Raw genomic sequence first — 72,089 nt, forward strand, 5'->3', positions numbered from 1 at the left:
ATTGATGTATCGTTAAATCGTAGTTCAAACCAAGATAGTTTATTACTACATAAATAATCGTGAATGGAGATAATGTTCTCTCTCCTCCCCCGGCTAAGTTAGGTTTGGTTACCAGACTGGTTGTGTTGGCTAGTGACCAAAGCTGAGCGGGATAACATGGCTAACGTCCATCTAACACTCTTATTAAAGGTATTAAACAAGCACAGTGGCCCACTAAACGTTGCGTTTCTACGTCTGCTATTGTGTTAGCTTAATTGTTGGCTTAGTTAGTTTAGCTGCAGAGTCTTTCAGCGAGTGGTTGTTAGCTGGTAAACTGCGAGCTACATTTGTTTATTTGGCTACTAGCTAGTTAGCCATGTTACCGTGGGTTGCGTTCGTCAATACGCTGTGCGAAATCTGATCAGCACTCGCGGAATGCCTTTTGTCCAATCAAATTACTTGGTCTCTTTATGACGTTGTACCCAGTGTGCGCTCCGGCGCTCTCAGAGCGAATTTTACGAACGCAGCCCCGTGTTAGCTAGTTACCGGTTGGAATTGGCCTGAGCTACCTAACTACCTAACCTTTACCTTGGTCTGGGCTACCTAACTACCTAACCTTTACCTTGGTCTGGGCTACCTAACTACCTAACCTTTACCTTGGTCTGGGCTACCTAACTACCTAACCTTTACCTTGGTCTGGGCTACCTAACTACCTAACCTTTACCTTGGTCTGGGCTACCTAACTACCTAACCTTTACCTTGGTCTGGGCTACCTAACTACCTAACCTTTACCTTGGTCTGGGCTACCTAACTACCTAACCTTTACCTTGGTCTGGGCTACCTAACTACCTAACCTTTACCTCGACCTGGGCTACCTAACTACCTAACCTTTACCTTGGTCTGGGCTACCTAACTACCTAACCTTTACCTCGGTCTGGGCTACCTAACTACCTAACCTTTACCTCGGCCTGGGCTACCTAACTACCTAACCTTTACCTCGGTCTGGGCTACCTAACTACCTAACCTTTACCTTGGTCTGGGCTACCTAACTACCTAACCTTTACCTTGGTCTGGGCTACCTGACTACCTAACCTTTACCTTGGTCTGGGCTACCTGACTACCTAACCTTTACCTTGGTCTGGGCTACCTAACTACCTAACCTTTACCTTGGTCTGGGCTACCTAACTACCTAACCTTTACCTTGGTCTGGGCTACCTGACTACCTAACCTTTACCTTGGTCTGGGCTACCTGACTACCTAACCTTTACCTTGGTCTGGGCTACCTGACTACCTAACCTTTACCTTGGTCTGGGATACCTAACTACCTAACCTTTACCTTGGTCTGGGCTAACTACCTAACCTTTACCTGGGTCTGGGCTACCTAACTACCTAACCTTTACCTTGGTCTGGGATACCTAACTACCTAACCTTTACCTTTACCTTGGTCTGGGATACCTAACTACCTAACCTTTACCTTTACCTTGGCCTGAGCTACCTAACTACCTAACCTTTACCTTGGTCTGAGCTACCTGACTACCTAACCTTTACCTTGGTCTGGGCTACCTAACTACCTAACCTTTACCTTGGTCTGAGCTACCTAACTACCTAACCTTTACCTTGGCCTGAGCTACCTAACTACCTAACCTTTACCTTGGTCTGGGCTACCTAACTACCTAACCTTTACCTTGGTCTGGGCTACCTAACTACCTAACCTTTACCTTGGCCTGAGCTACCTAACTACCTAACCTTTACCTTGGTCTGGGCTACCTAACTACCTAACCTTTACCTTGGTCTGGGCTACCTAACTACCTAACCTTTACCTTGGCCTGAGCTACCTAACTACCTAACCTTTACCTTGGTCTGGGCTACCTAACTACCTAACCTTTACCTTGGTCTGGGCTACCTAACTACCTAACCTTTAACTTGGCCTGGGCTACCTAACTACCTAACCTTTACCTAGTCATTGTAGTAGGTAGGATGATTCTGTTCGTACATTGGTTGCAAGCTAACTTGCTAGACCATTGATTTGATTTAGTGTATTATCTAAACTAATCAGTTCACTCCTTGGATAATTTAATGTCTCTAAATTGTTTATTTTATTTTTATTTGGTTATTTCAACTTAATTCAAGTCACCTGAACAGTTATCATATTAATGTAATTGAAATATCACGTTTCTTCAGTCTGTCTCTCAGTTGTCACTTGGTCTTGATCATCTTGTCTATCTCCAATCCTCATAATCCTAGGGCAGTTTGACTGACAGCATAGCTACATTTCACAAGAACACCTGATACTGTAACTACTTACTTGTTTACTTTATCTGTCTGCGGATGTCTATTTGATAATGCCATGTACCAGCTGGACAGCCTGCCTGTTGTCCAGTCAGTGCCAGCTCAAATGTTTATTTACAGCTTTACTTGAATAACGATCAAGTTATTATGATGTAGCCTATATGATATTTTCAACCAACTGCCTTTTAGACACACTAGTTCAGTGTTTTTATTTCATGACATCTTTTTAATTCATTGCTTTCTTGGACAGGCTAGTAGCGTTGCAACAATCCCTCAGCCTAATACCGCAAGTAGTCATTGTGACCACACTATGATCATGCTATTTTAAACGGCCAATCACCAGGCATCTCCGATACTTTGGCATTTTTGAGTCAGAGCACATAACTAACTGAAGTCATAATCAATGGATCTCAGGTTGTAAAATAGAGGGAAGTCAAGCCGCTGAGTGCAGATGAAGGGCCACTGGCTTTGAATCCTGGAAAGCGACTTGATGAAAATTCCATAGCACAATGATGAACTGTGTTGGATGTCTGTCTTTCTTGGAATTGCAGTTTGGCCCATCCGTCAGGGTTTTAAAATAATGCAGTGAGCCTGCCAAGGATTGTGTGTTCCCAATCTGACTCTTGCGTTGGTCATCTTTTGTTTACTGGAAAACTCGGGGCCGTCAGTTTTGGAGGAAAAAATAAATAAATCTTTCCCCTCATTAAAAGTGCCTTTTGATTTTCCAAGCTGAAGTTCAACTTTTCTTGTTAAGGGCATGCTAAAGCAAGCACCCCAGGCAGTAGTGTTACTGTCGTGCTGCATGTTTGCGGTGTTTTACCGGGTCGGGATCATAATAGGAATGCATTGCAAAAGCATGCAGCATTTTAGGCTTCTTTCCAGTGGTGAGGATTTGAATTTTGGCCAGGGAGTTGCAAGCTTGCATGTTCTGAATTAAGGATGCCGTTGCCAGATATTTCAGAACTGATCTCCTAAATGGCACCGTAGCACTCATTGAGGAGTGCTGCCTCTAGCTGTCAGTTACATAATAACTAGGCCAATCTGCTGCTAATAAACCTCAACCTCCCTCCCTCACTATCCCAAATATGTCTCCCCTGTCCATTTCTCTTTCGTTTTTCGGTTTTAGCTTTCCAGTTAAAGTCATGTTTTTCCTCTCTCTCTCTCTCTCTCTCCTCACAATGAAGTGACGATCTCCTGTTCTCTGTCCTTCTCCCCCCCCCTCCTCAGCCTAGACTCTGCATGGCCAAAGTGTGGCAGCAGGAGTGACGGTCCCTAGAGCAGCGGAGGCCGGCGGCGGCGGCAGAGCAGTGGTGTGGCCCCCCTTTCCAGGAGGAGCATCATGGCCTCTCGACAGAAGAACTCCGTGCGGATCCTGTCCAGCCGAGAGCGCGGCTCTCAGGCCTTCGGGTCCCAGCGCCACCTGCAGCAGCTGGTGGAGGAGAAGGTCCGCTGGATGAAGTGGCAGAGTCAGGTAACAGTTTTTTTTTTTTTACGAGTCACTTGTATTTTTAAATTTTATTGGACAGATACAGTGACAGAAGACAGACAGGGAAGTTAAGGACAAGAAGGGAGAGAAGGCATGTCAGCAGGGCATGTGCCGACATGTGTGCACTGTGGACCACGGTTCTAGACCATTGGACCACCCCAGGCCACAGAGTCAGGTAACACGACCCCAGGAGGACCACACTGTTCTGTCCAGGCCTCCAGCTCACAGCATGGGTTCAGTACTAATGGAATATCTGCTCCACTTTGCCCACTCTGTCTCTCTCCGGAGTGGGAGTTCTGATCTGGGGCAAAAAAAACGATGCCTTTAACGCATCACCATGGAAACATATGCATATCTTTAGCTGTCATCTTTTTTAGTCTATTTCGGGAGTCGTAGATAATCTCTAATACGCAGCGAGGTGCGGAACAATTTGAAAGCGGACCAGGAACGAAGTCAGAACTTAAAAAGGAACCGCCGGTTCCTTAATAATTAGCTTTCTAATACCGCTATATGTTTTTTTAATACTTTTAATCCGTCTACCGCCATGTAAGGTTGGCTTAAGCCGTTGTCTCTTCGTGCCCCCACAGAAAGTGGAGCTGCCGGACAGCCCTAGATCAACGTTCCTGTTGGCCTTCAGCCCAGATCGGTAAGGAACTCGACTGACCCGGCGAGCCGCATGAATGGATTCATTAGAGCATACGAGACGTGTTCACAACAGCTGTACATTCATTCCCAACTTTTTTCTCTCCCCCCCCCCGACCCTAGGACCCTAATGGCTTCCACTCACGTCAATCACAACATTTACATAACAGAGGTGAAGACTGGAAAGTGCCTGCATTCACTGGTGGGCCATCGACGCACCCCCTGGTGCGTGACCTTTCACCCCACCATCCCCGGCCTGGTGGCCTCCGGGTGCCTTGACGGAGAGGTCCGCATCTGGGACCTGCATGTGAGTGCTGCCTTCATGTTAATGCTGCCTTCACGTTAATGCTGCCTTCACGTCAATGCTGCCTTCACGTCAATGCTGCCTTCACGTCAATGCTGCCTTCACGTTAATGCTGCCTTCACGTTAATGCTGCCTTCACGTCAATGCTGCCTTCACGTCAATGCTGCCTTCACGTCAATGCTGCCTTCATGTTAATGCTGCCTTCACGTCAATGCTGCCTTCACGTCAATGCTGTTCTCTCTATTGATGGGGGGGGATTTTTCAGCCAAGTGCGAGGTTGGAAAGTTGCATTTCTGACCAGGCTCCTTTCCTTCGTAATCTTGTAGGCTACAATTTCATACTCGTATTAAGTGATTAGTCATTTTGCTGTCTTCCATCTCTCTGATCATCTAATATGCTTAATACTGTAAGTAATTGGACAGTGAAGTATTTTTTTTTTTCTTCTTTTGGCTCTTTAACTCTAAACGTTTATTCAAGTAACTAAAACAATTAGTATGAGGTTGAAGTAGAAATTCTTAGCTGATATTTGATGGTATTTGTGTACATATTGTTTTCACCATTTAGAAACGACAACCCTATACATACATAGTCCCCCCTATTTCAGGCCACCATAAGTAATTGGACCGATTCTGATGTCCAAATTAGGCAAATCGTTGCACGCAATAACTGCCTGAACTCTGACACACGAACCCGACCAGACGCTGCGTCTCTTCTCTGGTGATGCTCTGCCAGGCCTGTACTGTACAGCCATCTTCAGTTGTTGTCTGTTTTGAGGTCTTTTTGCCTAAAACCTAAAATTGGATGAAGATTGACTTACTTGGTTGATGTGGCAGTATGTTTTAGGTCTTTGTCTTACTACACATCTTACTTACATCTAGGGATGGACGGTTACCAATTTCTGAAACCGAGAAATCGTGAACTAACACGTTTTTCCGGTTAACCGGGATTCAAAATGATATTGTTGAGCTGCCAATTTCAAATAATGGAGCCCTATAGTATAGTACTATAATCAGGGTTTCCACGGGTCCTTGAAATCCTTGAATGTTTGTGAATTTGAGGGGAAAAAATCATGGCCTTAAAAGTTAAAAAAAAATGTTTTACTTAGCTCGTCAACTAGTAAATAAGTCTCTGTATTGCTTAACTTTACACATATTTCACAATATATTGTTTTTCTGTGCTGTGGTAGAGAAGGCAAGAGACCATCTAGTGTTCACACATTCAAGCCCCTCTTTTTAATTGTTGTCTGTGAGCGGATAGTTCCTATTATATAAACTCTCATCTAGTTCTGTCTCAAACTATGCTGTGTTGGGTCCTTGAATTTGAGGGAATTGAGTCTTGAAAGTCCTTGAAAGGTGCTTGAATTTGATGTTTCAGAAGATGTGGGAACCCTGTACAATACATTCATGTCGAAAACACCGGAAGCACAGTCGCAACACAATTAGGCTACTTCATAGTTTCACAAATATAAGTGGTCGCTGGAATGCAATTTAAGACCGAAAAGGAAATTCAACCAGCAAACATCATCATAACAACATCATATTCACATCATATCATATAAATATATAAACGTCATATTCACATCAGCAGCGCAGCGGCAGCCTCAAAGAGACAAAGCGGAGATTCCTTATTTGACAGCATGGAGACAACAAAGCACAGGGAGTCTGTCCAACCAGGATAATGCCAGCAGAAAATATGCATTCCATCCATTAATACACAGCTTAATGCACACACACCGGTTTTGGCAAAAAAACATTGTTATTTTTAGAAACCTCGGTTTAACCGTAAAACCTTCCAACCCTAGCGCCTATCCAATGAATTTGGAGGCATTTTCTCGTACTCGTACATGCACATTGCAAAAACTAAATAAAAACGTACTGCTTTTCGCTGATTGTTTCTCTATCAAACCCCCCCTCTCTGCTCTCACAGGGTGGCAGTGAAAGCTGGTTCACAGAGAGTAACGTGGCCATCGCCTCGCTGGCCTTCCACCCCACCGCCCAGCTCCTCCTCATCGCCACCAACAACGAGCTCCACTTCTGGGACTGGAGCAGGCCCGAGCCCTTCGCCGTGGTCAAGACCGGCAGCGAGACTGAGAGAGTCAGGTCTGACCCGTCCCTCTGAACCCAGACACTCTGAACCTCTGAACCCAGGCACTCTGAGCTAACAAGCCCTGGAGAGAGAAATTCAAGCAATTTTCGTTTGATTGATGCATTTCCTTCAATGTAATATTTGTGTGATGATATTCCAATGGTTAGAGTGTTTTTGGAGTGTCATTGGAAGCTCTCCTGTTTCTGTTTCAGGTTGGTGAGGTTTGACCCGTTGGGACACAATCTCCTGACAGCTATTGTGAACCCCTCCAACCAGCAGGTGGGCTCCTCTCTTTGCATATCTGTATTACTGTTATGTATATGTACAATTATTACATGTATATATTATGTGTTGTCTATTTGTACTATCCGCCTAAAGATTATACTAGGAGTCGGGAGGGAATTAGGTGTTTTAAACTTATGAAATTATTTTATTCATGAATCGAGTAAAAACAGTAATCCAATACAAGGGGATGACATGTGAAAGTGTGAACACTTATTTCCAACATGGTCCTTTGATATTAACATACGAGACAACAATAACATCAAACAGTTTTCTAACCCTAACCCTTTTAAACACGACAACGCTTTCATGTCCTTGTCCGTGTAGAACGATGACGACTCGGAGGTGCCCATGGACAGCGTGGAGATGCCCCACTTCCGCCAGCGCTCCTTCCTGCCCTCCCAGCCGGTCCGCCGCACGCCCATCCTCCACAACTTCCTCCACATCCTGTCCTCGCGCTCCACCGGCGGGGCCCAGGCCGGCGACCAGCAGCCCCCGCCCCGCCCCAGCGGCGGGGGGGACGGCAGCGGCGACGCCCCCGGCATGCCTCTGGGCCAGTACCCCACCACGCACGACCGCGGCCCCCCCTACCCCGGGTGCACCCAGCACCTGGGCATGGTGTGCCTCTGCAGCCGCTGCACCGCCAACCGCAGCCCCTCGGTGGGCGAGGGTGGGGTGGGCCCCTCCCCCGCCCCCGCCCCCTCCCGGTCCCCCCTGGAGGGGCCGCCCCCCCACGCCTCCACCTTCTCCTCGGCCCGCACCGAGCCTCGGCAGCCTTCGGAGCCCAGCGGGGCCCAGCAGAGGCCCTCCGCCTTCACCACCGTCTACTACAGCGCCGGCAGCTCCCTGCACCGGGCCGTGCCTCCCCCCGCCCACCTGGCGGGGCCGCCTCTGAGCCGCGCCGTGCCTCCCCCCGCCCACCTAGCGGGGCAGCCTCTGGGCCAGCAGCAGCAGCTGCCAGCCAGCCACGAGCCCCCCCCCCACGGGAGGCTACCGGGGCCCGACTGGACACGCAGCCTGCTGAACATGCGCACGGACACCGGGGGGGCGGGCGGGAGCGGAGGAGGGGGCGTAGGAGGAGGAGGGGGGATGGGAGGTGGTAGCGTCGTGGGGGGGGGCGGGGGGATGCTGCCCCCCAGGACCAGCGCCTCCTCCGTCAGCCTGCTCTCGGTGCTCCGCCAGCAGGACGGCTCCTCCCAGCCGCCCGTCTACACCTCGGCCACCGAGGGGCGGGGCTTCCCTCCGCAGGGCTCCGAGCCGGGCTCCGGCGGCGGGGCGGCCAATCAGAGAGGAGGAGGAGGGGGAGGAGGAGCAGGAGGAGGCGCAGGAGCGTCAGCAGGAGGAGGAGGAGGAGGAGGAGGCGGGGCGGGAGGGATGGGCACCAGTAGCGGACACCACCCGTTCTGGGACGGCACGCGCAGCAACCCCGCCTCCTTCCGCAACGTGCTGCAGTGCAACCTGAGCCGCTACTTCATGGAGTTCGACCGCATGCAGGACCTGGAGTCGCCCCTGGGGGGCGCCGGCGGCGGAGGAGGAGAGGGCAGCCAGGAGCAGCAGACTCAGGAGCTGCTCAACAACAACATGGATCCGGAGAGACCCGAGCCGTCCTCTTCCCAGTACCAGCCTCCTCCTCCTCCTCCTCCACCCCCTCCTCCTCCTCCTCCCCCCCCCCACAGCACAGAGAACAACCCCCCCCCTCCCCCGCCCGGGGCCCACACCTCCCGCGGTCACCTCAACCGCTGCCGGGCCTGCCACAACCTGCTCACCTTCAACCACGACTCCCAGCGCTGGGAGAGGACCAGCCAGGCCACCTCCACCTCCGCCACCCCCCAGGAGGGCTCCCCTTCCTCCTCCTCCAACTCCTCCTCCTGGCAGCAGCAGCAGCCCGGCCCGGCCTACGAGGAGGTGGGGGGCCAGGGGCCGCCGCCGCCGCGGAGGGAACCCCCCCAAGCCCCCCCAGAGAGGCTGGCCCCGGAGCCCAGCGAACAGTCCCCAGGCGGGGCGGTGCCCTTCCCCATCGCGGCCTCCAGCGCCCAGCCCGGGGAGCAGACGGTGGGGCTGGTGTACAATCAGGAGACGGGCCAGTGGGAGCGGGTCTACCGGCAGGCCGCCTCCAGCCGCTCCGGAGACACACCGCCAGAGGCCTTAAGCCAGGAAATGCCTGTGGACAACCCGGACGAAGACTCTCTGAGGAGGTAAGGGCACGAGAGAGAGTTCTGTGTTGGGAGTTGTGTGTTGGGAGTTCTGTGTTGGGAGTTCTGTGGTGGGAGTTCTGTGTTGGAGTTCTGTGGTGGGAGTTCTGTGTTGGAGTTCTGTGGTGGGAGTTCTGTGTTGGAGTTCTGTGGTGGGAGTTCTGTGGTGGAGTTCTGTGGTGGGAGTTCTGTGGTGGAGTTCTGTGGTGGGAGTTCTGTGGTGGGAGTTCTGTGGTGGGAGTTCTGTGGTGGGAGTTCTGTGGTGGGAGTTCTGTGTTGGGAGTTCTGTGTTGGAGTTCTGTGGTGGAGTTCTGTGTTGGAGTTCTGTGTTGGAGTTCTGTGGTGGGAGTTCTGTGTTGGAGTTCTGTGGTGGAGTTCTGTGGTGGAGTTCTGTGTTGGAGTTCTGTGTTGGAGTTCTGTGGTGGGAGTTCTGTGGTGGGAATTCTGTGTTGGGAGTTCTGTGTTGGAGTTCTGTGTTGGAGTTCTGTGGTGGAGTTCTGTGGTGGAGTTCTGTGGTGGGAGTTCTGTGGTGGGAGTTCTGTGGTGGGAGTTCTGTGGTGGAGTTCTGTGGTGGAGTTCTGTGTTGGAGTTCTGTGTTGGGAGTTCTGTGTTGGAGTTCTGTGGTGGAGTTCTGTGGTGGAGTTCTGTGGTGGGAGTTCTGTGGTGGGAGTTCTGTGTTGGGAGTTCTGTGGTGGAGTTCTGTGGTGGGAGTTCTGTGGTGGAGTTCTGTGTTGGGAGTTCTGTGTTGGAATTCTGTGGTGGAGTTCTGTGTTGGGAGTTGTGTGTTGGAGTTCTGTGGTGGGAGTTCTGTGGTGGGAGTTCTGTGGTGGAGTTCTGTGGTGGAGTTGTGTGTTGGAGTTCTGTGGTGGGAGTTCTGTGGTGGGAGTTCTGTGTTGGGAGTTCTGTGGTGGAGTTCTGTGTTGGGAGTTCTGTGTTGGGAGTTCTGTGTTGGGAGTTCTGTGTTGGGAGTTCTGTGTTGGAGTTCTGTGGTGGGAGTTCTGTGTTGGGAGTTCTGTGTTGGAGTTCTGTGTTGGAGTTCTGTGTTGGAATTCTGTGTTGGAGTTCTGTGGTGGGAGTTCTGTGGTGGAGTTCTGTGTTGGAGTTCTGTGTTGGAGTTCTGTGTTGGAATTCTGTGTTGGAATTCTGTGTTGGGAGTTCTGTGTTGGAGTTCTGTGTTGGGAGTTCTGTGTTGGAGTTCTGTGTTGGAATTCTGTGTTGGAGTTCTGTGGTGGAGTTCTGTGTTGGAATTCTGTGTTGAGAGTTCTGTGTTGAGAGTTCTGTGTTGAGAGTTCTGTGGTGGGAGTTCTGTGTTGAGAGTTCTGTGTTGGAGTTCTGTGTTGGGAGTTCTGTGTTGGGAGTTCTGTGTTGGGAGTTCTGTGTTGGGAGTTCTGTGTTGGAGTTCTGTGTTGGAGTTCTGTGTTGGAGTTCTGTGGTGGGAGTTCTGTGTTGGGAGTTCTGTGGTGGAGTTCTGTGTTGGAGTTCTGTGGTGGGAGTTCTGTGGTGGAGTTCTGTGTTGGAGTTCTGTGTTGGAGTTCTGTGTTGGAATTCTGTGTTGGAGTTCTGTGGTGGAGTTCTGTGTTGGAATTCTGTGGTGGAGTTCTGTGGTGGAGTTCTGTGGTGGAGTTCTGTGTTGGAATTCTGTGTTGGAGTTCTGTGGTGGAGATCTGTGTTGGAATTCTGTGTTGGAGTTCTGTGGTGTGAGTTCTGTGGTGGAGTTCTGTGTTGGAGTTCTGTGTTGGAATTCTGTGTTGGAGTTCTGTGGTGGGAGTTCTGTGTTGGAGTTCTGTGGTGTGAGTTCTGTGGTGGAGTTCTGTGTTGGAGTTCTGTGTTGGAATTCTGTGTTGGAGTTCTGTGGTGGAGTTCTGTGTTGGAGTTCTGTGTTGGGAGTTCTGTGTTGAGAGTTCTGTGTTGGAATTCTGTGTTGGGAGTTCTGTGGTGGGAGTTCTGTGTTGGAGTTCTGTGTTTGACTGGTGTTTTTGCTCAACCTCATCTTGTGTTCTAGCCTTGTAGCTAGTAGCTAGATATTAATTTATTAATATTTTTTTTATAATTAATGAATTAATACATTTATTATAATAGCTGTTTTCACAAAAATGTGCTTATTGGAGTTGACTGACATTGTAAAATAAGTTATTTGCACATAAATAGCCTCTGCTTTCTGCAACAACAACAAAAATAATGTTTGGTTTTCTTGTTTGTAGGAGGCTGTTGGAGTCCTCCCTCCTCTCTCTCTCCCGCTATGACATGGCAGGATCCCGGGACCACCCCATCTACCCAGACCCTGCCAGGTACTGTACTAGGGCTGACCCATAAATCCTATTTTCATCGCCATGGCGATATGAACATGCGCAATAAACACATCACAAAAGACTGTCTGAAACGAGATGAACAAGACAAATCATTTTGGGTGCGTTCCTAAGTTCAGACTGAGAATCTGCTCTGATTCCTGAGATTTCTGGTTTCAACGTCATAGAGTGCTCTGAAATCTGTACGGTTTAACGGTCAGTTAAAAGTTTTTACAAACTAACTGTAAACAATGGTGGACACCAACATTAACATTACCATCATTTCGCTGGCGGCCACCAATTTTGCAGCAGTTGTTTTATTTTATTTTATTTGATCAGGATCCTCATTAGCTTATGCAAAGCATCAGCTACTCTTCTTGGGGTCTGCACAAAACATAAACAAGAAATCATCACAAAAACATAACAAAGAAGAATAACATCACAAAACATATAACAAAGAAGAAAAAAGCATCAACATACATTCAGATTCAGATAACGTTTATTGCCATTATGCTTGACACATATAGGAATTTGCTTTGGCCTTACAGAAGGTGCATTTATGCTTTTTTCACATATATATGAACAAAACAAGTACAATACAAATGCAAAAACAGGCAAAAACAGGACAACACAGGACAGACAGTGCATCGATAGTGCTGTAAATAAAGTGCATTGCAGAGTTATACAAGGTCTAGTGCATGTTCAGTCCTGGGCAGACTTGGAGGCGGGGGGGGGGGGGAAGCCAGAGTCATTTAGCAGCCTGGCGGCTGAGGGGAAGAAACTGAGCCTGTGGCGGGCCTTCAGTGCCCTGATGCATGTTTCTGTGGTCTGTCCTGCAGGTTGTCCCCAGCAGCCTACTACGCCCAGCGGATGATCCAGTACCTGTCTCGGAGGGACAGCATCCGCCAGCGCTCCCTGCGCTACCAACAGAACCGCCTGAGGACGCTCTCCTCCTCGTCAGACAATCCCGCCAGCAACCCCTCTGCCTCCATGGAGAACAGCGACGTTGACTTTGAGGAGCTAGAGTGAGTCTGAACCCCCCCTACCCCCTTATCCCCTTACTGTCAGCTGCTCGATTTTGTAATCACGAACTCTTTTCAAACGACCTCTGGTAATTTGTTTAATTTTAGTTGGTTCCAGCTGATTTTCTTCAGTTTCTCTTATCTTTTTATCGACCGGTGGTAAAAATTGGCTTCTTAGCTCTCATCTCACACCTGTACTTGGAGATGATTCGGTGAAGATAACCTTGTCGTTGACTCTTTGTCTGTTGATGGTCTGTTTTTAACAGTGACAACGGCGACAGAACGAGGCACCGAACAACACGCAACGCCAGGATGTCTGCCCCTTCACTCGGACGCTTCGTCCCACGGTCAGTTTCTATTACGGGGTATGGCTTAGCGATAGGGCAACTGGACTTTAAGTCATGACCTGAGTTATATACAGTACCAGTCAAAAGTTTGGACACTTTGAATACTACAAAGCGAGCTTTGTTGGTTAATTAATGTGTATTGTCTGGATTCCTCCAAACCCATTCTCAGATACAGTGCCAGTCTAAAAATATCCAACTTTTTTACTGGTACTGTATCTGAAAATGGGTTTGGAGGCATCCAGACAATACACATGAATTAACCAATGTTTATTACACAGTGGACAGGGCTGAGGTTCCACGAGGACCAAAGTGGTGGCATGAATTAGAATGTAGTTGTGAGAATAGTTGGATTTGAACGGTGTCGTTTTTCCCCCCCTCTCCCTCCCAAAGCCGATTCCTTTTGCCTGAGTACCTGCCCTACGCCGGGATCTTCCATGAGAGGGGACAGCCCGGCCTGGCCACCCACTCCTCTGTCAACAGGGTCCTAGCAGGTACAAGCTCTCACATTTCACTGTCTTACAGTCCGTCTCAGGGCTCCTTTGCCCCATCCCTGTAACAGTGGAAGTAATCACCACACTGTAGGTTTGACTCTCTTTAACCTACCTCTAACCTCTGACCTTTGCTCCTGCGCGTCTCCTCAGGTGCCTCCATCGGGGACGGCCAGTCGGCTGTGGCCAGCAACATAGCCAACACTACCTACCGGCTGCAGTGGTGGGACTTCACCAAGTTTGACCTCCCAGAGATCAGCAACGGTACTAACGGGGCTGCGTTGTTCACAGGGTTCCCACGGGTCCTTGAAATCCCTGAAAGTTTATGAATTTGAGAAAAAGAAATCAAGGTTTTAAAGGTTTTGGAAAATAGACATGGGTTATTGAAAGTGCTTGAATTCCCCTCTCTTTCTCTCTAAAATGTTTTACTTTGCTCGTCAACTAGTTCCGTCTCAAACTATGCCGTGTTGGGTCCTTGAATTTGAGGGAATTGAGTCTTGAAAGTCCTTGAAAGGTGCTTGAAAGTCCTTGAAAGGTGCTTGAATTTGATGTTTCAGAAGGTGTGGGAACCCTGTCTCCGGGTGACCCTGCTCTCCTGGTGTTTCTACGGCCTTGAGGGATGTTTACCGGTCCCAGATTTGGTTTGTGCATCGTTTTGACATCCTCTCATTGTCCGTCGTCCCTCAGCCTCTGTCAACGTGCTGGTGCCAAACTGTAAGATCTACAACGACGCCAGCTGTGACATCTCCGCTGACGGTCAGCTCCTAGCCGTGTTCATACCCAGCAGCCAGCGGGGCTTCCCCGACGAGGGCATCCTGGCCGTGTACTCGCTCGCCCCGCACAACCTGGGAGAGATGCTCTACACCAAGCGATTCGGTGAGGCTCATAGCGGAAGTAGAGGAATTCTCGCTAGCTTAGCAGCCAACAAAGAACGTCGCAATGTCGCAACATCTAACTGTGTGTTAAGCGAATCACAACGTGCTGATAGAACATGAACATACTAAAAACTACACATAACTAGATGATCACAATCACATGTTTGTTTACAAGACGTGTCACTAACACTCAAGAGTACAATGCAGAACGAACACAGACATCACAGTGAATCCAAAACAGGCTGAGTTTGCTGACAGATCAGAAGTATTCAGTGATCCTAAAACTGTTGGAGGCATTTTCATTTCAGCAATTTCACGATTCCCGACTTGTTACTCCCTCTTTCACCAGGCCCTGTCACATATTAGAAGACCTGTTGGTTAACCTTGTCTTCAATTTCGACTTCCCCCCCCCCCCTCTACCTCCAGGTCCCAATGCCATCTCAGTCAGCCTGTCACCCATGGGCTGCTACGTGATGGTGGGCCTGGCCTCCCGCAGGATCCTGCTCCACCCCTCCACTGACCACATGGTGGCGCAGGTGTTCAGGCTGCAGCAGCCCCACGGGGGAGAGACCTCCATCAGGGTGAGTCACAGCCTCGGAGCCAGGGAACCTCCCGGACAGCTGATTATTCTCTCTCTCTCTCTCTGTCTCTGTCTCTCTGTCTCTCTGTCTCTCTCTGTTTCTCTGTCTCTCTGTCTCTCTGTCTCTGTCTCTCTGTCTCTGTCTGTCTGTGTCTCTCTCTACCTCTCAACAGTGAGGGAGAAGAGTATGGGGATATTCCAAGCGATGGAGGGAGAATTGTAGCTGCAACATTTTTGTCCAAGCGTGTGTGCTTACAGTTGTACATTGATTGACATATTTTTCACATTAATTTAACAGTGCGTTAACTCGTATTAGGCTGGCTTACCATCACCAAGTTCTCTCGCCAACTAAAGCACTGGATTACCGTTGATATAAACATACTATACTAGTCCAAAAGCATGGTATGGGAGAACTTGGTGATGGTAAGCATAATACGAGTGAACTCAATTAGACATATTGCTAGTAACAATGAACAGACGGAACAGCGCAGCGCACACTGTATTGCCGGCCTGAGTAAGCACAGTTGAAGAGAGGGGGTGACTGGAAATGCCACTGATGCGCACTGCGTAAACATCACAAATGTGCATTTGATAAGTAATCTAGCTAAGTAAGCAAGCTAGCTAACTATGATTGGAAATGAAGTAGTATCCTGTTGTGGAATTATATTTAGTAGTAGAGATATTCCGGGTCTGGGGCAGTTCTTATGTGCTCTGCGCTGCGGGCTCTCTCCCGGCTGATTGCGTGATGCAGGACAGCTGTGGGAGATGGAAAATATGAGAGATTTCCTTACATCTCACTCCTCTTCTCAACGGCTACTGTTTGCTTTTTTTCACTGGCTAATGTGTTCTTGATTGACAATGTTGTTTGTGTGTTTGTGTGTGTGTGCGTGTGCGTGTGTGTGTGTGGGTTCTCTTGGATCACTAGATGGTATTTAACGTGGTCTACCCCATGGCACCGGACCAGCGGAGACACGTCAGCATCAACTCAGCCAGATGGCTCCCAGACCCGGGGATGGGGCTGGCCTATGGAACCAACAAAGGAGACCTGGTCATCTGCAGGCCCGTGTGAGTGCCCCTCTCCATATCCACTCGCAAATCTGCCAAGCTCAATCTTACGCATGGTTCACCACGTACACATGCACACTTAATGTTGAGAATGTCGAGGGGCTCAGGCTACTACAAGTAGTGTAATACGTTCCCTGGAATTCAGTGCCTTTACTAAGCTACCACCTTCAACACTGGCGGCCTGATTTGCGTCCGGATTTGATTATTATGATAATAGCCCTCGCAGACAGGAAGTCTCTGGATTGGAGACGGTCAATTACGGGGTCGATAACGAGGTGGTTGTCTGTATGATTACACGAAGGAATCCCTCCTCTGTGGGGAGATCTGATTATTACAACATCTTCAGTGCAAATGAACAACGTCTGTGGTTCTCAGGTTCTACCGTAGCGATGGTGAGAGCCCGGCCGAGCCCAGCGCAGACCCCATATTCACGGTCAACAACAGTGGCGGGACCAGCCGCACCCGTGGTACTGAGAGGCCAGGGTGAGACTCCTACCTACTCCTCCTGACTCTACCTTCACCTCTGTGTTTTATACTCCTGACTCTACCTTCACCTCTGAGTTTTATACTTCTCCTGACTTCATGTAGCCCTCTTGCTGTGCACGGAACTCAGCAGCTGATGGAAAACGGGGACGGGAAGTCGGCAACCAATCAAAATGTTTGGACTTTTATTCGGCAAGAATTTAAATAAATTCAACGTTGTTGAATATCAATGACACTCTCGTTAGTCAAGCCAAAAATGTTGCAATGCAATGAGTAATCCTCACTACTACCTACTTAACTCTAACGCTACTTTACGTTGTTAGCTCACAAAACAAGCCGCGTCAGTTGACTAGCGAGTGTGTCATTGATTTTCAACCACGTTCAAATTCATTTACATTTTTCGGAAATAAAAGTCAGAACATTTGGTCGGTTTGCCGACTTGTTCCCGCTTTCCCCAGCTGCTGTATATGTATCCACCGTGTCACGCTTATCTTCTTTCTGCTTTTGTTTTGTATTACTAGGCCGAGTCGGTCCAGCTGGAGACTCGACAGAGACATGGGGCTGATGAACGCCATTGGCCTTCAGCCTCGACACCCCGCCCCGTCTGTGACCTCACAGGGAACCCAGACGCCAATCGTGCAGTTGCAGAACGCTGAGACGCAGACTGAGAGGGACCTTCCAGGGCCCAGCACCTCTCATGCTGCTTTAGGTAGGACCGCTCTCATTGGCTGGCCTCTGAAAAGGCTTTTAGGTAGGACCGCTCTCATTGGCTGCCTCTGAAAAGGTTCGAGGTAGGACAGCTCTGATTGGCTGGCCTCTGAAAAGGCTTTAGGTAGGACAACTCTCATTGGCTGGCCTCTGAAAAGGCTTTAGGTAGGACGGCTCTCATTGGCTGGCCTCTGAAAAGGCTTTTGGTAGGACAGCTCTGATTGGCTGGCCCCTGAAAAGGTTTTAGGTAGGATCGCTCTCATTGGCTGGCCTCTGAAAAGGCTTTAGGACAGTCACAGGTGCTCTATCTGACCAAGATACACTGACCCTCGTTTATCAAACGAGTGTACGCTCAAATCTTAATAGTAAGGTGAGCTTAGGTTAATTTTCAAGACAGGTTGGGGATTTATCCATTTGAACATGGTCACATGGTGTGCTAAAGCAACTCCCTGATGACTTCGTTGCTCATTTTGCACTCATGCGACACGTGCTGCAAACAAATGAATGATATATTACATCTTAACACTAGAACAGCTGTGCCTTTTTTACCTACTGTAAGAGCCGCCTCGGGGGTCAAATGACCATAGTCTTTACAATGGTAAGCTGCTATTTACACGTAACGACCACTAGTTGGCCTTGTAAATTAGCCTGCCTCCTACACAGAAAAACTGCAAAATAGCTTTATATGAACTTATCCTGATGTGACAGAAAAACTACAAAATAGCTTCATACTAGCTTATCCTGACTTTGACAAGTCATGAAAGGAGGGTTCTGAAATTTGATCGAGTGCAAAGATATAACATTCTTTTTACTCACAGGGTCAAATGACCCCACCCATGGCTGTTCTAGTGTTGATAAAGACTCACTGGTGTTGTGTTGATGTTTCTCTCAGCCGAGGCTCGCCAGGAGATCCCATCCACCAGCGGCGAGTCTTCAGGGAGCCCACAGCAGCCGCAACCCAGCCGGCCCGAGGAGGGTCCCCTGGGGGACTCCACTGAGGCCAGCACCTCCACAGCCAACACTGGTAAACCTGCACCACCCACCTGCGACAGTGTAGAATCTACATGGTTTCATACACCATCAACTTGATGGCGCATGGTGGCGTGACGCACTAAGCATCGACCATGTAAACGCTCGATCGATTCCGGCCGCGGACATATCCTGCATGTCGTCCCTCCTCTCTCTCACCCATCTCACCCATGCTTCCAGTCTCTATCGCAATAAAAATATATATATATATATATGAGTGGGACTGCCCCTACTCAGAAAAAAATACTAAAACACAATGGCACATGGCAACATTGTCAGGAAGGGAATGTTTCAGCTGTCTTCCCCCTGAGACCAGTAAAAAGAAATCCTCTGCGTGATTCCCTCGAATTGGTAGACTGCTGATCTGTTTCTTGTTGGACTGAAAGGACCAGACATTTATTGGTCTGATAGTACTCGCCACAGCACGCCTAATTGAGTTCCCCCTTTCTCTCTGTCCTGTCGTTTCCTGTGGCTGGGAGATCTCCACTGTGTTGTCACTGTCTGTAGGTGGAGTTTCCATGCTGCGTTGTTGGAGACATTATTAACATTAACATCCTCCCCCCCCCCCCCCCCCCAAGAACATTTAAGCTCTATGTTATTACTTGTGTGACCAAACCACATAAAGAAAACCAAAACACAATCATAACACCATCAACAACCCACGCAGGGAAAATCGGACGCTACCGGACTCCAGTGTTTCCCCTACCATTGCCTTGGGGGGGCGGGCCGCCCCCCCAACGGAACCACCTGCCCCCCCAAGAAAGAGGAATTATTACGGACATAAACACCAAACATCTGACGAGCTAAAATATCCGTGTTTTTTAAACGCACCCAAACCGAATCATTAACATAACCCAAACATTAGTCCGCCAGTAGTCTCGCATAGCCAGACCTATCTCTCCACTTCACATAGCCAGACCTATCTCTCCACTTTACATAGCCAGACCTATCTCTCTACACTTCGGTTCGCGCTGTGCTGCGCTGGAGAATAATACAACATTGTGCGTGCGAGTTTTTGCCGGGCGAGATGTTTTCAGATAGAAAGTAAGCAAGTTGAAACGTTAGCAAATATAATTGCTGAGTGTTCTGACAGAGAAAGTTAGTTAAAATTGGTCGTTATTATTGTGACTAGAAAGTGTCTGACTGACACTTGACAATGACTATAATTCCATTGTGTAAATAGTGTCAAAGAACTAGCAAGCTAGCTAGCTAGCTCAGAGGTGATTAGATGAGCTAGTCTGCTTGCACACTTGCCAGCTAAAGAGCTAACTGCACTTTATTATTGTACTTAAATTAGATATACAATCTTTCTTATTCTGCTAGAATTGGGCTTCATGGTAATACCATAATGGCATATTTACAGTACATGGACAGTGGATTGAAGCATTTGAAATGTCTGTTTTTTATAGTTGGGTCATTATATAAGGGTCATTACCATTCTGCTCAGATTAGGCTCGAGCATTTAATGTAACTCCCATCAGAAGTCCCATATTGTATGGTAAGTAGCCTTGAGAACCGATGGTTCTCGATCCTAACGGCCCATAGGAGCAGGAGCCCATCTCCTGTTTCCATAGTGTATAAGTACACCCCCCCTTGGACATGACGCTGGTATGTCATAGGGTCTTACCCCCCAATCCAACCCTTATAAAGCTGAGTGCCAAACAGGGAGGCATCGGGTATCATTTTTATAGTCTTTGGTATGCCGGGGATCAACCTCCCGATCAACCTCCCGATCTCAGGGCGGGGGAGAAGAAAAGAATGTCGGAAAATAATGATGTCAGACGTGTTTCCTTCATGCCCTCACCCCTCTCTCCCTCCGCTCCCCCAGGGGAGGCTCCGGAGTACACCCCGGGAGAGGACGCCCTGGCGCGGATCCGCCGGCTCATCGCCGAGGGCGGCATGACAGCCGTGGTCCAGCGGGAGCAGAGCACCACCATGGCCTCCATGGGCGGCTTCGGCAACAACATCATCGTCAGCCACCGCATCCACCGCGGCTCCCAGACCGGCGTGGCGGCGGGCCGGCCCGGCAGCAACCCCAACCCCCCGCCCGCACCCCCCGGCCCCTCTACAGCCCCCCCCCTCTCCTCCTCCTCCTGCCCCCTCCTCACCCTCACCATCACCCAGCCCCAGCCCACCACCCAGGCCCTGCGGCTGACTCTGGAGCCCCCCGCCCTGTCGCAGCCGCCCCCCCACCAAGCCCCCATGTGGGGTTCCCCCTCCCTCTCCCGACCGCAGCCCCCCGCCCTCCACGCGGACGGGGCCCGGGCCGGCCTGTCGCTGGCCATGGACATGGACGACGTGTTCGAAGGAGGCCGGATGGACGATTCCGAACCGGGCCCCTCCTCCTCCCTGCTCTTCTCCTCCTCCTCTTCCTCCTCCTCCTCCACCTCCTCCGCCTCTCACATCACCTTCCCTCCCGGAGGCTTCCCTCCCGGCGGCAGCAGCAGCAGAAACAGCAACAATAACAACAACAACAGCCGCAGTAGCAGAGATAGTTACCCAGGCGACCCTTACAGCAGGTAGTCGTGGCGACTACTCAGCCCTTACCGCCCAGGAGGAGGAAACGAACACACCGCAGTAGACTCGGGTGATTGACGGAAGTGACGGACGGACGGATGCTGTCTGAGAGAACACGAGGCCGAGACGTTCTGTTGTATTAGAAAACCCAAAGGAACTTTTGGTTTTGTGCCCTGTCTCGCTGGTCCGCTTCTCCTGAAAGCCTTATCTCTCTTATCTCACAAGTAATGGGTGCTTAGACTCTGGGGGGGTCTCCTGATCTGAGAAGAAAGGACATATGTCCCTACGCCCCCCTCCCAACCCCCCCAACCCCTGCACCCACCAGTTTCAGTGGCATTGGTCCCCTGCATTGGTGTGCGCTTACATTGCACTTAAAATGGAACTAGTTGTATGATCATTCCATGTCAGAAAGGGCTTCTACTTGAATTGTGTGAGTTTCTCTGCCCTTCTTTGTCTTCATAGGTGTGTGACTGAAGACTGAGGTTACTCCATTCAAAGTGCCATGTAAGGGGGTATGGCAACACCACCACCACCACCACAACAAAACACATACAGAAGTTTCTCCAGTGTGCAGCATTTTAGTGCCATGCGATTGAATTGGGCACAAAATATTGTGTGTGTTTTGAGGTGAAGCGGGAATCAGCACTGCTATATTTTGAAGCCTCGATTTTGTACCATGTTGTATGACGTGTAGTAACACGATTACGTTATGCGTAACGCAGAAAATAATCCTATTGTATGAATCATGGGGTGGTTGAAGCCACTGCCATCTGGTTGAAGTCACCCCCCCCCTCTCTAAAGAGAACCTGCAGCTAGCTGCCTGTCGTTACTGTAGACTTGAAATGTCTTAGACCCCCCCCACCCCCACCCCAAAGGATCATGGTCCTTACCCATGAGTCCGAGTGTACAAAGCATCTGGTTCGAAGTGAAAGACTGAGCCCCCTATTGCTTCAAGATACAGTGGACAGACACAACGTGGATGTAATGTTACATGTATAATCAATCATTTCTGACTATCATTGATAAAAAACTGTACTTTTTGTTCCACCGCATGTTTTCAATAATGCTGCATCGTTCCCGAAGAGAAAAGGGAACGTCGTCATTCGAAAAAGTCTGTCAAAACTACCGAAAATGGAAAAAAGACAAAAAAAATATCCGCTAATACCCACTCTGAGATCGTTTGGCCAGCCTTTTTTGCGTGGCTCGTTTCATGCTGGAAGCACCGTCATTCCTCTTCCCGCCACGCTGTAAAGTGACTGTGTTGGGTGCCGAGAGGAGTGCAGCGGAGCGGAGAGGGAACCGCATCAGAACCTGTTTTTTTACCATCGGAAAAATCATCGCACCACCGCACCACCACCACCACCACCCCCCACTCCGGGCCTTAAAGTGTGAAGGGAGAAACCCTGAGCGCAGCAGAGCCCCCTGTCTGTCTGTCTGCACCCTCCACTGGAGTTCCAGTGACAACCTGACCCGAGTCCTTACCACTAGGATTTAGTGAAACCTGACTGTAGACTTGAATTACCACCCGATCACCTTCCCTCCCACATCCCTATCCACAAGACTCTGAGGACTAGAGAAGGCGGGAGGGGGGGGGTCTTCACTCTCTGTCAGAGGGCGGGGGGGGGGGGTCTTCACTTGTCAGTCAGACCCCAGCACCAACACACCCAGTGCTTGAAAAGCACTGAAGAGGAGGTTTTTCTGTGTGTATGCCTGTCTGTGTGTGTGGGTGTGTGGATGTGTGTGTGTTTGTGTGTGTGTGTGTGTGTGTGTGGGGGGGGGGGGGGGTGGGGGGTGTGGTGGTATATGTAGCACCTCTCTTAAGTCAGAGTTACTTTGGCCTAATTGTGTGGTCGGGCATGGGGGGGGGGGCGGGGGGCAAAAGAGCTTGGCTTGTAATCTCAACCAGCCCACCCACCTCCCCTGCTGAACCAGGAAATGAGCAACAAAACTTGAATTCTTGATCACCATTCATTCATTTTTTTTAGATGGAGTTTTGTACTGTAATGTCTTCAGAGGCGAGTCTGGCCTGTGGTGACAGTGTCCTTAGCATATCATTTCACTAAAGCCCTAACCACGTTGGGAGGTCACAGACGGAAGAAACCAAACGGCCTGCCGCCGTTAAACCATTTTTTTTCGTTTTAACCCATATGCTTAGCTATTTACATTTTTAATCGCTTTGTAGGGTTATTATATTGACATAGTTTAAGTTGGGGAAGCGGGTGGGTTGTGTGTTTTTGCAAGGGCGGGGGTAAAGAGACATTATCGGACAATGCCACATTGCGAGTACTGGACCTATGAGAGTGACTAGAGCGTGGAGAGAAGTACCCCGATTGGCTGTTTCTGAAGATGTGCAGTGTGTCCCATGTTTGGCTGGAAGCGAGCTGTTTACTGCATGTATGACCTGCTAGAACTGTCTTAGTGATTAGAAAGAAAGTGAAAATGCCTGGCAGGTGAAAAAGAAACGTTGAATTATCTGAATGCTCCTCCTGGCATTACTTGATTTAATGAAGTTGAATTTTAAACAAACATTTTTTTGGCTGTTCATGTGTCTGTTTTGTGTAAAACTGCAGTACTTGTCCCATATGTCGTCCCCGTCCCCCTCCCCCCTGAATGATAACCATACTGTAGGGCCACTACTACACTATAACATTGCCACTTGCATACAAAGGTCAACTTTCTCACCGAATATTACTGCTATATCAAACTACACAACAGTACACATTTCAACTGCTTTTCTTGGCTTTGACTTGTATGTGATGTAATTAAAAAGAGAGCTTTGTTGACATAAAGATCAAGAATTTAATAACTGGGATCTGTGATGACATGGTCTTCTCATTAAATGAAGAATAGTCACAACTTAGTTAGTTACTTACTTATGGCATTCAATACCTTAACTTAAGTAACCAAATACCACCTATACAGAGACAGATGTAATTAATGTATCCTCGAAGTGAACAAATTGTACCACTGATATACAGTAGTCTACTTTTCTTTTTTTTTTCTTTTTTTTTTTGCCCCTGACAGTGGTTTGCTGCTGTGGAATTGATGCAGTGAAAACACATCTAGCAATAACATTAACACAAATAGAAACTCACTTGAAACATAACATTGCGTTTAGCTGCTAACGTGGAAACAAACAAATGACGTTTTCCCTATTCTTGGCAGCCCGACCACTAAGGTGTTTGGAAATGTTGAATTTGAGTGGGAGGACCCCCTGAGATACTGCTGATGGAAGCTGAATGAGTGCAATGCTCTCTGTACTTACTTGATTTGATGTTAACATCATCACGTTCTACACTACCTTGTTCTTTACGTCAAGGTACTTTTGGAGTCCTCGGTGACGTGCATGAAACGATCCAGATGAAACCCCTGTTTTACCCACAGATATGATATATATTTGATTCATAGTGATTACAACCAATAAGGCCCAATCTATGCCGACAGCCATCGTTGTACCGATCATGTTCTGTATGTTGGACCTTTGGTTCTGATCATGGAATATGTCTACAACAGATGAACCGGTTGTTCTGGGATGGGTCTAGACTGTCTGTCTAAGCCTTACTTTGATGTTATTTTGCAGAACTAATCTTATTTGCTTAGTGTCCATGTGACTTAGAATTCTTAATGCTTACAGCTTCTTCTCAATCTCGGTCTAAATATAAAAAAAAGAAATTGGTGCTGTATGGTAGCCAAACTGTGACTAGCTGATATACTAAGTACACAAATTACCTTTCCTAATAAAGGCGGTAGAGTAGTCTTTGGTTATGTGATCTGTCTTGCCTACAACTATCTATTTGTTTCCTCATGTTTGGAGGTTTGATTTGATATTGATTGTGGTGGATTTGTGCTTAAAACATTTGTTTTAAAAAAAAGACTTCAGTTTCAAACTACTCATTGTGCTTCTTCAAGCAGATTCTTGTACAACTTCTTTCATAAAGACGTTATGCTGCATTCTAAAACTAGGTTGAAAACCCGTGACTTCAGCAGGTGGACTACTGTATGTCATCCTCCAGCAAGGCTAATTTCGAGGATGGAAGGATACAGATTTGCTGTGTTCCAAAACTACACAACTTGAATCCCTCGTCGTCTTCCCTTCAGGACCCTAGTAGGAGATCTATGGAAGGACTAGTTAGGTTTCCACTGTATTACTCATACCTATCCAGTCCTATCAGCAGAGGTTCCCAGGTATGGTACGTACGTGGTCGCTATTGGGACGTACAGTCTTTTAAAGACAGCTTTTGTCTCCCTCCCTAAGCTGTTCTCAGTGGTCTCAAAGTATTGTAGAGTGATGATGTGGTGAAGATCTGTTATTTGAACATACATTGAGATTCTAGATTCCAAGTCCAACAAGTGCTGTGGGAACACCAAAGATCCTGTGTAATGTTGACAATGAAAGAAAAGAAAAAAAACGAATAAAAATGGGATACTGTTAAAAAGGTGTCGATTATTCAGGAATAATTGTGGTACTTGTTTTGTTAGATTTGTTTGAAAGTCATACATGCATTATATCTCATGCGTTAAGATGTCTACTTGGTGATTGAAGTGGCTTTCACGGTCATAACCCACACAGGGAGATCTAGTTCTTGAAACAGTGGTGGTCGAGTTATCCACAGGAGGTGCTGCTGGCATTTCTACCCCTGGCTTGCTCTTGGCTGACAACAGGCGCCTTCCAGTCCGTGTTCAGGAGAGTAGCATGACGCATGATGTCACTGGAGTGCTGCCACGGTGCTTTACTGCGAGGGTAGGAGGAGGAGGAGGCAGAACTAGAAGAACTAATGGAGATCATCGGAGAAGGCATCTGGTAGACAAGAGCTCTCCAAATGGCATCGCTGCTGGGTGTCAAAGACTGAGTGATAGCTGGGCTTCCGCTAAGAAGTGTGTACTTGGCACCAGTCATAGAGAGGATTGACAGAAAACAGGCAGTCCAATTTTCCACATAAACTTTTTGGGGGGTATTTATATATATATATATTTGCCTGGACTGAACATTTGCTTGGATCATCCTCCAGGGAGTCATGCGATATGGATGGTACTGAATACACTGAAGATTCTAAGAGACTTTCTTTCAACTTCAGTGGTAAGTTTTCAATGAATTCCCGTCAATGTGAAAGTGATGAAGCTATGGAATAGAAGATCAAATATATTCAATGGGTAACGTCAATACCTCCTTAAATTGCTGATCTGATCTGACAGGGGAAATTACATGGAAACTACCATTTGCTGCAATGCATATGAATAGCTTTGGATTATAGACAAACCTCCCCATACACAGTAGCTTTTGGTAAATATACTGTAGGCTGTACTGTGGTAGATGATGTACTACTATAATAACATAGACTTAAAAATAGCCAGACCAGGGCCCAGTTGTTCAAAACCTTTAAACTGGATCAGAATGATCCTTGTTTTTTGCTAACCAGGATCAGATCTATCTGACTGATGTTGAGTAATAATATTGGGGAAATCAGCCAGCTCGATCTGATCCTGGATAGCAAGAAAGCATCAGGATCATTCTGAACAACTGGGCAAAAAATAAATAAATATATATTAAATAAATACATTAAATAAAATGTTTATTAAATATGTTGTTGCAATGACTAACTTTGTGTGAGATGTCATTTAGGTGTCTGACCCTTCATTTTGAAATGAATATTTCTTCCAACAGAGACATTTTGAATGCATTTGACAAACAAAACGTGTTTGTGTGACACTTTCTTCACCAGGCGACTCAGGCGACTCATCTGGTACTGAACCAAACGTCAGTCTGGTCCGTCCCTGTGGCACCAACTCCTCTGAGCAGTACAGGCGACCGGGATGCCCGTACAGCACGACCGAACTGGTCCTCATCGTCATGGTGACCGGCTCTCTCAGCCTCACCACCGTCCTGGGCAACGCTCTGGTGATGCTGTCCATCAAAGTCAACCGTCGCCTCCAGACTGTCAACAACTACTTCCTGTTCAGCCTGGCCTGTGCTGACCTCATCATCGGCCTGCTCTCCATGAACCTCTATACCCTCTACATCCTCATTGGCTACTGGCCCCTCGGTGCTGTGGCCTGTGACCTGTGGTTGGCCATGGACTACATGGTCGGCAACGCCTCGGTCATGCACCTGCTGATCATCAGCTTCGACCGCTACTTCTGCGTGACCCGACCGTTGACCTACCCGGCCAGGCGCACCGCCAGGCTGGCCTGCCTGATGATCGCAGTGGCCTGGGTCCTCTCCTTCGCCCTCTGGGCGCCAGCCATCCTCTTCTGGCAGTCCTTCATGGGGAAGCGCATCGTCCCGGAGGGGGAGTGCTACATCCAGCTCCTCTCCAACCCCGCGGCCACGCTAGGGACCACCCTCCCCTCCTTCTACCTGCCCGCCGTCGTCATGATCGTCCTCTACGCGCGCATTTCTCTGGCCAGCCACAGTCGGCGGACCGAGTCTGAAAGGAAGAGAGCGGCGCCCTCTAGTGGCCGACTGAGACACCGCAGGAGCTGCGTGTCGTCCCAGCCAGACGTAATCACAGAAACCGTGAATAGTGATTCGGATAAACGGAACGATATTGTCGAGGCTGAGTCCACCGTCTGCCCTAAGCAGCAGAGGGCGAAGGAGAGGAGCACAGCGAATAAGATGACCCCGCTAAGCGTCATCCATCACGGCTCTTCTACCTCTGATAATCAGCCCAGAACATTAATGTACACCAGCAGCTTCAGGACATCATGCCAAGCCAACAGGAGGAGACGGTTTGAGACGAGGGAGAGGAAGGTGACCAAGATCATCTTCGCCATCCTCCTGGTGTTCATCCTCACCTGGACGCCGTACAGCGTAATGGCCGTCGTGGGCACCTTCTGTCACTCGTGTGTGTCAGACACCGTGTGGACCGCGGGCTACTGGCTGTGTTACGTCAACAGCACCATCAACCCCGGGTGCTACGCGCTGTGTAACGTCACCTTCAGGAAGACGTTCCGGAAGCTTCTGAGGTGTCAGTATAACAACATAGGAAGGTAGGAGGCAGTGGCGGACTCAGGCTGTTTGAAGGGCAGGGGCGAAAAGAAAAAAAGGGCACCTACTGCACAACATGGGACCCCATCAGTGCACATGGTCACGTTTAGACCATTGGAAGGGCAGCCAATAGGGCACATCCTCTAATTTTGCCACTCAAAAGGGCACTTAAGTGCGACGTTTTTCAACTGTGGGGGCAATGGTCAAGTTTAGACCATTGGAGGGGCACCAATAGGGCACAGCCTCTCATTTTCGCCACTCAAAAGGGCATTTTTGCCACTCAAAAGGGCACTTAAGCGAGATGTTTTTCAACCGTTGGGGCACCAGGAGGGGCGGTCGCCCCCCCCTGCCCCTCTCTGAGTCCGCCAGTGGTAGGAGGTAAAGGACGGAACTCACAACACACTTTTGTGTTCAAATAAAATAAAATTCTCTGAGGAAGAGGCCTTTTATCGTTTGATTATTGGGAGTTCCAATGGGTGTTGTAAATATGTAAAATATGTTTGAATTGGGAAGACTATAAAGGAAATGTTCAACTTGTATTTCATTTCTTGTGATCTTTAATAAGGCATAGACTTGTATTTTATAAGTTATGCTGATGGATTTACCTTTAATGTTTTTTATTGTTCTGGTTAAAACTTGACATTAAGTTATCTTATACCTGTGTATTAACCTCTTAACGCTGTAATTACCTTTATATTACAGCCTCCTAATTCCACTTTTGTAATAACACAAACTGCTAAACTTTATTATGCACTTACAAAACAATTACTAAATGCACGGTGTAACAGCATATAAAAAAAATAGTTCTTACCATAATAATTCTGTGGTTACACCACCATTATAGGGGCAACTTAATGTGTCGGAACCTTTTCTTCTAACAGTTATTTTGAATAAGATGCATAGAATTCACACACACAAAACTATTTTGTTATACAAACAACAGTACAGTATTTAATTGTTGTGCTTTTATACAAACCTTATGTTGCAATGGCAGTGATTTCTACAGTTCAAAAAATACATTTTACAGAGGACTTTATTTTATTCTACATTTTGTTTTCTTGGATTTCCACGCATATTTACTTACAAAACCTATTACGCTAACATCTTCTAAGATATAACTCGTTGAATATATTCAATAATACCCTTGATCACTGAAGAAACAATTGTGTTTGTTGCTTTGATGTTAATTTTGTTTATATCTATAACTTTATCACTATCTATAGAAATTGAGTTCTTGGAAATGTTCAGTTAAAACATGGGATAGACTATGAACTATGATGGCTGAATTCATAGTTAGCTAGTGGAAATAAATGTTCACCTTTTACACCTTTAATCGAAATAAACATATAACTTCAAGAAAAGACACCAAGTTGAGTTTTTTGCCTTGAGGAGGACAGTTCACTCAGCTGCAGAGATGCTGGCTGGGTGTTTGGCAAGGGAGAGAAGAAGATTGTGCTGCTGAAGTAAGCCAGAGGTCAAAGGTCAAACCTGTGTCCCAATCCTCCAACTCTCTTTAGTTCTCACCCACTTTTGCCTTCTTTCCTGAAAAAAAAGAAAGACAGGGTGTGAATGAGTTGTGTAGTAACTCTTGTCAATGCAGTCATAGGCAAATGACACCTCTATTATGTTAACTTTAACATTTATTTTGATTATAGCATATGAAGCGCTTTTCTCCTGTCATTTTGTTATGAATATTTGTTGATGTATCGTCAAATCAGAAACACAGAAAGCAAGCCAGTGCTACTTCCCATTTTCAACTTGCTCTTGAAAAAAAACGGAAATGTTGAGCACTGGCTCGCTTTGTGTTTTTCTTATTTCATGATCAAAATATATAATATAGGTACATCCTATTCTGCAGTGTGTTGCATTGTCTTTCACGAAGTTATTGCTCTAAATTGAGGACAAGCATCCTTGTAAGTAACATTTAGAGAAGTCTAAGGTTGCATTGAAACCAGGCAGTTATTCCCTGCGTGGGCACTGCACAGGGTATCAGCCATTTTAAGGGAACAACAGCTGTACATGATACAGGAAATTGAAAAGTCTCCTGACAGCCATTGGTAGAGCTGAGTGAGGATTGCAGGAAAATGTTAATATAAAATTAAATTGTCGTATTTTCAGTGTGCATTGTTTGTACAATATACAGTCGCTATTTTGTCAAGCCTGTGTATGTATAGTATTTTCTGAAAGTAATATTCTGATATTAAAGATGACATAAATAAGGCCCTACCTGGCTGAAAGTGATGTAACTAAGGGTTGTTACTTGTTATCAGGGTGTGGAAATATCACAAAAAACACATGAGGCAAAAGTGGATGAATCGAATAGTGGTTTAAGTCATAGAGATCCAACGTACCTTTGGCCTTCTTGGGCTTCGCGGCGCACGGTTTGGTCACCTTGATGGTGTCCAGACACTCGGCATTGAACATGGCTTTCTTCAGGGTCCCTGACCGGGTCTTGGTGCCAGTAGCCGAGTCACACTCCCCCCAGTGGCCAAGCTTGTACTTGCAGTCAGCTAGAAAGAAAAGTCACCACATTAATCTATGTGAATGTTAATAATTACCACAGAATGTACGTACATACAGTGCTGTATTCAGATTTATCGGGGTGACCACAGTCAATGTCAAACATTCGCGCTCTTACGGAAGTCCTTCTTCCAGTTGCAGGGGATACTGCAGTCGTGTTTCTGGGTCTGCCCGTTGCACGTGGCTTCACGGACGCCAGCTCCACAGTCCCCAGAGTTGGGCACACATTTCCCATAGTGCATGTCGGTACATTCTGAGCCTGCTTTGCCCTCCTTGCCTTCTTTTTTATGACCTGGGCCTTTTTTATGCTTGTTCGCTTCTGTGGTCACCATCAAGGCCACGAGCAGCCACAGCGTCACTGAAAACACACCGTGCATTCTGCGGTGAGGAAAAAACAAAACAGAAAGATGTCTCGAGAAACAGGCAGAAGTTACGACAGCGGTCTATCATGCACCTGCACTGTTATCACAGATACAACTAATGTTATATTGTGAAATAGATTTAACACACTAAAGTAGAGCATTCGCCCCTTTTTACATGGAGAGTTATTGGATCACAAGTGGCACTTCACATTAGGCTAGCCACATCCTCTGTGCTGGTTAGACCTGTCGTGCTTAGAGACGATCAGTGACAAGAAGAAACCCCAGACTAATGACAGGTTAGTCATTAGTCTGGGGTTTATTCTTGTCACTGATTGTCTCTAAGCACGACAGGTCCAACCAGCTCTTCCAGGAACACATTGTTCTGGAAAGTCATGTTACATAAATGTGAAGGAACTAAGACACAATACACGTTTCCTTAAGAGTTTGCCTCATCATACAACAAACGGTGTGTCAGCAAAGCCCGGAGGATCATCAAAGATCCCAGCCACCCCAACCACAGTCTGTTTGAACCGATGCCGTCCAAAAGGCGAAGCCTATTCCGGAGTGCACTGCAGTTAATTAACTGTCCTTAGAAAATGACAGTTTACTTTGATGTTTTATATATAGCCTGCATGGTCCTAGATCTGTATGTGCTTTAACAACCAGACAGATATCTTCTAGTTTGTATTATAAAAATAAGTGAATGTATTCTGATATCATTCCTATTCGGTCAAAATATGGTTAACCTTTCTCCAATGATCTCATTGAAAAAAAAAAAAGCCCTCTTCCATTATTTGACGAAGGCTCAATCAACAAGCACAGCAGTATCTTCCCCTAATATGTGGGCCATGGGCACACCCTTGAATACATTAAATGTGTCAATAACCCATAAATCTCCCCCTTCTCTCCATTATTGGGCTGAAAAATACAGACTCCTCTTTCACAGAGAAAGAGCCTTGATTAAACGAGCCCCCTTCTTTCACACGTAACAGCCGGCGGAGCAAATCCCGTTCCTCTCCCGGTCCCTAAATGTGGAGGGCTTCTCCGGGTATAGGGCTTTTGTGTGAACAGAACAGGCTCCCAGCAGGCCCCCTCTCTGTGCTCCAGCCATGCAGAGGGGGAGGCCAAGCGCTGCCTGAAAGACCCCTTTAGAGTCCCCCTCAAAGGAATACTGATTCATTGGCCCAAAACAAAGCCCCTTCTTGCCTGTTTTCATTTCTCTCAAAAGCCCTAACACAGATCCCATGCCACGTCTTAGGAGCAGGCCTCTCCCCGGACCGGCTGAATATAAACTTATTTGCATAAGAAGACAATCAAGTCTTCAGATGAAGAAAAGAAGCGTGATGCTCCCTTTGGTAAATGCGAGGGCAGTACATTTTGAGAACTTCCTCATGAACTGTAGAGTTCACTCTCCCTCGAGAGGCAAACTTCATGAAAATCATTTAGGGATGATGTTGAGTGCAGATTTGTATGGATTTCTAGAACTAAATTATCATATCAACCAAACACTTGTGTAAACACATTCAAATTTGAATGAGTGTTTTTTTTTTAACTCAGACATGACTTGATTATAGCCATTGACATCAATGTTGATGCTAAATACCGGTAGAAAAAGGCTCTACCATCATGTTTTGTTGACAACATGAACCAAGACTCTTTCAACATTGATGTACATGACTACAGCAAAGAGACATGTTTGATCTGACTACTAAAAGGCTTCAATGAGAGACCACAATAGTGGACGTGAAGGGAAAAAAAATATTCAAGTCTTCAACCATCACTTGCCTATGTTCATCTGTGAAATGTAGGATTACCAAAAACATGCATTGTACCTTACACTTTCCCTCATCTTGATGCAATTTAGTTGAAGGAGTTAAATATCTAGAACAGTCTGTGACTATTTCTCAGTCCTTAGTGCATTTACTCTTTTGTTAGTGTTAAAGCAATACAAGTGCAAGAGTGTTGCTTTAATTGGAGTGAAATACACCCCTGAGCCTGCTTTGCGCAAACAATGAACTAGGCTTGGTGACTTCCTATAGGGCCAGATGAATCAGAACATTTTCATGGCTTTGACAATAGAAAATTGTCTTCATTGTCTGTTTTCAAATACCTGATGTTGAGAGTCTCAAGTTTCTTTATATGATTCGTGGAATTGCAATTCAAAAAGTGGGACTATGATGGAGAGACCCTGTCAAACACCTGGTTAAGGTGGGCTACAAGGAAATGATCCGGTAGGAATGCGACATGAAATATCGACATAAAATGACCTGAGGGAGATTGAGAGGATAGGCTATTTATCAACACACTGAAGGAAAAAGTACTTGGGCTCCGACTCCCTAACCTATACTTAGTATACAGTACAGTAATAGTAATAGTGTAAAAGCGCATGGGAGCTTTGGTCTGTGCGTAATAAGTCAAAGCATCCCTCGCTCTGAACATTCACAAAAACACAGTGAACAAAATGTTTATTATTTAATAATGAGAAATCATATGAGTAGTACATGAACCAAACGTTTAGCAATCATGAATAATCATAAACTAAACCGATAACAATTACAATTTACAATTAACTAGTAAAGTCGTAGTCTATAATAAAAGCTTCTAAATAAAAAATACATAATCAAACTTACTTTATTCTCACAAGTTGGCAACTTCACAGTCACTATACCGGCAGAGTTGTCGCTTGCTGTCCTGCTCCCCGACTACAGTTTGAGTCTACGGAGGCCAGTCGCTCTTTGGGGGGGAAACTGGTTTGGGATGATGACCGCGTATGAACAATGTTTAAATCAGCCACACCATGACATCACTCACCCACGTGGCATTCTCTTAATCCACATAATGAGAGGCAAAACAAGACCGACTGATTAGCACAACAGGGGTTTAAAGCCTACTGTAACAATTATTCCCATTATTTTTATTTATTTTTAGAAAGGCAGTATTTGATTCACATTACGTGAGCTTAGAATTATAAGGTTCTATCTCCGTTTAAGGTAGTTTAGAGATATTGAGCGTCAAAGTGTTTACATTCCATTATGTTCTATGAGATGGAACCTTTGTATTTGATTAATTACTAACTAAAACATGTCAACATTTAAAAAAATAACACCACACAGGCATTAATAAACACCTAATGGATCAGATTATGTAAAAAACAGAATTTTGACAAAAATGGAGATAGAACTTTATAATTCTAACGTCACGGTTATTGCTTTTCTTTTTTTTGTAAGGAAACGTTTCATGTCACAATCCAAGAATGACAGAGTGATATGGGGAAATTCTGGGGCAAGGAATGACAAGTGACCACGTCTATAGAGGTAGGCCTAGATGTGAAATCACCTGTTTGGGTTCTACATCCCAGCACTGAGGTGGGCTTCTTCAGTTATGACTGTTATTACACAACAGACCCAGCCAAGACCATAAACATCCTACATCTTTACCAAAGGAAGTTCACTAAAACCTCTCACCTCCCGAGGGAAGAACACCTATTTGATTAGGGAATGTGACAGTTCAACATTTTGTTCTAGGTAATAATTAGTCCAATAGATCATGTGGTGCTTTGTGCAGATCTGAATGCAGCACCTGTAGCCTACATGCCTAGCCCTGTTTGTTCCTTGTTGTTAACATTGAGTTGAATTATTGCAATATTGTGAATTATTTTGTGCTGTTTGAATTTAATTTGGAGTTTATAGTTATTTTAGCATGTTACATGATGTTTAGATTATGATTGTTAGAAGTCTGTCTATCCACTCTGTTCAAAATGATCACCAACATACAGTAGTTGATCCTATTCATGATTCAACTCCACGGAAACTCGGCTTGGAAATACATAATCAATAACAATAGTCTGGAGACAGCAGCACTATCACACTGCAACACACTTCTATATCTATAATCTTTATCTTACTGCTTTTAAAAGCACAATATTATATTTTCCCTAGAGGGCCTTTGTTGGTTGTTACTTCTTAGGGCAGTTTAATGGCACCACCACCCAAGGTTGTCCTCTCCCTCCCGGTCCTGAAATGGATCAGTCATGCGTTGCAGGCATTGTCAGCCTGTTGCTATTGGAGCCTGCAACTGAGAAAAAGTCACATGGAGGCCAAATTGTGGAAGAAGGAAGTCTTCCCCTGCGGAGTCCTACAAAGTCTTCACCCTTCACAATGGAAGACGAGACCAGCCACCACACTGGAGATCTCTACTCTTCCAAAACAAGGAATGAAACGATCAGCAAATGTATAAACACCAGAAAAAGAGGAGTCGTTCAAAAATAGAACACAAACAAACAAAAGTTATCCACAAATGGGTGTGTAAAAAACACACGAAAAGAAACAAGAACAATGTCGGTAATGTTTATATGTTTATTTTTCTTGAAATAGACAGTAATAAACAGGCTTGAAGAGCACATATACAGTACAACGAGTAAAACACTTTTTTTGGGTCTTTTTTTACATTTCATACAGGTCTGTCCATTATTTTGGTCGCTGTTTATAAATACAAAAATTCAAACATGAAATCTCTGTAATTACAATGACTGCATATTGGACAGTACATTAGTACAGTCAGTCACACATATTTCAAATGCTCATTGCTCATTTTCTAAACCTGAATTGCACAGCAACTCAAAAACTAAGCAATGATAGTAAGACACAACTAATGTTTTTGTTTTTTGTAGCCCCTTACAAAGCTAAGGCAGTTATAGAAAGGACTTTGATAAAGCAATCTACATTTCACAATAATCAAGCCATAATACTTGTACAGAGAAACTAAACTGATCTTGTAAGATACTTGACTGAGCAGTCAGGTTCCACACCATCTTAACAATAGTGTCTTCATAGGTTCTCATACTTCAATACTATGTAATCATGTAAACTGGCTAATATACGAAAGTTACTTATAGTACTGAAATTATTGACTGAAGTTGTAACTATGTGGCGTTAAAATATCAATTTTGTTGTTTTTCTTGATGAGAGATAGACGGTAATCATTTCACTTGTGTTGCACTGTGTTTTAGCATATACTATATTACTTGAATACTGTAGTAGTACACAATGATTTGAAACAAATTAGAAGTTGTAGTATCGCAATGTCAAGTGCAATAATATGATAATTCTTCTCCCAACCTTTGGGGAAAATACTGATCTTGTGATTTTATTCATTTTATGTCACATTGTCAAACTCTATATCGCCAATGTCTCTCATTCAAAATGTATAGTACGAGATTTAGCAGAAACAGTAAAAGACAAGGAATGTAACAACAAATGGTTTGCAGAATCAAACATGTATCATGGTTCGTAGTATATTAGCATTGGTCTACTACCTTTGGCGGACACAGGGTTGACTTTCTGATGTTTACCAAGCCCACTGTCTGGTCATCTGGTCACTCAAAATGCTAACAAGATTGATGCATTTTTACATCAAGGCCAAAGAACCCCTCCAAGAAGTAAATACAGATTTAGCTTATTTACAGAAACTATACATTGCCAAGTACACATTTGGAAAAATACATAAGATTTACATTTATGTAACAAATGAGACAAGAGTACAGAAAAATATTTCAAAGCTGTATTATATACACTAAATATCTAACTGTCAGATGTAATGCACCATGAGGACATCTACGCCACGAAGATAAAACACTAAGCGTTGGAGAGTGGCAGTGCAAAAACAGCTTTATGATGAGTTACTAGGATGCTTTTTTTTAATTTATTTTTTTATTTTAAATATTTGATCATAAGCAAATATGCAAACCGTTATCTCTATAAATAGCATAGTATATCATAAATAAGTCAACGTATCAGTGATAGACATGAATCTTAAAGTTAAATATCCAATGGTTGAACAAACATATTTGGAGTATAACAAACATAATTCGTAAACAAATACATCCATAAGTCACTAAAATTAAAAAGGAAATTATGAGTCGTCGACACGATATGGCGAAGCTACCACCTATCCTATTTCAAGCCCACGCGTAGACCAATCGTATTCTGTGATTAAAAGCAACCTCCTTTCTCTACATTCCTACATATACCATGTCATTGCATATGGGGGTATAAAATAATGAGGTTTATAAAGCCCTATTCAGATAGTTATTCTAGCCCTGAAAATCCCAATAGCGTTTTGTCATTTTGCACTTTTGATTTACATTCGGTTGCTGTGAAAGCTGTGGGCTTGGACCCATTTTTCGACAGAAGAAAAGCAGTTTCATGCACCCAAAACGTAGCACTGGACATTAAACAACTGAAGCATCGCGAGAAAGAAACAGACCATTCTCAACCCGGCCACACTGCCACAGCCCTACAAATAACGTCATTTATAATCCATGTCTAGGCCCCCCCCCCCCCCCCCCCACCCCATGAGACGCAAGGCTGGCAGTGAACGTACCAGCCTGGCTTATGATGACCTCACTCCCTTTAACCTTGTCGAGAGTTCCCTTTTATTAGAGAGACAGTTTGGCAAACGCACAGAGAGAGAGAGAGAGAGAGAGAGTGTTAGAGAGAGAGAGAGAGAGAGAGAGAGAAAGTTTTAGAAAGAGAGAGACAGAGAGAGAGACACAGAGAGAGAGACAGAGACAGAGAGACAGAGAGAGACAGAGAGAGAGACAGAGAGAGAGACACAGAGAGAGAGACAGAGACAGAGAGACAGAGAGAGACAGAGAGAGAGACAGAGACACAGAGAGAGAGACAGGGACAGAGAGACAGAGAGAGAGAGAGACAGAGAGAGAGACAGAGACAGAGAGAGAGAGACAGAGAGAGAGAGACAGAGAGAGAGAGCATAGAGGAATCACACAGCGGTCTCCTGGTCCTCTCTCTGGATCATCTGGTAGTGCTGGCGGTTCTCCAGGTACTCCGCCAACTCTGTGTCGTTGGCCTTCTCTGCACGGTGCTTCGGTGTCTCACCCTGAGAGAGACGGGGGGAGGAGGGAGGGAGGGAGGGAGGGAAAGAAGAGGGTGATGACACAGAAATGGAGGGTGGGGGGGGTGTTGAGACAGGGAGGAAGGGGATGAGAACAAGAGAGAAGGGAAAGAGGGGAGCAAGAGAAAGGGGAGGCAGAGGGAAAGAGAGAGAGAGCGGCCTCTAAACATGTGACACGAATCCTCTTTATTTGGGATGAAAACTCAAATCATATTATGGGCTGTTTCCTGTTGCCAGTGAGATCACCATGGCGACAGTGTACCAAGACCATTGTGGCTAGATGAGACCAGCCAGGCGTCATGCAGAGCTACATTTCTCCACGGCAGAGAACATTAATCACCATTACAGAGTAAAGACAGACATTTAATTTCCCCCTGAAACAGGCTGTTGTTACAGGGCTGGAGGTAATAGGAGGTAATAGGAGGTAATAAGAGGTAGTGAGAGGTAAGGTCTCACCTGGAGGTCAGTCTTCATGAGGGACGCCCCGGCCTCCACCAGGTAGTGGCAGACTGTCCTCTGACATGTGGCGGCGGCTCTGTGGAGGGCTGTCTCCCCTCTGTGACACACAGACAGACACACACCAACTCTTTAATCAATTCATTTATTCAATGAGCACGAGACTCTGTGCACACACACACACACACACACACACACACACACACACACACACACACACACACACACACACACACACACACACACACACACACACACACACAGTATATAATGGTTTGCAATAATGACTTACTTCTCTTTTTCTGTTACATCCAGGAGACTTGTAGGTGCTGTATGTTGAGGAATCAAACACACTTTCAATGTACGTATATATGAGGTTTACATGGCAGTTGTTGGTATAGTGCATTTTCAGATTGATTCATTTTCATGAATGATGTAGTATAATTCCTAAATTTCAGTTCTCCCACTAACATTTATCACTTTAGAAAATCTAATGTTTTATTTTTTATCCAAATATTTCAGCATTCTTGTAAATTAAGAAAGGTCAGAGTTGAACGGTGCAGTTCATGTCTCACCATTATCTATGAGGTACTTGACCATCTCCTTGCTGCCCACGTCCACTGCATAGTGGAGTAACGTACAGCCCAGAGAATCCTGCAGCAAAATGTCTGCCCCCTCTTTGTGGAGCTCTGTGAGCTAGAGGAAACAGAGGGGGGACGATTATTTATAGGTCAACATTACATGCACTCATATTTGTCTGCTGTCTTAGTTTTCGCGACTTTCTTCTTTAAAACAATATCTGTAAAATTATGCAGTGTAAAAGATTGCTGTGTGACTGTGTGACTTACCCTTTCAAGGTCTTCTGTCTTCACACACTCAATTAACTCAGAAGCTGCAAAACATTGTTCGATATCTTTAATCCTCACTATATACTTATACTATCTTATAGTAATCCAATAGCGGACATTAAACAATGTTACATGAAATTAAAATGCACGTAAAAATGGGTTCTTTACCTTTTTCAGTGTCACATGAAGCAGCGCTACCAGAACTGGGAGAAAAGAGTCAAGAGACAGATTTACACTACAGACATTCAAACGGCAACAATTCGTGACGTTAGAATTATAAGGTTCTATCTCTATTTTTGTCAGAATTTAGTTTTTTACATTAATTATTAATTCCTGTGAGGTGTTATTTTTAAAATGTTGACATTTTTGAGTTAGTAATTCATAAAATACAAAGGTTTCATCTCACAAAACATAATGGAATGTAAAAACTTTGATGCTCAATATCTCTGAACTGCCCTAAACGGAGATAGAACCTTATCATTCTAAGCTCACGAATAGGTAAAGGTCAACTGGTCACTGAGTTGGTCATGTAATGGTCATGTGATGGTACAGAACGGTAGGACACATACAGACAGGCATACCTAACTACGGGTCTGAAATCAGCTAGAGTTGTGCTGGACCGATGAACACGCACAATCTTAGCCCCCCTCCTTCAAGATGAAGATGGGATTAGACAGGACTTAAACAGAGCTTACATGTTAAACACAAGCACAAATGGGTGAGGGAGGCTCAAATTAGCTTTAAGGAACCTTGTTGAGGCAGGTTCCTTATAAAGGGCAATTGTGTATAAGGTTTTCAAGTGGAATTATTTTTCGGCCCGCTCATTGGGAGCAATTTGGGGTTCAGTGTCTTGCCCAAGGACACTTCGACATGTGGCCAGTTGGGGCTCGAACCGCCGATCTGCCAACCTTGCGATCATTAGTCGCCGACTTTACCTCCTGCACCACAGCCGCCCCGCCCATGTAGTAGGAACGTACTAGGAACGTACTAGGATATACCATTAGTGGAGAGAGACTATGTGCATTCAACTGTGGTTGGTTTGGTGTACTCTCTCTTGTAGATCTGTAAACGGACGAAATAAAGACGTAGCTCTTTGTTTCTGATTAAATTGACCACTGGATGTCATTATTGAAGCAGAAAGAAGTTGCATTCTACACTACAATAACACTTGTACTGTAGTATGACCAGTGTAAAGTGGGACCCAACATCTTGCTTTAACTAAAAAGACTGCAGAAGACTGCTTTTAAAAAGAAAATAGCAGCACAATGTACAAGCAAATGCTTCCAAATTCATTGGATGGCGCTTCATCATATAATAATAATAATAATAATAATAATAATAATAATTCATTGTTTTTATATAGCACTTTTCCCGAGGCTCAAAGACGCTGACAATATGGGAAAAACTGAAAACACAGAGACTACAAGCAACAGATAACATGAGCACATAGAACACAGAGTTAACAAACGGGGAACAATTAACGCAGCAATATAGCAGGACAATCAACCAAAACATACTGGCATAGCAACTAGGGAGCCAAAAAAGTTGTTGACTAGCCAAGTCAATTATAAAATCTATCTATGCATTCCATATGCTGAAGAGGAGACGTGAGGCAAAACATCCTCAACAGACAGGCCTGTCAGAGCATCACCAGAGAAGATACCCAGGGTTTGACTCTTACCTTTTCCCCAGGTAGCACTGTGCTACCATGTCAAAAAATTTAGTAGCACACCAAGAATTTCAGTAGCACAATGAAAATTGCGCAATTTTCGTATGACGACAACAAATTATCATAATCATAACATATTAAAAGAAAAGTGTTGGTATGGCTTTAAAAGCAGCATGGTCTAGCCTCCATTTACTGTTTGATTTACTTTACCTCTGAATAGGAAAGTCTTTTACGCACAGCGGAGAAAGTGAAACATTTTTACGCAACGCCAAAACGGGAGGGAACTCGGATACAACTTTAATATACAACTGAGACGAAACACTTAAAATTAATATATTTTCTTGATTCGTGTTTTTTCTTCTTCTGTAAATTACATAGTCGTCGACATTTTTGTGGGTTTTGGGCTGCGACGCATTCAAGTGCTCAACGATGTTCGGTCGAGTGTCTCTCCTGTTTGTGCATCTGGTGCTGCTGAACGAGGTGACCTCGGTGGCCAGGGTGTCGAGGAAGTCGCCCCGGGGCCGCTCGTGCCTGGACCTACTGGAGGATATATATGTTTTCTTCGTCACTCTCGTCTCCAGCTGTAATGTTGACTCCACTACCCCCCTCTACCTCCTCTCTGTCTGGAACGGTGCTAACATTAGCCTTGCTAAAGTATGCCGTAATCGGATTCATTTTAACAGCTTTAACAGTCTTTTTCTGACAGGATTTTCAAATGTAAATGCGCGCTTGTTGTGCTTGCGGGTCACGTGTCAGTTTTTTTTCTCTTCTGTTTTCAAAGGATTGCATTGGTTTAGATGCGCTGTGATCTTATTAACGAACATAAGATTGACTGCGCATGACAGTAGTTCAGCTTTTTATTTTTTTTTGTCGCACTGGTGCGATTGAATGTATTTCCAAGTCGCACAGAAATATATTCACTCGCAAATGCGACCAAAACAGTCGCACTGTCGAACCCTGTGGGGTCAATGGATCACTGCTTTAGGCAGTCATTGCACGCAAAAGATTGTCAACCAAATACTAAAACATGAGTGCTTAATTTGGACTTGTGATAAATCTGTCTGATCACTTTTGGTGGCCTGAAACAGGGGGACTATGTCTAAAAAGTGTGGTCATTTCTGAACGGTGTGTTCTGAACTTGTGTCTTTAGTGTAGAAACAAGAGAAGAAAAAATGCTGCACTGTCCCTTGACTTACAGGCCACGGTCCATTATATACACAGACCAAAGACAGGTAACGACCGTAGAACACTATACGATATATTGTAGCTTTTCAGACTCTAGAGCCCAATGCACACGGCCCCGATTTTGTTGCACCGCCGAATTTCGATTCCATTGTTTTGAATGAGACAATGCACGCGGCGTGCAATTTTATCGCACGACAACATTCGATTCTCCATTCACACCAATTGAAATAATTCAAAGAATTGAGAATCGAATGTTCGGCGGTGCGACAAAATCGGGGCCGTGTGCATTGGGCTTAGGGGTCTCTAGGGGTCTGACCTGCACAGGCCAGACTTGGAGGAGCCCTGGGAGTTGCTCTGGACCAGCGCCTCAGTGGCTGAGCTGTCGCTGGACACTCTCTTCCTCTGGGAATCCCTCACCCTGCCGGAGGAAAGGAACCATCTTAGATAAACAGGTTCTACCCGGAACCAAAAAAGGGTTCTTCAGCTTGTCCCGGTAGGAGAACCCTATGAAGAACCCCTTACGGTGCCATGTAGAAACCTCTATCTGGGAAGAGCTCTACATGGAACTAAGCAGGGTTTCCCAGGGGGTTCTCTTAGGGGACAAGCCCAATAGCCCTTTTTTGAAAATACAATGAAATGAATGGAATGAAAATACATGTAGACCAAGTGGGAGCATACCGTATATAGTGGGGTGCAAAAAATGTGGGCACCCCTAGTCAAAATGCCTTTTACAATTAATATCTAAGTGAGAAGAAGCAAACCTAACCTCTAAATGGTACAAAGTTAAAAATGACACATTTCATCACATTTTAAAGCAAGATACATTTTTATTTTAAACTTTTTACAGTGTCAAAATAATAAAACAAGTAAAAGGGCGTTTGGGAACCCTGTCAGCTAGTACTTTGTAACTCCTCCTCGGGCAACTATAACAAACGCTTCCTGTAGCCAACTAAGAGTCTTTCAATTCTTGTTTTTGGAATTGTTCCCCATTCTTCCTGGCAGAACACGTCTAGCTCAGAAATATTCTTCGGCCTTCTTGCATGCACGGCATGTGTGTGTGTTTAGCTAAATTCATGTGTTTTTACTAATATTAGACTTTAGTAGTTAGGGCTCTGTAAAACAGTTCAATCGTCCACCACTCACCTAGCTCCAGGAGAGGAGGCGGGGGAGGTGGAGGAGGAGGAGGGGAAGGCAAACTGGTGAGACTCCAGCGGGGATTCCCCGTACGAGTCCACCAGGTCCGGCATTCCCGGGGAGGTGCCCACTGTTTCCTTGACGACCAGCTCCGGGTCCAGGATGAAGAGCTCGTCTTGGGAGATCTCCGTGACGTAGTTCAGGTGCTCCTTGAGGTTCAAAATGTTACATAATACACCGTGTTAAGAAAATACCTCACCACCACAACCCTTCACAACGGCAGTTGCTAGCTATAGCTAGGAGCCTTGACTCTGACTAACTTGGAGGTTAAGGGCACTTTATGTTAAAGCAGTGGTTCTCAACCCTCTCCTCAGGGACCCCCAGTCACTCCACATATTTTTACATGGGGTAGTGGTGGTCTAGTGCAGAGGTTCCCAAACTTTTTTTTAACCAAGGCACCCCTGAAGCTTTCCCCCTTCTCCAAGGCACCCCAACTCTACGAAGATTTTAAAAATGCCTCGGAGCTTAAACTAAAAACAATACACGATGAATTGGTTTGAAAATGTGTGTTTATATATAATACATAAGTATTGCCCCAATTAATTTTAACAAGATAATAAAAGTCATAAATGAACTGTAATGGATGGGCAAGAATGCATAGGTCAGTCAAACTATCGCTAAATTAAATAAAATTGTGGCCCTCAAGGATTGTACAATTATGGGAGGAGACTCAGAGGGAATTCTTCACACAAATAAAATATCAAAGGCCTGTATAATCAATCAATGGAACAATGCTTTTTTAGGGGGCTTAAAATAATGCCTTAAAATGTAATTCTCATTTCAATGCTCATTCTGAGATTATTATTTCACATCTGAACCAAACGGGTAACTCACAACTATAATAATTTAACAATAATAATCATGACAGAATTGTAAAAATTGAGAGAAATAAAGCAAAGAAATATGTTGTGCGCATTAGTGGGACACATGCGCCTGCTTTTGGGAGCAGAGTCTCTTTATGCGGGGAGAGATAGTGGACAGCGCGACACGCAGGTCCTGTTCCACTGACAGACGCGTGCGTGTCTTGTTCTTGACGAGAAGAAAAAGCCAGCTCGCACAAGTAGGAGGTTGGGAAGGGTAAAAGCACATTGATGGCGCTCTCTGAGAGAGATGGATATTCATGTCCCACAAGCAGCCAAAACCTATCCAAACCTAGCTCACCATGTTTGAGCTTCAGTGTGCGGCCCATAATGAGCTCTGCCAGTTCATCTGGAGCTTTGCTGCTCAAACTAGCGGCTGATGCTGATGAGAGGGGGTTGAACGGATCCCGGAGCCAGTCGAAGTCTTCGTTCATTGGAGGGAAATAGGACTCAAATCTCTCCTCCAGCATACGGAGGTGCGCAGCGATCAGATTCAAGAAAGACGCTGACTTGTGTGCTGCGTCATTGGCCGTCAACGTAAACATTTCAATGTTTTTCTTGGCCACCCCGTCTTGCCAACGTCTCAATTTGGATCGGAATCCGTTCAGTTTGTCTGTCGCTGTCAGGATATTCTCAGCCTTCCCTTGCATTTTTATGTTGAGGTCATTAAGGTGGCTAAAAATATCTGCCAGATAAGCAAGCTTAATCCACCACGATTCATCTTCCAATTGTTCTTTGTATGGCAAGTCGTGCTCACTGACAAAAGTTATCAGTTCATCTCGGAGCTCATAGACACGGGATAACACCTTGCCCCGCGACAGCCAGCGGACCTCTGTGTGTAATAAGAGCCCCTCATGCTCGGACCCCATCTCATTGCACAATGTGCTGAACAGCCGTGACTTCAGCGGGCGTGATTTGACATAATTAACCATTTTCACCGCTTGGTCCAAGACTTCAGTGAGGAGTAGTTAGTTAGTAACTAGTAGGCCTAGTTAGTAAATTAATATCTTTCAAATCTGAGAAATATATATTTTATTTGCTTATGAACTCCATTGCACATGTAATAAACAAACGTTTATTAATGTATTATTATTATAATTTAATATTATATATATTTTTATTTTATTTTTACCAGCAGATTTGGCGGCACCCCCGGACAGGTGCTGCGGCACCCGAGGGTACCGCGGCACCCACTTTGGGAACCTCTGGTCTAGTGGATAGTGAGTTGGACTTGGGATCGGAAGGTTGTGAGTTCAAATCCCGCCTGAAGCCACACCACTACTAGTGTGCCCTTGGGTAAGGCACTTAGCCCTCAGTTACTCCAGGGGGAATGTCCCTGTAATTCGTAATTGTAAGTCGCTTTGGATAAAAGCGTCTGCTAAATGGCAAAATTAATTAATTAAAATTACATATTTGATCTGTTCCACCACCAGCACACCTGATTTAACTAATCAAGTATAAAGCAATAATGATTTGTACTTTAGTTAGTTGAATCAGGTGAGCTGGTGGTGGAACAGATCAAATATGTGGAGTGGCTGGGGGTCCCTGAGGAGAGGGTTGAGAACCACTGTGTTAAAGGGACACATCAGAGGTGGTGACTTCAAAGTCATTGTCCCCAGGTCACCTTACGGACATGTAGGCAGGTGAAAACAGCTTCCAAATGCATTCTCAAAAATAAAGTTCATTACATTGCATCGAATGTGCAAGAAATGCAACGTGTAGGTTTGTAACGTACCTGACCACGGTCTATCCTGTAGAAGCGATCTGCAGTTGTGCCTAAAAACAAAGCAAACAGCATTGATGACGTGGTATTGTTATGTCATTCTATATTCTTATTTATCCGATATAAATAATATAGTATATCATAATATAATATGGCAACAACACAATGATGTACCCGATTTGTATCAACAACAAGGAAGTTGATATTCCTAACAAAATGACTGATGTCGTTTGTGACCCGTATTCCTGTAAGTCTGTACTCAATGAAATATGTTTCACAAAAATAAATGTTAGTGAAGCTGTACTTACAGTCAAGGAAGCACCATTTAGGGGAAAGCTTTTGTGAGGAGAGTTCTGATTTCACAGAATCACCTTCCTGTAAGAGAAAAGGAGAGAAAGAGAGAACAATATTATTAATACTGCATATCAGCAGATTTGTATAAGTATTTTATAGAGGTTTATCACACAAACACAGTGCATCTGAACTCCACAAGGGGGCACAGAAGTAATATTACTATCATCTCTCGCACACTCACACAAACACACGCCCACGCCCACGCCCACGCCCACGGCCACACTCACACCCACAGGGCAAGATGCTCCTACGCATTGACGAGCCTACCTTCCCAAAATCTTAACTTTAACAGTTTGAGGTGGGAAAAGAGCTAAACTGACCTGAGACCAGTGCCTACGGGAAACTTCCCCATGCTTTGACCAGCCTTATACCTCACCTCATCCAGATTCTCCTGTAGTCTCTCGATGTGAGTGCGGCACGTCTCCAGGTCACTGTCTCCTGGGATGATGATGACTCCTAGCGGGATAGCTGAGAGAGGGGCCAAGACATTCTGTTAGACCAGGTCCAAGTCTGTTTATTTGTTTGTTTATTTATTGGAAGGATCCCCATTAGCTATACCCATAGGCATGAGCTACTTTTAGTGGGGTCCACATTTAAAACATACATTACAAATAACATTTAACATATAAAACATACTTAAATTACAAATATCAAACATTACAATATATCATACAATTTTACATTTGGCATAATATAAAACACTTATATATCTAGTTGGGGTCCACATTTAAAACATACATTACAAATAACATTTAACATATAAAACATACTTTAAATTACAAATATCGAAGTGTGCTACAAAAGCAGGCCGGAGTATGTTTAACAGGGTTCCCACACCTTCTGAAACATCAAATTCAAGCACCTTTCAAGGACTTTCAAGCACCTTTCAAGCACCTTTCAAGGACTTTCAAGGACTTTCAAGACTCAATTCCCTCAAATTCAAGGACCCAACATGACATAGTTTGAGACAGAACTAGTTGACGAGCTAAGTAAAACATTTTTGAATATATATTTTTTTAGAGAGAGAGAGAGGGGAATTCAAGCACTTTCAATGACCCATGTCTATTTTCAAAAACTTGATTTATTTTTCTCAAATTCACAAAAGGATTTCAAGGACCCGTGGGAACCCTGGTTTAATGTACTGGCCTACAGTAAGGGGAAGAGTGTGTATCTTCTGTGTGTACTCACAGGCCTCCTTGAGCTTGTCCTTGTCATAGTGCAGCGCCTCATAGGCATGCATGCTGATCCTGCTCACTCTGATCTGGAGCTTCTCAGGGACTGGCTGCTGACTGGGAGGGCGAAGGAAGGGGAGAAAGAGGGAAGGAGGGAGAGAGGGAGAGGAGAGAACAGTGTTACTAATGGTATACACATTGTGCTATGTCATGGATGCTAAGAGGCTCCCTACTGTAGATAAGGGTTAATACACGTATTCTACACTCTATGACTGGGACTGAGATGTGTGTGTGTGTGTGTGTGTGTGTGTGGGGGGGGGGTTCGGGTCAGCTATTAAACTAGCTGATTTACCCGAGCGAACCCTTCCAGACCCGAACATGCACTGACCATGAGTCGCAGTGAGGACAGGATACGGTACATCAATCCCAACTCATAGAAAACCTGACGGACACCTTTACCTTCATAACAACATTTCAATACCATTGCGTCATGATAGTCATTTCCGCGCTGGAAGTTGTCATGTCGCATTCTATCATTCACTCCAACTGTATGGGTGAGTGCATGAACTGCTACTGTAATCCCAGCATGCTCAGGCACACTCTGGACCAGGCGTAAATTCTTTAACACTAGAACAGCCATGAGATGAGTAAAGAAAAATGTTATATCTTTGCAGTCGATCACTTTTCAGGACCCTCCTTTCATGACTTTTCCTAGATAAGTGCGTTCTACCACCCCAGTATCCTTACATTTTCAAAATCACCTCAGGATAAGCTAATATGAAGCTATTTTGCCGTTTCTTCTGTGTCGAAAGCAGGCTAATTTACAAGCGGCCAACTAGTGGTCGTTGTGTGTAAATAGCAGCTTGAGCATTGTAAAGAGGGGCTCATTTTTAGTAGGAGGTAAAAAAGGCACGGCTGTTCTAGTGTTAAAAATATTCGAATCGTGTTGGTTAATTTACAGTGGCCCCCTTGATGGAGGTCTTCTTTATGGAGGCAGGCCTAAACAGAAAGGTATGCTAAATGTTAAAAAATGATTAGCCTGGACAGCAGCACTTACTCGTTGAGCTGGGGCATTGAGATCCTCCTCTTGGTCTTCTGCACCATGTTGGCCTGGTTCCTGAGGTTGATGTGGATGACGGAGGGGGCCAGCTTGCAGGGCTCTCCGTCCACCTGCATGGGGATGGGCTTGTAGGTGGTGAGGGTCACCTCCTTACACTGGTTCAGCCTCTCACCGTGACCCCCGACCTGGAGAGTGGCCTGGGGAGACACAAGAAAAGGAGAGAATTTCACACTGAAATGGAAACTAGATGTCACAATTTTTACTTAATATATTATATTCAGCTGTATTAAGTATATTGTTGAATGTAGTATGTATATTATAGTATGTAGATCCACCTTCCCTTATTCTATTAGCCATTTTGGCCTTGTTATGGTTGTAATGTTTTCAATTAGTAATGTATGTTGTTGTTTGTCTCTTGTCTGTCTGTATTTTGTCATAATTGTACTCTTATTATTTCTGCTGTTATGATTGTGATATTATGTTAGGACCGTCTCTAAAACGAGATGATACATCTCAAGGGGTTTATCCTAATAAAGACATTGATAACATCTACTCATATTAATACAACGGGTTGATCAGAACAAGGACTGTGATTGCCCGAGAGGTAAGTTATATGGCAAAGTTAAGATAACTTCAAATGTCCCCTCTTCATCTCCCTGTAATTCATGCTGATCTGATATAATCCACCCAATTTTGAGTGATTATTTGGAGGGAACACCGATAATGTGCGTCACACATTATCAGCAGATCCAGCAACTGTCAGTAATTTAGAACAACAGAAAGATGGATCTTTTCAAACGTCCTTCACAGCTCGTCACCACCTTGTGGCGGCTTTTGGCAGCTCTTCACAATGTCTTAACGACTGGTGTCTGCCACAGCAGTGGCGTTGAGGCAGCCCACCGATGTTGAAACACTGACCGACAGTAAAGGGATGGTTGAGGACTCACCAGAGAGGTCATGGTGAACCCGATGACCTCGATACAGCCGTCGTCGTGTCTCTGCGGTTCAAACTCACAGTGCTCGCTGGGGTGACCCCAAGGCATGGTGCCAGCACAGTATCTACAGCACAGCACGTGAGGGGGGGGGGGGGGGAAACGGTCCATTTAGTTGTTTGATGTTTTCCATCACATTTACAATCATACTTCTCTGAATGGCTCCATATTGTGTACGTGTGTGGAGAGCCAAGCGGAGAGAGGGGTTATGAAGTGACAAGATTGTGAATGTCGTACCTGGGAATGTTGAGGAACACTAGACACTGTAACTTCAGGTCCTGGACTTTCGAGGTGAGGTCAGTGCCGTCACACTGACGAGAGGAGTGGAGATTTTCAAGAGACACAAACGTTTAGATTAGATGCAACCTTTTTTGTCATCGCACGGAGTACAACAAAATGTATTTTGTTTGCTCTAGACACAGGGTTCCGCCATAGTCAGCACCCCCTGGAGCAATTAGGGGTTAAGTGCCTTGCTCAAGGGCACAACGGCAGTGGTAGGCACCTCAGATATGACGCCAGCAACCCCTCCAGTCACCAGCTTACATGCCACTCCCTCCTGAGGCGGGGATCGACACAGCGACCGTCCCGATTGCTAGCCAGCCTCTCTAACCTCTAGGGCTACCGCTGCCCCAGTAATAATCATAATCATATTCATATGAGACACTCAAATATAATAATGATAGATTTTTATTAGACTATATGTCTTCAGGTGTGCCGAGGGTCTTGGAAGCTGGGCCAAGTGCTCGTAGTGGTCAACAGACATGGCCCATATGAATAGGTGTAAACATTGTTTAAAGTACACAATAATAACTAGGCCATCAGATTCCACTCACCACAACTTTGATGTGCTTGGCCAGGTCTTTGGAGCTGCCGCTTAGAAAGTCAGAGAAGGCCGTCTGCAATGTAGCATCACACACAGGCATATACCGTCAACATCCTTTTCTGCTGGGTGAAAAGCATAGAGAGGTCCTATAAAGGAACTCACCCCGGCATAGAACATCTTATTCCGAAAACGGCTGTTGAATTTCTCCGGGTTGGCCTCTGTAGAGGAGAGAAACTCTTAGTTGTAGAAGTTATTTCTACTATTATGAAAGAAACTGGAAGATTCTGGACATACCTCGGGACTCGTGGAACCCAAGTGTCACATGTGCATCAAAGCCGAGGCTGAAGTAGTTGTTGAACACGTCTATGGGGAGCTGAGAGACAAAGTAGACATTGTACCATCATCAGTATGGATGGATATAATGGTGTGGAAAAATATCAACATTTCAATCATATTTATATATTTGTAATGATTAGTAGTCATTTGGACACCTGGGTCATGTTCAGCAGGAATGCAATGAGGAAGTACCTAGATTTGTCAAATGAGAATACAGATACTAGTTTGTATTCCGTCACAAAACGTTTGGTGTTTTTTTACGTTTAGGTTGAGCCTACTGAACATGTCGCCCCCCCCCCCCCCCCCCTTCAAGGACCCAACACGGCATAGTTTGAGACAGACCTAGATGAGAATTTATATAATAGGAACTATCCGCTCACAGACAACAATTAAAAAGAGAGGCTTGAATCACTAGATGGTCTCTTGCCTTCTCTACCACATCACAGCAAAACCATATATTGTGAAATATGTGTAAAGTTAAGCAATACAGAGACTTATTTAATAGTTGACGAGCGAAGTAAAACATTTTTGAAAAAAAAAAATGAGAGAGAGAGAGAGAGAGGGGAATTCAAGCACTTTCAATGACCCATGTCTATTTTCAAAAACTTTTAAGACCTTAATTTCTTTTTCTCAAATTCACAAACTTTCAAGGATTTCAAGGACCTGTGGTAGAACCCTGTGATAAGGACTAGTTAGGACTCCTGTGGGAACCCTGTGGTTGGCTGGTTAGTGTGTTGACCTTGTCAGTCTGGTGCTCGTCCTTCTCCTCCTGACTGGCCTCAGGGTTGGGCTCCACCAGGAGGTTCCAGCGGTCCAGCTGCATGATGTTCCCGTCCTCCACGTGAGACAGGATCTTGGTCACCGGCTCGTCCGTGTAACCCTGGAGACGAGAGGATCGGATGAAATGGCTTTCGTACGCACTTCTGATGGTAGAAACATCGCAGATGAATATGTTATGTTTTGTGAGGAACATTTTTTCGTTTGGTTAAGGGCGTTCCACACGGTACAGTCCTCCTCACCCCTCCCCAGTTGAGGGTCCTGGCTAGGTCGTTCCCCGTCCCCAGGGGCAGGACGGCCACAGCAGGCTGAGGGTTCAGCTGGAGCTCATCCAACACAGAGAGGATCCAACCCACCTGCTCAAACACAGACAGAGACACAGCTTGGTTGATGTAGCGATGTCGGCAATCGACTTCATTTTGTCAATGGTTCCCGAGCAGGAACATTCTGGATATAGTGGCGATACAATACAATATTCTGCACTGTGGATAGACAGTGACGGACTCCTCTCCTTAGTCCTGATAGGGTCCAGTGTTATGTTTACAGTAGTAATTAAATCAGTTAAAGAGCAAATCTGTAATGGGTACATACAGTGGGGGAAATAAGTATTGAACACATCAACATTTTGTCCAGTAAATGTATCTCCAATGAGCCTATTCAAGTGAAATCTGCACCAGACTGGTATTAACTCAAACAATCCAGACAAAAAAATCTAAACATTAAAGTCCATATGTAAATAAAGTTATGTGTAATAAAGTGGAATGAAACAGGAAAAGAGTATTTAACACACTAACTGAAATGAATCCAATACTTAGTGGAGAAGTCTTTGTTTGTAATGACAGCTTCAAGGTGCTAAATGATATATAGCCATTGAATCTTGAAGAATATAAATGCTTCATTGAGCTTCAACTGTCTTACCCCATCAGAACACAAAATATAAGCTTGTTTTACTCCATTGTTTGTAAAGAATGCAATTGTAAACGGCAAATGTATAGTTAGAAAACCTGGTTAAAACTATAATTGTTAAATAATGGATGGTCAGGTCCTTGCATCCATAGCGCTGTCTATGAAATTGAGAGTGGTTACATTTCTCCAGCCCCGTCCCTCAGCTGTTTACCCAAAGAGTAGTGGGGAGCCCGCTTTGTTGTTGTTTGAATTACAGATTGCACCTTTAATGACAATTTCAATTGGAAAGCTGATGTCTGAATCTGGACCATAGAAAAGAGGTGATGAAGGACTAACATACCACAGGGTACTACTTTATGTATCCTTAGTTCCAGTATTAACCAATCATATCAGCTGTACTGTGCTTACCATTCAGCATTAACCAATCATATCAGCTGTACTGTGCTTACCATTCAGTATTAACCAATCATATCAGCTGTACTGTGCTTACCGTTCCATCTCCTCCGCAAGCCAAGATCCGCAGGTTCGGCACTTTGGAATACATTTCTAACCTTGAGGAAAAAACAAAGCCAGGCACGCCAATAAAAATTCAACAGTTGCTTTATACAATAATAATAATAATAGCTTGGATTTACGTATATGGCTCCTCTTCACCTTACACGGGTGATCAAAGCTCTTACATTGAATGGGGGAACTCGTATGGGTAACCTCATCCACTACCAATGTGTAGCATCCACCTGGGTGATGCTAATGGTAGCCATTATGTACCAGAAGAGAAAGCTCACCACACATCAGCTGTTTGTGGAGAGGTGAGGAGACAATCATGCCAATGATACCCTGGCTTAGCTTCCCAGAAAGAGCCAGCAGAGTGATGTGGCTGCTAGTATAGAACACGATGCCGTTCACTCAGACGTGGTTAGAACACTGAGGGTTGTGAACAAAGTGGGTTGTGAACTCTTACCCCTCTCTGGGGCCTCCTTGGCTGAGGTCAAACACCTGTCGGGGGTTGAGGTACCACATGAATGACTGGATTATCTTGGCCCCCTAGAAGGCAAGGCAAGGCAAGTTTATTTGCATAGCACATTTCATACAACAGGGGCAATTCAAAGTGCTTTACATACATTATTTAAAAATACAGCAAGAGGAGCATAAGAAAGCAAATATAAGAAGTAAATAGATAAAACATTTAAAAAGACAATAGTTAATGGGAAAAAGACATTGATAGAAGTGTTTGTGTTTAATCATAACTGGTGCAAAACATGAAGGTTTTTAGCTTAGATTTAAATATTTTAAGGGTTTGGGTCGGTTTGATTTCTTCAGGGAGTTTGTTCCAGGAGCATGCAAAATGCTCCTGAAAAAAAGACGGAATATTTACTGTAAGCAGCGGCCACAAGGCATCAACGTCATTACTGATTTAATGAATCCGGAATCGGGAAACCAAACATGCACAGTAGCAGGAGGCTGGCCTACCTGGTTCCCTCCGCTCTTGGGGTTGACGAACACAAGCAGTGGCTTCATGAGTTGGGAGGGGATGGGCTTCACCATGAAGGGCTTCCATCGGCCATCCTGGGGCTGAGAAACAGATAGATATCGACTGATGTAGAAAAGCTGACGTTAAGATAATAATAATAATAATAATAATAATACATTAGACTTATATAGCACTTTGCTAGACACTCAAAGACGCTCAAAGATTACTTTTAAAGTCATACTGTTCAAAACATGTTGTTAGTGTACTGTAAAACTGTGCAGGATTGATCCTCCGCTTCCTTAAAAGTATCTCCATTGGAGTATCTCCACTACAAACTATCCCTTAAACATTTCAAGGGAGAAATTTCTTCAAGTATTTCAAGGGAGTTTACCTTTCACTAATTTCGCTAATGCAGCTAATTTGGCCTACTCAACAACCTGACTCAAACAGAGAGCAATGCTTTTTTATGTAGCTAGCTGGCTAAGGCTATCCAACATGGCGACTCCTCAGAATAAAGGGAAGCTTCCTATTTTTTATTCATGTATTGCCACCGGGGGCCCGGCAGTGTAACTTCTTAACTGCTTGTTGCTTTCCGTGATTGTAAACATGCATTGGAAGTATAGGTTATGTGTGTTAGTTCTAGTTTCTCAACCTCCATTACGCGGTGAGGGTGTAGGCTTGGTCGTGGTTGTGTATGTGTGTACGTGGTTGTGTATGTGTGTGTGTGGTAGTGTATGTGTGTACGTGGTTGTGTATGTGTTTGTCCCTGGACGAAGGGAAACATGTGAGAAGGAATTCTACAACGAGCTGATGTGACGCTGTATGTATGTGGCTGCTATGAAAAAGTGAATGGTGTGCACAAGGTGTGATAAGATCAGCTAGCAAGAGCAGGCAAGTCGAGTGTGCACCTAACTTTATAAACGTTCATTCGTAGGCTAGGTCGTAGCAACCTCATGATGGGTATAGGGTGGGAAAATGTGAGTTTCATGCCCACGTGGGTATGTAAATGACCTAAACCCATCGGTGTCACATTGAGCTGGGTGAATGGAATATGAATGACAGTCATCCAATGTGTGTAATAGAAATAAGGCCATGCTCATAAGCCTAACGTTGTATGGCAGCAAGCAGCCACTGGTGTACACATACGCTGTACAAATACGCTATAGCACACACCCTTACCTCTGGTCCTTTCTTACTGGGCTTGCATTTCAAAGATGTCCGCTTCTTCTTTTTACTTGATTTTAATGATGTCTAAGAGGAAAAAAAGAAGAAGACTTGAAGACTTTTTGTCAGCAAAGAAATGCCCAACCGACTCAAGTGAACCTGTGTGTGTGTGTGTGTGTGTGTGTGTGTGTGTGTGTGTGTGTGTGTGTGTGTGTGTGTGGTATCGACAATATCAGTTATCAGAGTTATCTGAGGCCATATTGATGTTGGTTATACAGTGGGGTGCAAAAATGTGGGCACCCCTAGTCAACTGTAGGACACCTAAACCCATGTTTTGTGCATTAGTAAAGTGATACGGCGGTCATTTGTCTGGTACCTGTGGTCTGCGGACACGTATGATCCAGGTGGGCGGTACTATGACGGACGCGTGAGCTCCCAGGGAACAACACTCCTCGATCTGCTGCAGCATGAAGCACGTCACCTTGTTGTGATACTGAACACACAGACGGGATACCAACGTCAACACAACTGCAGAGAGGCTTCCACGGTCAGTAAAAGTAGCAGGAGCCCATCTCCTGTTTCCGTAGCGTGAGGCGGCCTGATGTACAAGTACACCCCCCCCCTGGACATGACGCTGGTATGTCGCCGGGTCTTACCCCCAATCCAACCCTTAATGCTGAGTGCCAAGCAGGGAGGCATCGTCGGGTACCATTTTTGTAGTCTTTGGTACGACTCGGACGGGGATCGAACTCACAACCTCCCAATCTCATGGCGGACACTCTAACCGCAAGGCCACTGAGCTGGTGGGTGTACTGTCTACAGTCAGGGTTGCACTCTATTCTCTGACCTGAAACATACTGTGGTGAGGAGGAGCCCATACTCAACATACTCTTAACAGTCCAGCCAATTAAAATGTAGGTAGTGCACTTACTGCCTGTTTGCACCAGGAACAACTGATGGCAACAATCTCTTTATCTCTCTGGAACGAGAACTTCTGTTGGAAACCCTGTGTGTGGGCGGGGTGGGGGGTGGGGGGGGGGGGGGGGGGGAATGAGAGAAAATAAGACACTGATCTTTTGAGAAACGTATATTTTACCTTTGTACAGATAATCCACCTTTCGGGCGAGGCTGTCAAACAGAGCAGTATCAGAGTCTCTGTAGGAGTAGGTTCATCAATAACATTTCTTTAACGGTTCTCACTACCTTCCCACACTGTCGACACTTGCCGGCCTGGCGCCTCCTGTGGACCCAATGGTGTCGGACAACGTTGGGCTGAAATGAAACAAAACCCGCGTCGACCTTTATTCATTTCTGACTTGTGAAAGGTCAAGCGTTTGAAGATAGGTAGGAGAATGCAGGAAGCAAAACCATACTGACCTCTCGAATGTTTCGACATCCTGGCTCCCTAAACGATGGCTTACATCTGAAATTAATCTATGGAGAGAAAGTCAAACATTTACAAAATGACAAAAACACAACATCTTAAATAATAATTGTGCCAATCAGTATTTCATCAGGCTTTATCGAGTTTACCCAGTGACTAACCTTTTCTAGTTGCTCGATGCACATTGTGTGAACCGATATCTTGCAGGCAGCACATTTCTTCCTGGCCACTGATTTTTGCTACAGGAAATCAAAAAAGAGGATGTCTGGCTTTATACATGACCGCCATAGATCTGGCATCGTTTGAAAGATAGTATAGAAGATTATCAACACTGTAATGAACACAAGCCAGAACAGTAGTCAAACAGAATTTCCTGCAGATCTGTCTTTCTACCAATAGAGGGGGTTCTAACCCACTGTTCTGCCACTATTGCTTGCGATGGCTCACCAGTGATTTTGCGATGCAGTACTGTTCTCCAACATAACAGAAGTCTCCTGAAACACTCGTCTCAAACCAGATATGGTCCCCAAACTGGGCATTGTCCTGTGAGAATAGAGAACATGGGGGGTCATTATTCATCTGAAGTGTCCTTTATTCCCCCACTCCACCCCCCCCCCCCCCCCCTTCTCTGTGTCTCTAGTTAGGTGGCCCCTGAAACCGTTGCAATCCGGGAAAGGTTGTGTAGGCTAATTGATAACTTCCTCAACTTAAACGCTATCAATCATTTCATACTAAAAGTCAAATAACAACTCCTTTGAATATACTCAAATCGTGGAGGTTTTTACGAGGACAGACATTTTGCATAGGTCTTCAGTGACAATAGTGTTCCCAGCCTTGAGTAGGACCTACGAGCCATGAGGCCACTCACACTCCAGTCCACAGTGTTGCGTATCTCTCGGGGCGGGTCGGTCTTGACAGGGGCGGAGGCGCTGGGCTGGGCTGCCAGGTGCTGAAGACCTGACTTAGCGATCGCTTTCCTGAAACGAGAGAGAAACAAAGGTTTTTTTAAAATCTACCTAATATGGGTTAGGGACAGAACATGTCAGAACATAGCAGTGTGTGTGTGTGTGTGTGTGTAAATGGTAAATGGACTGACTTATATAGTGCCTTATTCCAAAGCGCTTTACAATGGCCTCTCATTCACCCATTCACACACACATTCACACACCAATGGCGGCAAGCTACCAAGCAAGTCACCGACCTGCTCATTGGAAGCAATTTGGGGTTCAGTGTCTTGCCCGAGGACACTTCGACATGTGGCCAGCCAGGGCTCGAACCGCCGATCTGCCAACCTTGCGATCATTAGACGGCGGCTCTACCTCCTGCACCACAGCCGCCCCCTCAAGTGTGTGTGTGTGTGTGTGTGTGTGTGTGTGTGTGTGGCAGATACTCCAGATGTAACTGTCACAACAACATTTCTGTTCACATCAACAGAAATCATAACCTGTCCTTTGTTGGGTATGGTCCAAAACGTACCAAATGATGTTGTATGACAGTTGTGACTGTATTGTCTGTGAACGTTTTTTTTAACTGTCAAAATGCAATAATCTAAAAATACTGTAACTCTGTAGCTGTTGCAATGTTAGAGTGACCTTGTTATTTGATGGTTATTGTTCAGTCAAAGGTTTAAATTAACAGTTTGTTAGACATTGTGGTGATATTTGTCAACGTTGACTAAAGATGATGATGCTCATCATCCAACGTTGCTACAATGATCGTCTAGCGTAGTGAAAAGGTTGTCCACGGGCTGAAAATGAACATTTTCTTAACACGGTCAGCATCAGCATTTGTCGCTATTGCTCACAATCGGTATGTCGATTGTCAGTTATAGTCTCGTACTCTATATGTTTACTATACACAGTACACTTAGCTTGACTGAGTGTCTTTTTATCTTTTGTAAGACATTTATTATGTCTGTATGTCTGTATTTTGTATGATCAGGACCCCAGGAAGACTAGAGGTACACCAAATCAGACCATCCCACAGTTGTTGAAAATGTGTGGTGAATGTTTGATTAGGTACAAAGCCTGTGTGATTGCTTACAACTAAAACGCAACAATCTAAAAGGTAACCAACCTTTGTCACATATGAATATGACATTTCTAAGAATACATCTAAGTGGACCAGTGGGAAGTCTGGGAACGATTATTAAAACTGACATCCCTGGGACATTAACATTATAATGTCTTGCAAACCTTATTCTTAGATGTCTGGTTGACATTTGGTATGAGACGTTGCCTCAATGACACTGATTACCTTACACTCTGATTCATATTGACCCTAAAATAACTTGTATGAGGCGGTGTTACCACATCCTATGTGCAATGTTTGGGTTTTACACTGTCTCACAGTTAATCTTCCATCGTCTCTTTATGGTTGGTGTAAGACAGTTAAATCAACATAATTTTTCATACCTTTATATAATGTTGTGGATTTAGACATCGCTGCACCATAATATCTTTCATCATGACGGATATACAACCAAAAACATATAAATGTAAATGCAATATCAGTTTAAAAAAACAAACAAACAAAAAAACATGCTTTGAGACCTTTATCCCCCACGAGGTATCACGTATAGAAAAGCAGTGTTGAGCTACTGACTGGGAGATCAACGCTGACAGTGAGTCACTTTGCTCAAACAAGCTGGTCTTTGTGAGCGGAGCCGCTAATTAGGGAAGCTCCATGGAGGGCGTCTCTATGGGCCGGGGAATTAGAATGTCACGGCAGACCAACCTGGTGGCGAGGACGTGCTGACTCACATCATGACCTAGGACCTAGCCTGCCTTGTTATCTTAGGCCTCAGCGGTTTATGAGGAGTCAGTTGTTGTTACTCGTTGTGTCATGTAGGAATTATTAGTCATCCTCTCAGACCGAACAATAAAATAAAATGTAAAAATCTACTTTTAGATATTTGAAGAATATCCATGTTAGTATTAGTCAATCCATGGAAATGTTGCTTTTGGAACAACCATCTAACTTACTTCCTCTACAAATCAAAAACACAGTGGGGGGGGTGATAGCATTAGCGGCTACTAGCACAACGCAACAGAACAGCTAGCTAGAAGAAACCCGCAGGATGGGGGTGGAGGGGGGTACAGTTACATTGATAGGACCCTGACGGAGGTCATGGACTACATACAGTAGGAACCCACTCCATGTCTCCAGCCTGGGGTCGTAGTAGGCCCCTGGCCCAGGGCCGAGGGGGCCGGAGCCCCGGTAGATGGCTGGGTGGTGGAGGAAGACGGAGGCCCTGCGGTTGGGCAGCGGAGCCCCTCTGCCGGGCCAGGGGCTTCCCGCCTTGGAGACGGTGGAGACGCGCCGCCGTTTCCTCTGGCTGGAGCGGCGGAGGTCCGGCAACATGCGGGACGAGTTCCTCCGCAGGCAACGAGGGGCTCGGATGAGGGGCCGCCACGCCGGGGGAGGCGACGATGGGACGGCCACGGCCCCCGGGGGAGAGGAGGAGGACGGACCCTCGGCGAGACGATGGTAGGAGGAGGTGTCTTCGAACTCCCGGTGCTCCGTCTCAGAGAGCTGGCTGTTCTCCGACTGGCTGCCGCGGGGGCTGTCGTAGTCGCTGCTGTCTCCTTCGGAGCGGAGGGTGCTGCTCGAGCGCGAAAGAGCCCTGCTGCCGCTGCTGCTGCCCCTCACCTCCACCTGATGCTCCCCAGCTGACCGGCCCTCACCCCCACCCTCCTCCCGCCCCTCCTCCTCCTCCTCCTCCTCCTCAGTCATCTGGATCAGGCTGGCCAGCAGCATGGAGGGGCCCAGCAGGTGGTTCTCGATCGTGCCCAGCTTGCCCGTCTTCCGTCGGCGCACGGCGAAGCGCGGGTTCATGTCGGGGGTGGTGGTGCTGGAGCGCCGACGCGGCGCGTGGAGCGTAGACGGCTTGCCGTAGTAGCCCGCGGCCCTGGCCAGGCGGCCCGCGCCCGCGCAGCGCCCCCTGGCGAGCGGGAGGAACCCCTGCAGCTGCACGCCGGAGCGCCGGCGCTGGCTGAGCGCGCCGGAGGGGAGGCCGACGCTGGACCGCCGGCGGGCCTTGCTGGTGGGTACCGCTACGCTAGGCCGGCGGCTGCAGCCGTACTCCGCCTTCTCCTCAGCCCCGGAGACGCTCTCCTCCTTCCTCTTAAAGTGGCGGCGGAAGAAGGTGTCCATGAGGACCTGAGGGAGGGACTGCCCTTCTTAACAAGGCTCCTCTGTGGCTGTTGGTGCAGAAATTAGGTCTATGAGCTCGGGTTATACAATTAGGTGCTTCCTAAACTGCTATTTCAAGACACAATGCTGGGTGCAAAGGTAGTGCCGACAGGAAAGCTTGGACAAAGCATGTACCCAAAGTTGAGAACTACGTACTAGCATAGTAGTCTGAAATAGATGCAGACCTTTACTGAGTAGTAGAGGGTGTTCATTTGCATAATATGAATAAAGAACGCAGATAGACAGCTAGCCTTGATTCAACCATTAATATCTATCCAGGGTTCCCACACCTTCTGAAACATCAAATTCAAGCACCTTTCAAGGACTTTCAAGACACAGCATAGTTTGAGACTGAACTATTGACGAGCTACGTAAAACATTTTTTAAATATATATACTTTCTAGAGAGAGAGAGGGGGGAATTCAAGCACTTTCAAAGACCCATGTCTATTTTCTAAAACTTTTAAGACCTTGATTTCTTTTTCTCAAATTCACAAACTTTCAAGGATTTCAAGGACCCTTGTCAAGGATTACAAGGAACCGTGTCTATCGAAGACATCGTTATGTCACACAAGTCAACAGTAAACCGGCCTCCTATTATGATGCATCTAGTGAAAGCCCTAGAGGTCCAACCAACATACACTTCTCCCAAAACCTCATCTCTTGATCTCTTAAGATTCTGGGGGCGCAGGGAGTAAGAAGTGTGGTGGGAAGTTAGAAGCAAGTCCACACACCCCTTGAAACTATTTGCAGTAGGCTCCACCTGAATGGCATGTGATGACCCTCCTCATCCACCTATCCTATTGTTTACAAATCGATGTGCAAAACGAAAAAACATGGAGTCAGAAGTTCTCGATGCCAGCAGGTCAGCCGTGTGCGTTTAAATCATCTATTTAAGAAATAAATTGAAGCTTTCCTCTCCATTTGTCGGTAGAATTTGCATGTTGCTCCCATCAGCACTTTTCATTTAAATGGAGAGTCTGACTTAGTGAGACCATCAGTAACGTAACCTACAAATCAGTAAGCCTACATTCCAACTCTTGTACCTCACACATCCATATCTCTGTAGATGTAAATGCAGCGATACAAACATTTATAGAGAGCGCTCGATTGGAACTGCATGTCCCTGGTATTTGAATATGTCAGAAAAGGTCAGCCAGTCAAAAGTCCCCCAGAGGACACAGGGCTGATGATGCTTAGCATGTGGTTATGCGGTGGGGAGCTACCAAGGTGGAGTCTTTGGCCTCAACAGGATCTCTATGGAGGGAGGCTGTTTATAGACCAGGCCCCTACTGACCCTTTTAATCTCAGTCTCGCCAAGGATCAGCTTGAAGACTTCAGACAAGTAAAAGCTTAAAATGACCTCAGACAGTGGCCTGAGGTGGTCCAGTGGTCTAGCACCGCGGTCTACAGTGCACACATATGCCCATGTCGGCATGGGTTCGAATCCGGCCCATGCCCTGCTGACATGCCCTCTCTCTCCCTCCCTTCTTCCCCTTACTTTCCTGTCTGTCTTCACTATGCCTGTCTAAATATGAGTGGGACTGCCCCACTCAGGAAAAAAAGAAAAGAAAAAAAAGACCTCAGACAGTCCTCTTTGACCAGGTCAAATAGATTTGCATCGTACATCTACTGCGCACACGTCTATGGACTTGAATGAGAGATGGGTGTATAGGCTACGCAACCTGTGTACTGTACTGTTACTTGACTTTGATTTCTTATATTCCTAAATCATTAACCCTGGATGTTAAAAACAACTTCAGCACTGTCAAATCAAATGAATCTCACAAACTGCAATAAACAGATAACCAGCGATGAACGAATCCTGCCCTATCTGTGCCACGAGCCTAGCACCTCCGCCCACGGTCGTCTCCATTCAAATCAAATGCTAAACCTCTCGCGCCGCCGCCACTTTGATCCGCCTCGTCCCTTCCCTCGCTCCGCTGAACAAAGTACACGCGCTAAATACGTCTCCTCGGGACACAAAGGACGAGTGCAAAGATGGGCGGGCAAAGATAGATACGACGAGAGGGTCCGTGAATAATGGGAAGAGCAGGAGAGGGAGCCATTTCCGCTGCGCCCGGCCAGGGTGAACGGCCTGGTAATCAGGACCTCAGAGAGACCAGGGCGGCCGGGTGGGAGGAGAGGAGGACACATGAAAGGAATAAATCAGCCACAAATACTGGAGGCAGGAAGTAGAATGTGCTACCACAGAAGAAGAGACTCAGGTGTCATGTATGTGTGTATAGACTGTGTGTGTTTGAGTCTATTGACCGAGCTCCTGACCTGGGGTGATCGGGCCTTTTCAGCCGCAGCCCCGTCCCTCTGGAACGCCCTCCCCAACCACATCAGACAGGCCAACACCCTCCCAACATTTACACCCCGTTCCAAATTATTATGCAAATGATATTTTTCTCAGATTTTCCTAAATAGTCGATGCAAATGACAATCAGTATAATTTTCAAGTCATCAACCGTTAGAGTATAATTCAAATTTTATTGAACAAACCTCCCAATGATAACAGTATTTTTTTTAAAAATAAAAAACTCAAAATGCACTGTTCCAAATTATTATGCACAACAGAGTAGTGTTGTCACGATACCAATATTTTACCCTGCGATACTATACCAGCCCAAGTATCACGATACTGAGTAGTATCGCGATACCGCGGCACTTTTGTAACACTTTTTATTTTTATGAACATGCAATGTATTTATACAAGTTACAATAACTTAATGAGTGGTGCATGAATAACATGCATTTAATGCATTACACTGTAACTCTACAGGTAAGTAAAAGTACTGACACCGATATTTTTGTGAATAACATGTTTATTAATAAGTAGTTTGAAACATCAAACAGACCAACTGGCCTTTTGCAAGAGTATAGCAAAGTAGGTGTGTGTGTGTGTGTGTGTGTGTGTGTGTGTGTGTGTGTGTGTGTGTGTGTGTGTGTCTGTCTGTCTGTCTGTCTGTCTGTCTTTCTGTGTCTGTATGTCTGTCCGTCTGTGGGGTCTTTTTCACGAACTTGAAAAGTAAAAGCAAACACTGGCATATCAAAAAAATAGAGGGCTACTTCCAAACTGTAGCTCAAGACTTAACTCAACTTAAGAAAACTCAGTGGTTTTAATTTTCTAGTTAATGCCCACTGAGCTCGCAGGAACCATAGGAACAACGTTTGAGGTTGCTAACCTGTTAGCCGACAAAGCTAACGCGATGGGTAGTCGCGAAAAAGGCTGCGTTCGTCAATTCGCTCTGGAAATCTGACCCGCACTCGCGGAACGCCTCTCGTCCAATCAAACGAATCGGTCGCTCTGTGACGTTGCACCCAGTGTGCGCTCCGGCGCTCTCGGAGCGAATTGACGAACGCAGCCGAAAGTGTTATGAGTTGCCCCGCTGGTACCGTGTTCAACACGGTAGTATAGTATTCCACGGTAGTACCGTTGTATAAAGCTTATGGTATAGTAGGCACCGTGACATTTTGGCACCGCGGTATATCGTTGGTACCGGTATATCGTGCAACACTACAACAGAGTTTCAAAACATTTTATAGGTTGTAAAGAACTAAAAATGGTAATTTGATGAATTTAGGGTTAGGAGGTCATATTAGGAGGTCATATTTACTGAAATCAAAAGCTATTTCAAACAAAAACATCTTAACAGGTCAAGTTACATGTTAACATAGGACCCCTTCTTTGATATCACCGTCACAATTCTTGCATCCATTGAACTTGTGAGTTTTTGGACAGTTTCTGCTTGAATTTCTTTGCAGGATGCCAGAATAGCCTCCCAGAGCTGCTGTTTTGATGTGAACTGCCTCCCACCCTCATATATATTTTGCTTGAGGATGCTCCAAAGGTTCTCAATAGGGTTGAGGTCAGGGGAAGATGGGGGCCACACCATGAGTTTCTCTCCTTTTATGCCTATAGCAGCCAATGACACAGAGGTATTCTTTGCAGCATGACAGTGGGCTCAGAAATACATGAAGACTAATTTCCAAACAGTCTTGTTTACTGATGAGTGCCGTGCAACCCTGGATGGTCCAGATGGATGGAGTAGTGGATGGTTGGTGGATGGCCACCATGTCCCAACAAGGCTGCGACATCAGCAAGGAGGTGGCGGAGTCATGTTTTGGGCCGGAATCATGGGGAGAGAGCTGGTAGGCCCTTTCAAGGTCCCTGAAGGTGTGAAAATGACCTCGGCAAAGTATGTAGAGTTTCTGACTGACCACTTTCTTCCGTGGTACAAAAAGAAGAACCGTGCCTTCCGTAGCAAAATCCTCTTCATGCATGACAATGCACCATGTCATGCTGCAAAGAATACCTCTGTGTCATTGGCTGCTATAGGCATAAAAGGAGAGAAACTCATGGTGTGGCCCCCATCTTCCCCTGACCTCAACCCTATTGAGAACCTTTGGAGCATCCTCAAGCAAAATATACTGTATATGAGGGTGGGAGGCAGTTCACATCAAAACAGCAGCTCTGGGAGGCTATTCTGGCATCCTGCAAAGAAATTCAAGCAGAAACTGTCCAAAAACTCACAAGTTCAATGGATGCAAGAATTGTGAAGGTGATATCAAAGAAGGGGTCCTATGTTAACATGTAACTTGACCTGTTAAGATGTTTTTGTTTTTGAAATAGCTTTTGATTTCAGTAAATATGACCTCCTAATATGACCTCCTAACCCTAAATTCATCAAATTACCATTTTTAGTTCTTTACAACCTATAAAATGTTTTGAAACTCTGTTGTGCATAATAATTTGGAACAGTGCATTTTGAGTTTTTTATTTTAAAAAAAATACTGTTATCATTGGGAGGTTTGTTCAATAAAATTTGAATTATACTCGGTTGATGACTTGAAAATTACACTGATTGTCATTTGCATCGACTATTTAGGAAAATCTGAGAAAAATATCATTTGCATAATAATTTGGAACGGGGTGTAAACAGGCACTCAAAACCCACCTCTTCAAGCTTGCCTTCACCAGTTAACCCTCTCCCCCTCCCCTTCCCATGTGTCCCCAGCACTACCTTAATTACGCCCTTATACTTTCTTTTGATTTATTTTTTGTTCCTTTTTATTTTTTATTATTACTACTCGATCTTTTCAGTTTGTAAAGCGTCTGAGTGTCTAGAAAAGCGCTATATAAGTCTTACTTACTTACTTAATATGTATTACTATTATTATTATTTATTTATTTTTTAAAGGTTGGGAGGGTTCGCGTTTCCTAACCGACTACTCCTCCAGAGTGACTACTACGGTTTAGCAGAGGAGTCACTTGAGTGCAAAGGGGAATACGATTATCCTTCGATATGCTTCACTTTCCCCTTACTTACTTAATGCTGTATGTAAAGCACTTTGAATTGCCCCTGTTGTATGAAATGTGCTATACAAATAAACTTGCCTTGCTTATACCTACTTACACAGGGAGCATCTGCATTCTGCACTGAATTATAATATTCGTAATAATATACAAAAGGATGTAAGGAGTTTCCCCTCAGAAGCTCTTTGTCACTGGCATTAATAGCAGACCGGGACAATTCTCCCTACGAATAACAATGTCCAAACTCCAAAGTGACCCTGAATTATTAACAACCACGATAGTTCACAGCGGTTGTCCTCTGTGGGGGTTTGCTTGGTGCTGGGCCAGCATATGGGCCTGCGGAGAACCAGGGACAACCAGGGGACCTCTGACTAAAGGGCAAACACACCCCCGTCTTCTCACCGCCACTGGGAAGGAAAACATGGACATGTCCGTCGACAACAGCAATTAGGGTCTGGACTACACGAAGCTTGCAAAGGGATATAAGTAGATTCTCGCCAATAAGTCCCTCTGTATGTAGGCCTAGTTAGTATAGGAGCAAATAAAAGGCAGCTTGTGTACACATTCAAAACAACCCATGGAAAAGGATGTTGAGCCGAGAGGTTATAAAGCCATCATCGTTGACGACCGCTTCCATCCCGGGCCAGACCTCAATATCACCATTGTTATTGTTATATTGCCAAGTGAACCATCAAACCACACATACAAGGGCAGAGAACACGTTATCTTGATGTCTCCTGTATCGATACGACAAAGGGCAAAGTAATGAACTGAGTAACCGTTCCTAAGGGACCATGACAACAGTGGCACAAGCGGTTATTTTAGGCACTGCGCCAGTGTCCCCCCCCCCAGGCCGAGAGAGCTACTCTGAATCAAAGTAGATAGGGACCCGAAACAGTACGCTATCACACTAATGGGCTGTTTGCACTTATTTTACTCACATCTGTCAGAGGAAGTGGGCCAGTAAAGAGGTACTGTCTCCAGAGCGCACACACACACACACACACACACACACACACACACACACACACACACACACGTTATACATATCCACATTTATGGTGACAACAGCTGACCTCCTGACAGCGACAGCACTCTAGGAAATTAGGCCAGGTAAACCTGCTGCTTCTCATGATTATTATCACCACAATGACGACGAGAGATTAACACACAGTCGTTTGACCTGATACCGCTGGGAACTTCACTATTTTTAGAAACTTTCTCACTTTCATTTTGGCACCTGCACCTCCGACCTGCGGTGCCAGCAGTCAATAGTGTTAAAGAACATTGAGTTACTGCCGTCCCCGCCGGTACACACACACAGCTACCGGACCTGAGAGAAGTCAGCCATTTGGTTTGCTGATCTGTGTAATGACTTAACCATAACACTCAGTAACTTGTTTTGTCTGGAGAACAAAAGTATGATTGAGCATTAGGTCTGGACTACACTGAAGCCAAAAGTATCTAACTATGATTCACCCCCCTTTACCCTCAATTCCATGCCGTATAAGTTAACCTTAAACCTCTGAATGTATCCCATGGCATAATAATATTCTCCTCAATCCTCCGTGCACGGTTCCATGTGTGCGGTAGAAAAAACTATGCCTGGTGGTTAAGTTATTAGTGGTTTCATTGATAGAACCTCTGATTTGACACTAATGAGTGAATCTAATCTAATTCCGAGGTCCACTGAGGTCTTGCGAGGCAATATCCTAGCACACGAAACAAATCAACCTTGAAGAAAGCGATACTCGACTTGGAATAGGGAAACTTAGACGTTTCTGCATCATAATGAGGGGACTGGTTATGCCATCTTAAAAGTCCTCCTTGAAATCCCTGACAAGCATAAACTTGTCATGTGACTACAATACAAGGACACTAAAAGACACTTTTGTGACTAGATCTGGTTTATCTCCTTTGTAGGAGGGAAAACTATGCTAAGTAGACAGTTTTAAAGAATAGGAGTAGACCTAATAGGTCTTAGCCTACTTTTAGTCTGGCTGATGCAGGGGTCTACTTGTAGGCTCAACAAGGGTGAGAACCAGCCACTGAGTTTGTTTAATCGTCAATAGCACTTCATGTTGGTGGTATTTTCTTAACAGCGCTGACTATATAATATGGTTTCCATCAGCTGTCCATTAAGACTTAAGATCATGGTCATTTACCGTGATACAAACTGCTTTAAAAAGCAGTCACCACATAACTTTTACACAACATACATTCTTCCTAAACACCCTTCCTAAAAAACTAAATATGGTGACAACCAGTAACAGATATACGTTAACACACTGAGCATCACTCATAATGCTGACAGTTAGGCTAACTTACTATTTTTGGAAAATCCATACCAATAACGTTGAATAGTCACAAGTACATGCTAGGTCAATGCAATATATAATACATATACTGTTCCAATTAAGAAGGAACCGACAATCTCACCACTGCATTTAATACACAACTAAACATTCAGTGACACAATTGTACGCCGTCACTACTTATATTCCAATTGTTTGAATCAAATAGTTGTATACAACCTGAGAGGTGGGTGCTCTATCATTCAAGCCTTCCTGCAGACCCAGCATAAGCAGCAAGCGCAAACTCAGGACATAGAAAGAAATAGTGAGGAGAGAGAGAGAGGGAAAGAGAGAGAGAGAGAGACCTATGGAGTAGGAGGGCTGATCTGAGTGTGGGGAGGGTGATCGATTGGTCCCCCTGCTGTGAAAGGCTTGTTAGTGTGGGAAACCCAGAGAGAGAGAGAGACGCACAGTAAGCTGCTGATTTAAAATAACTCTTAGAGAGATAACCGGATGAGCGAACCCTGTAAGCTTGTAGGCTACTCGCTCACAAGCACGCTCACATGCACGCCAATTTTCCAAGTGAGGTATAGTAGGCCTACACACTGCACACCGCTCTGCTTGTCTCGCCATTCAAATATACAGTATCCATGGATACTACGATAATCACACTTAATAATAATAATAATAATAATAATAATAATAATAATAATGCATTTTATTTGTATTGCACTTTTCATTCAAAAGAATCTCAGAGTGCTACAGAGAGAAAAACAACCACCGTAAAAACATAATAAGTTAAAAACAAAACAACCTAAAAACACAAGTTAAAAACATAGTAAAAAAGAAAAAAGAAAGCACAGATTTCAGTTCATACAGATATACACTATATAAACTAGCTGTAATTGTTACTGAACTGAGAATAGTTGTGGATATAGGCTAACCTTACACCGTCTCTATTACTGAGCTGAAAACAGTTTCATGTACTGTAACCGTATATAAACTGGCTCTGTTTGTTACTGAACTGAGAACAGCTGAATGTTGATTCTGTACTCTTTTGTGTTGGTTCACTTCATTACCGCCCTTTTATAGATAGAAAAGGCCTGGTCGCACCACTCCAACACTCCCATAATGCATTGCATTACCACTTCAAGGCTCTCGCGCTGTTGCATTATGGATCAGTTAAAACCAAGAAAGAGTTTGAATTTTAATTTGGCCCCCAAAAATATGACTTGGTGTGTTGCGACAGAATCACATCATGTTTTTACAGCACCCAATTACAAATAGAGCACTTCATTAAGTTATCAGCCACTGTAGCTCTGTCACCATTGTCCCAGCCAAATTAACAGAACAGAAAAGGTATAATTTCCGAATGTATCTAATTACTAGGTCTTTGAGAAGAAAAGCATGCTGTTGGTTGCCTTTGCCGTTACCATGGAGTGAGAAGAATAGTAACCAGACCCTCCAAGTCAAAAGCAGGGGGGGGGGTCCATTAAGAGTCACTGTTAAATTAAAGTCGTTCCTCTCTTGCCTCAGGTCACTTTTAAATGACTAGCACCTATTCACCATTTCCCTAAATCTGCAGCTAGCTAGTAGCTAGCTAGTCAGCTAGGTGTAGAGTAAAGGGTCTCCAGCTCCAGTCCTGCTCCAGAGCCTTCAACACTCAAAAAGCTTTCTAGCCAAGGAGTTAGGATACCCCCGGAGCATACAAGCCACCGACCAGTTCAGAGGTGATGTTTTGATAGTGAATAGCCACACTCTTGCCTAATTTCCGTCTGTCCCCAAGGGCGATGTTAATTCTTAATTCCTAGGTATTCGGTTCTCCTTAACTAATGCAAGCATCCAGTTCCAGCTTAAATGTGATGACATACGCCGTCCACTCCTATCTCCTTCGATTTCACCATAGAAAACCAAACAAAACAGAGCCAGAGAGAGAGAGAGAGAGCGAGAGAGAGTGAGATATAGGGTTTCTGTACAACCAGCTTTCTAAAATAGAAGGGGGTAATAAATGATTTAGCCTGGTTCTTTCAGCGAGTGCTCAACAGTAAACACACACTAATCCTGTTGAAAGACCCTCAAATTTCCAACAGCCGAGTAACTCAGATTGGTTGATGACAGAACAAGGAGAAACTAATTAGGATCCTGAATTATGTCCGCAAAGTCATGTCATTTAATCCTTATCGGGTCAATTTGATTCAGTGGGATGACTGAAGCTGCCATGGGGCAGGGAAAAAAAGGGGAGGAAATATCTAAATCAAATATCGTCTAAATGCATTTCTTCATTGTAAATTCAAATGAATATCCTTGCTTTTTACATGACTTGAACTTTTCATTGTGAAACCGAAAATAACACTGCTGTAATAACAACACTGTATGAGAAACTAAGTTATTTTGATGAAGCAATGCTACCATCTAGTGGGTTATAAATGTACACCAAAGATCCTTCTTCCGCTTCTCAGTTCAAATGTGCTGCAGAAAAACAGGACTCCTGTTAGCGTGTTGCGTTATGTAAATGTATCGAGCATTGGACATCTGGCGGCGTTATGGAAGAGATGTGTGAAGAATAGGTATGTGGGCCCTACTTCCTCTTTTCTATTTTTAGACCCATACACTCATGATCTCCGGAATACCTCCCTCCTGCCTCCCTCCCTCCACTCTCTCTGTATGGCAGCTTCTCTACCTATCCCCCCTCCTTCCATTGCTTTTCAGTTCTAACCTTTGCCTCAACCCCCGCCCCCCCCCCCCCTCCCCTCAGTGCCTCTCCTCATTCCCTTTACATGACACAGGAGAGCTGCCCTCCTGCGTCGACCCTGCTCCCCAGCCACCTAGCCGGGCTCCTGTGCCTTCCTCTGTAACAATGACCCCCCGGTCTATAAATAGAAACAGGACAGAGCGCTGACAAAGATAGCCCAGGAAATGGGTCCGTGTAATCCCTGGGTCCTGACTGCCTCTTCACCAGAGCGACGCGAGACACACACACACACACACACACACACACACACACACACACACACACACACACACACACACACACACACACACACACACACACACACACACACACACACACACACACACACACACACACACACACACACACACACACACACACACACACACACACACACACACACACACACACACACACACACACACACACACACACACACACACACACACACACACACACACACACACACACACACACACACACACACACACACACACACACACACACACACACACACACACACACACACACACACACACACACACACACACACACACACACACACACACACACACACACACACACACACACACACACACACACACACACACACACACACACACACACACACGCGCGGCTATTACACTCCAAACAGGTTTTACCTCATCCATAACGGGTCTACCCCCGAGGGACAGACGGGCCGGCTGGAATCATTTACCTTCAAACCCCGTTGGACACATCAAACAGTGTGTGTGTGTGTGTGTGTGTGTGTGTGTGTGTGTGTGTGTGTGTCTGGTGTGACAACCTCAAAGTCTCTGCACCTTTTTCAGAGTCTGTCTGCAACCAGACGTGCAAGAATAAGTGATGCTGACACAACCCCGCATTCTTCACCATCACTCTTATCGTATGTCGCCTAGTCAGTGTCGAAAACAGGGGAGGGCGTGTTAGCCAAGGTCCTCTTTCAGCACTACACCACACACACACACACACACACACACACACACAGACACACACACTGTCGTGTGCATTGACATCAGAAGTGCAAGCAGCGCTGTGTTTAAGCAGCGTGAGGTAGAAAGTGACCAGCTGGAACACACACACACACGCACACACACACACGCACACACACACACAGTGACTCTGCCGTCACACAGGAGCCCAGGTGGCAGAGCACTGGATGGCATTATCAGATTACGCCAGCTCAGTAACTGGGCACAGACATCAAAACCACCCCACAGGTGCCACATCACCAGCACCGCCCCGCGGCCTCCTGGTAGATAAGGTTATTTCAGTTGTTGGGTTTCAACCAGGAGGAGCTGTGGCAATATGGTGGTCTGGTGGTCTGTGGTCAGGAGTAAAACGAGGTTGCAAGAAAAGTCTAACTGAAATAGTGATAACAGGGTTCGCACACCTTCTTTCATCATGTGTGAACACTAGATGGTCTCTTGCCTTCTCTACCACAGCAAAACAATATTGGTCAAGTTAAGCAATACAGAGACTTATTTACTTGTTGACGAGCTAAGTAAAAAAAATGTGAATATACCGGTAGATATTTTTTTTAGAAAGAGAGAGAGAGGGGAATTCAAGCACTTTCAATGACCCATGTCTATTTTCCAAAACTTTTAAGACCTTGATTTCTTTTTCGCAAATTCACAAAATTCCAAGGATTTCAAGGACCCGTGGGAACCCTGTGATAAAGCTCATATACCTGGGTAATTATCCTGTAATTCCTGGAAT

At 45.3% G+C, this 72,089-nt stretch overlaps 4 protein-coding genes across 4 annotated transcripts; 2 read left to right on the forward strand and 2 right to left on the reverse strand.

Annotated features, from left to right (window-relative positions):
- The first annotated feature begins 3,576 nt into the window (after positions 1–3,576).
- ambra1b (autophagy/beclin-1 regulator 1b) lies at positions 3,577–20,856 on the forward strand. Its single transcript, XM_080538845.1, has 18 exons — positions 3,577–3,739; positions 4,342–4,400; positions 4,520–4,703; positions 6,627–6,799; positions 6,998–7,064; positions 7,395–9,262; positions 11,461–11,547; positions 12,384–12,569; positions 12,833–12,913; positions 13,304–13,404; positions 13,555–13,665; positions 14,089–14,277; positions 14,703–14,857; positions 15,782–15,921; positions 16,297–16,404; positions 16,926–17,113; positions 18,005–18,136; positions 19,970–20,856. The coding sequence occupies exons 1-18, from the start codon at positions 3,608–3,610 to the stop codon at positions 20,662–20,664; spliced, it is 4,656 nt and encodes a 1,551-aa protein (XP_080394971.1). The 5' UTR covers positions 3,577–3,607; the 3' UTR covers positions 20,665–20,856.
- Positions 20,857–25,680: 4,824 nt separating this feature from the next.
- Positions 25,681–27,649, forward strand: chrm4b (cholinergic receptor, muscarinic 4b; the record flags this gene model as incomplete). The annotated part of the gene is made up of 2 exons (XM_080539470.1): positions 25,681–25,735; positions 26,379–27,649. 2 exons carry the CDS (start codon positions 25,681–25,683, stop codon positions 27,647–27,649), a joined length of 1,326 nt encoding a protein of 441 aa, XP_080395596.1.
- A 1,507-nt stretch (positions 27,650–29,156) lies between these two features.
- mdkb (midkine b) lies at positions 29,157–30,540 on the reverse strand (the record flags this gene model as incomplete). The annotated part of the gene is made up of 3 exons (XM_080539471.1): positions 29,157–29,185; positions 29,995–30,153; positions 30,282–30,540. 3 exons carry the CDS (start codon positions 30,538–30,540, stop codon positions 29,157–29,159), a joined length of 447 nt encoding a protein of 148 aa, XP_080395597.1.
- Positions 30,541–37,305: 6,765 nt separating this feature from the next.
- On the reverse strand, positions 37,306–59,966 carry dgkzb (diacylglycerol kinase, zeta b; the record flags this gene model as incomplete). Its single annotated transcript, XM_080539937.1, has 33 exons — positions 37,306–37,422; positions 37,894–37,993; positions 38,186–38,222; positions 38,469–38,589; positions 38,742–38,785; positions 38,910–38,944; positions 39,323–39,391; positions 41,912–42,013; positions 42,739–42,938; positions 45,385–45,425; positions 45,681–45,747; positions 46,103–46,194; positions 46,915–47,015; positions 47,956–48,155; positions 48,906–49,017; positions 49,188–49,261; positions 49,784–49,846; positions 49,936–49,991; positions 50,068–50,146; positions 50,849–50,989; positions 51,129–51,242; positions 52,283–52,343; positions 52,754–52,836; positions 53,263–53,358; positions 54,443–54,514; positions 54,804–54,920; positions 55,359–55,433; positions 55,631–55,699; positions 55,805–55,861; positions 55,973–56,050; positions 56,259–56,354; positions 56,680–56,788; positions 58,954–59,966. 33 exons carry the CDS (start codon positions 59,964–59,966, stop codon positions 37,306–37,308), a joined length of 3,891 nt encoding a protein of 1,296 aa, XP_080396063.1.
- Between the last annotated feature and the right edge of the window lie 12,123 nt (positions 59,967–72,089).

Source organism: Nansenia antarctica, assembly GCF_963989245.1.
Source record: "Nansenia antarctica genome assembly, chromosome: 9".
NCBI lineage: Eukaryota > Metazoa > Chordata > Actinopteri > Argentiniformes > Microstomatidae > Nansenia > Nansenia antarctica.

Bases quoted from the DNA above. Each gene is read 5' to 3' on its own strand.
- ambra1b (XM_080538845.1), top strand. From the start codon at position 3,608: ATGGCCTCTCGACAGAAGAACTCCGTGCGGATCCTGTCCAGCCGAGAG. The intron at 4,401-4,519 runs GTAAGGAACTCG...CCCCGACCCTAG, and splicing joins TTGGCCTTCAGCCCAGATCG to GACCCTAATGGCTTCCACTC. The intron at 6,800-6,997 runs GTCTGACCCGTC...TTTCTGTTTCAG, and splicing joins AGCGAGACTGAGAGAGTCAG to GTTGGTGAGGTTTGACCCGT.